The following is a 51,085-nucleotide window of genomic DNA, read 5'->3' on the forward strand; positions in this document are numbered from 1 at the left end:
ATTACCAATAATGTGCGACCCACAAGCGGTATCAAATACCCAAGAAGTAGTTGTAGCTAAATTAACTTCTATGACATTGATACTCTTGAACTGCTTACCTCTCTTGACCATTAGAACATCCTTATGTTCAGGTTCACCAGGTAAGTTCCCCTCGTCCTGAACCATCATACTATGCAACCTCCCTAATCTAGCATTCTTCTGAAACAAAGTTTTCAGTTGCTGGATTATTGTGTAGGCATCCAGACCATCAAAACGCTTTTGATACTCTGGTTCCATACAAGCAAGCATCAAACATGTTACTTGCAGAGAGTTATCCTGGAGAGTTTGTTTAGCTCGACATTGAGCTTCAGTAGCATTTTGTGGCAGGGGTTCAAGATGGAGTGGATTTTCAAGAACACTTTCTTTTCCTTCCGCTCTGAGAACAATTCTCATAGCCTTTTCCCATTGTAGGAAGTTGTGTGCATTCAGTTTGTTTTCAATTAGAGGGCACAAGTTAAAAGTAGAGTTGTTGTTTGCACCAGACATGATAACTACAATAAAAGGTAAAGCAAGATTCAATATAATGTTTATCAAAAGTAGCAATTAAACAAATTCAATTCACTACTACCCTTTATTCAAAATTAGAAGTCCCCATTGAATAAAGAATTAACCAAGATCCCCTCCCACTACAATTAAACGGACTTTGGCCCTGCTACTTTAATTTATAGTATTCGAGGTAAGTAAACATTTTACTAATTATAACTGATTATAACTCTTGGTAGACAGGTTAACAACTCTTTGTATTTTCCTATCTCTTAGCTTCAAAACCCAAAACTTTGTCTTTTGATAGTTTTGTTGAGTTAAACCAAACATTAACATGTAAGTTTCAAAAACCTACCCTACTATCCCCGGAATTATAAGCAACACCCTGCTTTGGCAGAACCTATTACTCATGATCTAAGGCTTTATAGGTGTTGTATGGAAAAGCACATAAACTCAATATTATTTGGGACCTAAGTTTACTATGTTGGTTAATTAAAAGTGAACACATTGCTTTAATAACCACATACATAAACTCAATAGGCATTTTAAGGCAATATAAAATGCATTAAAAAAAAAAATTGTGATCCTAGTATGGCCCCTAAAAAATAAGCTCAAATCTTCTTGGGTTCCTGTTCATCTTTCTTGGATCTCCATCCTTGAATTTTTGATTGAACCTTCTTACTTCATCGAACTCATAATACGAACTTTATAATCTAATTTAAACTTTTAAATTAAATTACAACAATACAAAACGATGCGCAGATCGTATTTCAAAATTTACAAGAATACAAAACGATACGCAGATCGTATTTTCTATCCTATTTTGGGTCATACTAGTCACTTGCCTGTAGCAAAATATCATAATATTCCATACACGCATATAATATTAAAATATATTAGACAAAAATTATTTACTTATTAACTATTAATAAGCAAATAACATTTCCAAAATAATACTAAAAAACTTAAACAATTTAAGTTTAACGTTATTTGGGAAACTTTATTATTTTAATTCAATTACTATTTAAATATGGCTAGAATAATCTTATTAATCAAAAATTTGCATTTGAAAGGAAATTTATGGATTTATGCTCAACATTGAAAATATGTTTTTCAAAAAAAAAATATTTTCAAGTTACTCAAAATATATTTTGGAAATTATTTTTAATTTAGAAGAACTAAACCCAAGTTAATTTCCAACTCTTCTTATCAATTTCAATTAATAAATGAGAATCGAACCAAAACACCAAATTTCCAAAACCTTCAACCCAGACTATTTCCCAAAACCTTTTGGAAAACAATCTTTAATTTGAGAAAATTTCTAACTTTTCCAAAAAATTAGGAGATCTTATTTCCAATTTTTAATTCCCTTTTCCCGCCGGAACGCCGCCCTAATTATCCTCCACCGTGGTTCCACCGTCGCGGGTGGTGGCCACCCAGCCATGGAGGTTGTTATTTTAATTTGGGTAATAATTACCTAAATTAAATTAATCTTTATTCAACTTTTGTTAAAGATTAACAATTTAATTAGGGTTTAATTATCCGAAAATAATGGCAAAAAATTTGAATAAATTAACAATTCTTAAACTGAATTTTAGGGTTGTTAGAAGTTAGATTTCAATTTAAACTCTTTATTAAAATTAAATCTAACAAGAATTCAAAATTTAAGGCATAATTATCTCATTTTATTCAAATAATTCAAGAAAATAACAATTATTGTCCGAAAAATTCGAATTAAATTACCAGGCAGATCTATTGAATTTTCTTAACAAATAAAATCAAAAATTTTAATTGTTATCCTTAAATTTTATGATTAATCGAATTAAACATAAAAATTAACCAAATTCAATAATTAATATACAAAAATTCCGAAAATTAGTTAAAAAATTACCAAAAAATTTCGGCTATTGTATAAAAATTAGGGGATAATCAGTAGATTTATTTAACAAATTAAAAATCAAATCTTTAATTGTTAACAAATTATTTCCATGATTAATCTTATTAACCATTAAATAATTTAAAATCTGACGAATTTAATTTTTAAAAAATCCGAAAATTTTTATGTGATATTAACTGTTAATTTCGACCCTGTGATAAAAATTTCGGAATTTATAAATTTATTTTGAGCAAAAATTAATTAAATCACGATTTAATGATTTCAATCAATTAATATCATATATTAATTGTGCAAATTCAAGCCATAAATAAATCTTCCCTTAATTGAATCAAAATAATAATGTTGCATACAATCATGATCATAAAATATTATGCAAGAGGCTAAAATTGATACCACTGTAGGAACATATAGATGCATAAAGCGGAATTTCAGGAAACAATTTCCTAACATCTATCACAGGATCTCATGCATAACGATAGTATAGATCAGATTAAGTCGAAAGAATAATCACCTTTGAAGCGTGTTCTCCCGTTCGTATGCAAGCTTCGAAGATCTTAGAGCCCCACTTGTTGCTCCTCTACTCAGTCCACAAGCACGAATTGAATCCCACGTATGCTAGTACGGAAGAGAACGATCACAATCTGTCTCTTGCTTTGTTTGGGATGTACGGCGTTTAGAGAATTACAGTTAGGGTTTTGTGTTTGCTTTTTGTGTCAGATATTCAATGAACGTGATTTCTAAATCCCTGACATTATAACTATTATAATGTGAGAGTTTTAGGTTAACACAAAACCAAAGCCCAACATTCTTCCCTTAACAGACCGGTTGCCATCGGGCCTTTTGGGCCCATTCCAATTAATGCTTATATGTGTGACCTTATAGGATTAATATATTTTAGTTGTAGGTCCAATCAATATTGTCCTACTAATCACATTTATTCTCTAGCAAGCAAATATGATTACTAAAATAATTAATTTATTATCTTCATAATTAATTCCTATTTATATTTAGTAATTGCCGGAAATGTCTAATGACATAATTCCTTCACCTTAGCCGTATTACGGAACAGTGTCGCCCATGGAGAGTATTGGACGTTGTCTACGTCAAGAATGAGATGGATTAATTCCTTGACGTTTGTGACATTAAGGGCCGGATGATAGGCGTTGACGAGCGTGGTGTGTGGAGGCTCATCACCATCAGGTCCTGCCATGGAAGAGGAAAAGAGAAAGAGGAGGAGGAGAAAGAGAGAAGCAGCGCAAAAAAGTGATGCCTAGGATTAGGGTTAGGCTGATACCATGTAGAATTATGGAATTCTCCCTTTTCGAGGCTATGCATTGATATTCATAAATATATAGTGTACAAAGTGTATTAGGGTTTACAACATTACTATATTTACAATGATAATTATGGAACAATAATATTGACATATTATTGTGTCTAACAATAATAACCTTTGTAGCGTGTTCTCCCGTTTGTATGCAAGTTTCGAAGATCTGAGACCCCGACCACTTGTTGCTCCTCTAGTTGGATCTCACATATGCTAGTACGGAAGAGAACGATCAAAATGAATCTCTTGCTTTGTTTGGGGGACGGCGTTTCAGAGCATAGGTTAGGTATTTTGTATTTTTCCTTTTGTGACATATACTGAATCAAAGTATATTCTCAATCCCTCATATTATAACTCCTTTATAATATGAGAGTTTTAGGTTAAAAGGAAAACAAAACTCAACCTTATTTCTCTTAGTAGGTCGACTGTCATAGGGCTTTTCGCAATTAATTCTTATGTGTGTGACCTCGTAGGAATTAAGTTAAATTAGATGTAAACCCAATCAAATTGTAACCTAATATCATAATTATTCTCTACAAAATAATTATGAATTACTAATTAACATAATATTTAGGAAAAATTGACAAAGGCAGTCACAACTATAAACATTCATCTTTAAAAGATCCCAAGTACGGATTATTAATTGGAAGTCTCAACTAAAGGGTGTTGAGTTCGCGTGGTCCTTTTCCAAAAATGACCGGTTGTGTAAGTGAAAGATGATGACGTTTCAGGTGATTTAAAAAGGTCACATACCACTCTAAAACAGATCCCCTCATTTAATTAAAGGCCCGTCCATTTAATTAAAGCTCACCAAGTTAAAATACCTTTAAATTAACACTCATAACCACCCTTCTTCTTCATCCTCTCAAAATTTTGACGGTTGTTGCTTTGTTCATCTTCTTCCCTTCTCAAATTTTTTTAGGGTTGTGCGCCTCCTTCCTCTACGGTTCTACCACTTTCATTATTTCACCCTCACCCCCATCCACTAAGACGATATAAACCATGCACCCTCACTACACCTACCTAGTCACCCTTTTCGTGGCCAGAAACCCATCCAAATCATAGCCCCAAACCCAGACCAACAAATATAGAGGTAGCGAAGATGTCAGACGAAGCTCCAATTCCAGAAATTTAATTCGCTTAAAATCCTTAGATTTTAATTATCTCAAATTCCAGAAAATTAATCGATCGCGTTCTAGAAAATTAAGGCCTCAAAGAAATTCACAATTTTAAAATTTCAATATTGGAAGCGTTGAAAACAAATGCTCTGTTGTAACGGAGGTTGAAGAAAGTGAGTTTAGAGGTGGAAGATGAGAAGAAAGGGAAGAACATGAAAAAAATAGAGAAGGTGAGAGTGATGGTCTTGGTCGGCTCCAGAAAATGAGGGATGTCGCCGGCAAATAGAAAAAACGAAATTTGTAAGGTGTCGATGGAAAATTGAAGAAAGGGGAAGCAATTATTCAAAGTAGGAGGGTCTGCAGTTCATCGAACAAGAGAGGATGAAGATAGGGCTGAGAGTGAAAAAAAATTAATTTAATTTTTTTTTAAAAAGAAGATAAATTAAAAAAAATATAAATTGACTTACACAACCGGTCACTAGTAAAAGGACCACGCTAAGTCAACACCCTGTCAGTAATAATCCATACTTAAGACCTTTTAAAAGATGAATGTTCATAGTTGAGACCGCTTTTGTCAATTTTTTACTAATATTTATCTCCATAATATTTCCTAATTATATTTACTTATTGCCTGAAATGTCTTCGGACATAATTCCTTCAAAAATAACCTGTTTATCTAACACAAATTCTTATTTACAAGGGGTGTACAATAAATATTGTACACTGGAGTAAAAGTTGACTCAAAATGCTTAAAAGTTACATTTATATATGTAAAAGTTATCTATTTTTTAATGAATTTTTTTTTCATTTGAATAAAAATTATTTCTTCAAAATCACTAATAATGTATAAATTAATCATTTAACCCGTTAAAAGGTTTATCTATCAACATTTTATTTTTATAATACTAAAAGTTACAAAAAAAGTAGGTTAAAATTACAAAAAAAACTGCATAAAAGTTATTTTGGTGTACAATAAATTTATTGTACACCTTGTGCACGCAAAACCTTTTGTTTATCTAATGGAAAAGTCAATAGCACAGAGGTGCTATATAGGCTGACTTGGGGAGGCAGGCTACATCGCAGTCCACCAGCGACAAAAAGACCCCATACCCAGGGTAAAATGGTATTTTCGCTACATGAGTTGAAAAGTCAAACAAATTACTAAATATCGGCAATATGACAGTAATTGATACAACAATGACAGTATTTTAATACAACAATGACAGTATTTTAATACAACAATGACAGTATTTATGTAAACGATGATAATACTTATATAACACTTGTATACATACTTTTATCCATTCATTTACTATGCAACACTTTTCTCCATTCATTTAAGTGGTCCCTTTACTTTTTCTATTTCATTACACTTGTATACATAATTTCCTGTAAATCATGTCACTTAAGGCGTCATGCAAATCTCACAAAGTAAAGAAAATCTAAGGAAATCTGTATTGATTCCGACTTCAAATGGTCTTTTACTTAATAAACAATCACAGTATCAGGTTCAGCCACTAAATTGGATCTTCTATAGCAACATGCTTCACAAATAAAAATCTAATTAAAATTATCGCCCAAAAATATTGATGCAAAAAACACTACAAATTACTACATGGCAAGATCCATGTTTCATCTGTATTATACGTTTTGGGACTTCACTGGAACTTCCACACTTCGTACAGAGGTCAACAAAAAATACAGAAGAACTCCAAAATCATGTAACCCGAGTCATGACGCTGCTTATTTCAGAGAGGATGTTTAGTTGATTGATACAATTAAACATGAAAAACTCCTAAGCAAAAATAATTCAAATATTAATCCCCAACTCCTTCTTAAGCTTCTCAACCTCCAAATATACGGTAGAATATGGGAGGAACTCATGGAAGTAGTTTTTGCTCAGGTCATTAATGGCAACAGCGAGCTTAGGGATCTCAAGTATTTCTTCATGAGTCAAGTTTCTCACAAATCTGGCAGGATTACCAGCCCAAAGCTCACCAGTAGGAATCCTTCTTCCTGGAGGAACAACAGAACCAGCTTCAAGGATAGAATGAGTCTCCACCAAAGAACCTTCCATCAGAATCGAGTGCTGTCCTATGATGCATTCTGGCTCAATTGTGCAAGATCTCAACAGACAGTATGCACCAACACTAACAAATCTATCAATGGATGTCTCAGCCGGTAGACCTGAAAAGTGCAAATATATTAGGATACAATATATTTTTTTTTCTTAAGCAGCCACATACTCGATCCTTCAACAGTGTCATCAACACAACTCGCAAAAAATGGTCTTATAATGGAAGCATGACTTTAATAGAATAAAAGGCTGATTTGCAACTCATATCACAATAATGATTAATGCCCACAGAAAAATAGAATAAATGTTTTGTGCATTAGCCCAGGTGCTCATTACACACGTCACCAACTAGAGAACTAAGTTTGCAAAATAGAAGCAGCCCGTTTATTCTATATCATAAGCTACAGTGAGGAATAGGGCAATTCATATTCACCGTCCTTACAAACCCAATAAACAGAATCAGACAAATCTTCTCGCTTTCTCCCCACAAGACAGACACAACTTTATCGAGCAGGAGCTGATCTGGATGTTAATACTCATTTTGATCAATAAAATTGGAAAAACCTCCACTCCACTCCTCCAATGCACAATAGCCATCTCCCTCCAAGTTACCAAATCAAATAAACATTTCTTCTTTCGGTATTACAAGAAGTGTGGAAGTGGGATGAAAAGCTTTGGGATATCATGCAGCTTGCTTAAGATCACCACTTGTGCTTGGACCATTAAGCACCCCAGATCAACATCATTAATTAACTGAACCAATAAATGGTTCTCGGTGAAACTCTAAGTCAAATCGGAAGTTTTGGCTACACTAACAACACTAGAGTACTAGACAGATTTTTCTCAATTTATACACATAGAATCTGAACATTCTCTTTCACTATGAGAAACAAAAGAAGGTGAGAGAAAATCTATTTCACAAAGATAAACAAGAATCTCTTTCTTTAGTTATTTTTCAACCTTTCTTTTGACAGACATCTCTGTGTTTTTCTCTCTTGATGATCATAATCAAAGAGCTTTAAGCATAGCCTATCTTACATCTTGCAATGGGTAACAGGAAAGTTAGTTAACTGGAAATTGAAAGGGCTTTAGAGGATATAATATAAGGTAATTATAGCAACATGAGCCAAACCATTCATGGATAGCTACACAAGTACTCCGTATCATTAGTCCTTAGAAAAAATTTACAGCATAAAAGTAACTTTATACTCTCCTGGAAAGAGGAAAACTTCCCATTTCATAAATAAAAACCTACAGCCTACTGGATAAATCAACTTCCTCAGCTACACTAGTTGTGACTTCAGACTTGTGAGAGGGGTCACTAAAAATCCAACAAAATATCAGCATGAACTAAAGCCAAGAGCACATCCTGTTTCTCGATGCCTCTGTTGGATACTTGAACAACATATCAGGTACTTTATGTTGCATTAAGCTAACATCAAACCAACTACATACATAGATTAAGTTTAAGACGGGAAGAATAAAGAGAAACAAGCAACTTCAATCAATCACTCAAGTTATTAGAAGTTTTGAACTCTTCCCTACGACACCCCTCCCCTGAAACAAAAAAAATTGAAAAATGACCCTCCAACATAGACCTTGATATTTTGCCAAAACCTCCATCAAACTACACAACATAATAATAGCATGATGACAGTTGGAAGTTCATATCAAAATAATGAACCAGAAGTTCCAGAACATAACTTATATAGACAGGAAGGCAGGAAGCTGCCTGTCCATGTAGACCAATCAATCAGGTTGTTGGTTGGATTCAGGTTTAATCATATTCGGCTTCAGGTTATCTCAGGCTAGGTCATTTGTGTTGCGGGTCCTAATGGGTTCAGCCCTGACTTTAAACTCAACCCAACAGGTTGAAGGACCTTTTTATCAGTTATCTGCTCGACATTTAAGTGTTAGTTTTTTATGCTCCTAGTGACAAAAGCAACCATATCACAAAACTTTACCAAAGAATTACATTGATCTTTCTAAAACTACTATAGAATTGCATCATACACTAGCACACATCATCCACCAAATGCACTCGAAAGAATGATAAAATACAAATCTTTTAAGTGAAAAATACGATGTTAAAAACGATATCGGTAGTTGATAGTCAACAATATCTTTAAAACCGATGACCAAGACACTAATGGAAAAAATCTAGAGAACTGATTATCCCACTATTAATTAATTTTAAGTATAAATTAAAATCTTAATAACACTATCAGTAGTTGATAGTCAACAATATCTTGAGAACAGATGACTAAGACACTAGTCAACTGAATCTAGAGAAATGATTAAATTCACTATGGAAAAGCAAACAAAGGTTTCACATGTGATTTGAGTTCCGAAGGATGACAACTTGATGTATGTTTCTTTGACTATGGTTACAGAACAAGTTGCATTCATATGTTTGTTCGAGGAATCAAATTTAAACATAAAGCTCCACCCAATTTAGGTCAATTTTATGCGCAAATAATGGAGGCCGAAAAATGTGACCTGCCTTTTATCATCTAAAAGCACTAGCGCCGTAAATTCATTATATACATCATATTTGAGTTAATTGATTATAGTAGATACGTAAGAAAGTGAGCCATCACTAGCATGACACTAGTTTGACAATGCGCCAACTCATCTTCAATGGATAAAGATCATTAAAAAGAAGACGAAGGTGACCCTGAAATTTTTGGGTCAATTGGGTTTGGGTTTCACCGTTTCAGGTTGAAAATAACCTACGACCCAAAACTCAAGTCGGATTTCAGAATGGGTGACTTTTTTATAAGTGTTACCCTAATCGATGTGATCAAGTCAGCGTCACCAGATTCTCTGGTACCTCCTGCGAATTTCGAATCGGTTTGCCTGTACTGAATCGGGATCTGTGGGGACGATTCGCGAACCAATTCGCTGGTGTTGTCGTAACGAATCAGAAACCCAAGGTTTAGCTATTGAAGGTCAGCGAAGGCGAAAGAAGAAGAAATATATTTGGGCTTTTGTTTGAGAACATGCTATTTGAGCATGAGTATTAAAATAATATCTTTATAAATCAGATATTTTAACGATTTTATAAAAGAACCCATGAAAAAAAGTTTCAACCTTCTCTTGCGAACCTAAAACCAGCTAACCCGCGAATCGCGAACCCAAACCTGAACGCGTACCCCGTACCAAAGTGAACCACGAACCAGGTAACCCTGGATCAAGTAAATATCTTTAGCCCCAACATCACTTTTAACATGATAGCATGGCCTAGTATTAGTAGAAACCACCATAAAGCTGAATAGTTGTAGATGGTATCACGCTAACCATTCCAAAGGTGACTTTTCCATCAGTAATATCAAATCATCTTTTTCACACACAAATCACCACTTCTAGGTAACCCAGTCACCAGTCAGAAGCAAAAAAAGAAAAAAGGGATTTTACTAGTTAGTGCAGTAACAAAGTTGACGACATATTCAAAATCCAGTGAGGCTCTCACGGTTTCACCCAGGGCGGGGGTGAAGGGATTAGCTGTTCTGATCTTATCCATACAACACAAAAGACCCCATTAAGGACAGACCCTTTAGTGAGATAACTGGTTGAAACACTTGAAATGCCCCACTAAAGACTCTTTCAAGAGTTTCAACTATAATAAATTGGACTAAGATGATTACATTGACCGATATAAAATAACAATACAAGCTTGATATGGTCCCTTTATCAATTTTCTGGAGCAATCCCCTAGCAAATGGCCACACAGCGTGTGAAAACATTTCAAGCCGAAAATCTAGGGTAATTAAACCCTACAGAATCAGATTATTGGAAACCTATAATATGAAAGTCTAGAAAAATTACTTGATATTTTGTATTCCTCCTCAACTTAACATTTTGCTTCCGTAACTGACATTGCAGCAAGAGTTCCACAGGTGACCCCATTTCATGTTTGGCTTACAAATGGGAGAGTACGTAACACGTTGACCGGTCTAGAGACTACCGGATTAATAGAGATGGATGAATAAACTAAGGAGAAATAGGGCGGAGGCAGCAGCAAGTGTTTGGGGCGAGCGAGGATGGACATTTGGAGGGTAAAGGAAGAAGTGTTGAAAGACTTGAAACAAAGTTCTTCTGCCTACGTATCAACTTAGATTGAAAATTCTGTTGCATCTATGCTTTTGGCATAAATGCATGTACTCCTGAAAACTTCCTCGATAAAGATTGGCAACTGCCATTTACCTTTATATCGAAATCTGGTTACGTTAATGGGAGCCACTTGTCACCTACAGGCAACGGGTCGGATAACTAGTTCAACGGGATAAGTGGAGGAAACCTGATGCTTCCGAGAAGCCATCCTAAGTGACAAATGTTAAAATGCACACCATTTAAGGGACCACACGAGGAAAGTATATACAGAATTGACATACTTCACATGGGAAACCAGCTTACAACTCCAAGCTCTAATTGAAAGGCTCCTAATTTGAAAAATATCTTTTAGTGGTTATTGTATTCCATCCACAGAGAAATCTTGAAAAGGCGAGTGAACTCATTAGGGGGCAGTCTGTAAAGCATATATTCATTTCAAAAAGATATACTGGCAGGCAGGCTGAAAATAGATACTGAACTGAAGTCAAAAGCAAAGCGAAATAATTCAAATGGACCACTGCAGACATATCTTAGTAAGTAAATTATGCTAGAATAAGGGTGAAGAACTGGTAACGATTGGTGCGAAAGCAGGATATAATGCTGCCAAGAGCCTGGTGGTAGTAAAGCAATGCTCATAGGAGCCGTAAAATGGATGGGATAGTGGCGAAGTGGCAGATCAATTCCACTAGTAAACCATCGATAATGGCTGGAGGCTGTTCTCAGTATACAGGAGGGGGAAGGGGGGAGGGAAAAGAAAAGATTAGTTATACTTAGAATAAACTTGGTAAACTTGCTAACTTGCTGTCGTAGACACCTACGCAGCTGCCAGCAGTTACATGATGGGTAAGAAAATGCAATGGCTGTTTATTGTAGTTTGGAGATTTATAAAATATAAAAAGGAACCTTATTGGAAGCAGTTGTTGTGCCTATAGAGAGAGATGCAGATAGAAGGATAAGTATTATGGAGTAAGTTATTACTAAGTTGAAAAATATAGCTTAGAATACTTTGAACATCATATCACCAGATAGTCAAATAACACTTCAGAGGAAACAAATTCGAGAAAGTAAGCAACTTGAGCTAGGAATACGTCAACTGAAGCACACACCATGACGAGTGTCGGGAATGAAAGAGAACTAAACCCCTAACGGCTTATAGGCAAGGAGGGTGGGCCATAAAATTTGGTAATTGCATCTAATCTCATATTCTGATATTCCGACAACACAAAGCATGGACTCCTATATCCAATGTTACATTGTTAATTTTCTATCCCAGCAACCACAACAAAACCTCTCCACTGCACGATAACATGGCCATATATATGAATATATGATATATCTGGATGAAACCTAGGTTGCCTCAAACTCTTCAGAAGTTTCGGACTCATTAAAATTGAAAAGTATCCAACATGAACACAAGAAGCTTTTATATACTTTCCTATTACTTTGTAAGGACCATAATCAATTATCCAAATTTATTTTAGCATGAGTCTGTCACCAGCAATTGAAACACCCTAGAAACAGTGCATAGCATATAGTGGCATCACAAAGTAAGTTCAAAAGTTGGGGTGTATAATTGTTCACAACAGAATATGAAGTGTCTCCAAAGTTCCAATATCTACACAGGAATACGGAACTATCCTTCATATGCATATACAAAATTACATAATTCCACGTGTTTAGCCAAAAATGAAGCGTCCAAGTTTCTGTTCCCATTTGGAGAGCAAGTTTTTTTTTGAGGGAATGGAGAGCAGGTTTATAAGACTAGTAGTTTAATCATCAAAGAGGCAATGATAAGAAGAAATAAAATATAAGCCATTTTTTCCCTCTCAGCTGAAAAGTGATTGTTTTGGCTTTCGACTCTCACCTCTCTACTCTCCATTGAAAATACTATTCCCCAAGCTCTTATCAGTCTATCACCCTCATAACAAAAACTAAGCGAGGGCAGTGAATTAGGAAAATGGATTCAACCCATTGCAATAAAGTTGAAATACTTCATTCAAAAGGGACAATATTCTCCCAATAAACTATAGTAGTAATCAAATTATTGGTTAAACATCTCCATTTCGCAATTTCCGACCCAAACCACCACATTTACAGCATAATTTCACAACAATAGCAAAAGAAATCAGCATAATTAATCAAATTAATTCAAGAGGAGTATGTGAACCTGTAGGAGAAGACCAGGCGGCGTGAAGGACACACTTCTCCTGAACATTAGAGCAAAATCCAACACTAATTTTGTTCTGATCGCCCCGAAGAACAGAGCCATTCCAAACGGAAGAACCGTCCCAAACAAAAACCTGACCAGCAAGAACAACATTGGGAGCAACATACGCATCGACGGCGATCTTAGGGTTCCATTGACCCAAAGGAATGATCATTCTCTGTCCTCTGTAGTCCCATTTCACTCGATCTGGCGATTCGACAATCTCTCTCTTCGTAGGCGGCGGTGATTGCTGGTGTTGCTGCACGGCTGCTGCGGCGGAGGAGAGAGAGCGGAGGTGATGGTGGGAGGAGAGAGAAAGTGTTGGTGTGATTTTTAGGGCTTTTCTTGAGAGTCGAGCTAATGTCGCCATTGTTGGTGGAGGTAGGAGAGAGAAAGAGAGAGTTGATGCTGGAGGTGGAGAAGGGCGATGGGCAGTGAAGATGTGCTGCGGTGTTGGAAGGAGGAGGAGCCCAGAGTGGTAATAGGACTTTTTCGTGAATTTTTTTTATTTATTTCCTCGTTGGTTAATAGAGTAAACTGATCAATAGTTCCTAAGCTTTGGCAAAAATTGTAGTTTAGTCCCTCAATAAAAAAATGGTTTAGTCATTCAAAATCGATGGAATTAGCTACTTTTTTTTTTAAAGACAAATTAATTTATTGATAAAAAGTCATACGACATCTACATAAAGATTTAAATCTAACAAATACATAACAGTCGAATCAAATAAAAACTTCATTTCACCATAGCTAGGATCGTAGTATATCAAACATTCTGTATACTCTCTTTTATATCGTTGTGATTTACAGCCTTCATTGACGAGGGGGTCTATATATCTGTTGTAGCCGTGACAAATATGATTTCCGTCTGATTCGTCTGATTGGGTCTATAGATTGACAAATACGTCTGATGGAATTAGCTACTTTTGTTAACGTTGTTTCATTTTTCGTTAAATTTAATAAAATAATAATAAACTGCTTAAGAAAAGGAAATTAATTTATATGTGTATAAATAATTTAAAACAGCTACTTTTGATTATCATTTAGCTTTTTCAACTTACTTAGCTTTTTTCACATGACTTTTTCACATTTATAGTTTCATCTTCACCTTTTTTTGTCCTTCCCCACTCACCACCACTTCATCCAACCAAGAAACCTCATTCCTCCCCCGCCCCCCCCCCCCCCCCCCCCCCAACCCATCCCACTACCCTTGCGCTCCTTTTTCCTCCCCATCCCCCATTTTCTCTCAAAAACGTAAAACCTCTTCGATCTCACTCTTTTCATTACAACAATATCCGATTCTGTTGCGGCCGACAGTTTGCATTCGGAAAGGTCCAGATCCGCACCATCGTTAATTTCAATGGCGAAAGCTTTGAGTCACCTAAGTACTGTTCTACACTTCGTCAAGCGGAGCACGCCGTCGGTGAAGTTGCGCCTAATTCTCTCTCCTCTCGCGGCCCTTCTCACTCCCTAGCCGCCCGCATACTGGTTAGTTAGTCTCTCACTTTCTTTCTCCTCTCTCTTGGCTCTTTTAGAATGTTCTTGATCCCCGGATTTGTACGAGAATTTTGATATTTAGCCCTAATTTTGGAGAAATTTAATCATTATGGAGAAATAAGTATTATGGAGATTTTGATACTTGTTATGGAGAATCAAGGATTTTATTTTTTAAAAAATAATAATTTATGGGTATATGTTGATTGATCAAGCCTGCATTTATTCTGGTGGCGTTTTTAAGAACATATACATGTCACGTATACCTTTTCTTATTACGCCACATCGCCATTAATTAATCAGCAGCATGACATGTCATTGACAACCATAAAATATGTAGCAAGGATCGAACATCAGACCTCTTAGTTAAAAATTCAACATCCAACCATCTTAACCAACTACAACTTATGTTATATATTTCTATATGTTCTTTTTACAATAAATAACAAATTGAATAAAAGTGAATGCAAAAAAGGGAATGATTACTTAATTAATAAGTGTACAGTTATTACTTTTCTAGATTAAGCCTCAAAAAAAAAAAACTCAGGGTAATAGAATGTAATAATGAGTAAGTGGTTGAATAATTATAGAACATATTACATGCACTCGGGGTAATAGAGCGTGGAGTTTTCAGCTTGGGAAGGTTGTTAATCGGTCGTTAATCTTGTGTGTAACCCCATAATTCTATGACGACACCATCTACATGGACACATATTTACAACAAATAAATCCGAATAAAAGTCAAAACTCGGGGCAACGCCCGGGCCAGACACTAGTTATTAGTTAATAAGTCGAACCAAATGTTATTGCAGAAGACTAATTGAATTTTAGGAATTTATTTTCAGGTTGGTTTTATAATTTGGAGTATTTATTAGAATATAAATTTATCTTTTTTCTGGAGAAAAGTCAGCTACGGTGAAGTAACAAAGATGATGATGGAGAAGATGGATTTTTTTGAAGTGTTGAATTATTTTTATGTAAATGGACTGTTAAATACTCTATTTTTTGAGAGCTCTAACCGCTAGTTTTTAAGTAAAAAGCTAACTTGAATAGATTTGCCTTTATTTTATAATTGTTTACAGGTAAAGTAATTGTTATTTCGTCATTTTCTGCCTTTTATAGTAATTTGTCTTTACTTTTAAATTTTAACAGACATTAGTAACATAAGCCAAAAAGCAGCGGATTTCATCTTTTTGAGCGACTAAACTGCTCCTTCTCAAAGTCGTTGAAGGACTAAACTGCTCCTTTTGCCAAAGTTTATGGACCTTCAGAACAGTTTACTCTTGGTTAATATGTGCACCTCGTTTCTAAATTGGCGAATTTTTTTCAAATATAACCCAATAAAGTTGTCTCTCTACAAATTACAACTTCAAACTTACATCTCAATTTTAAATTACAACCCTGAATCATTTTTTGGTGAAATCAATCGGAATATGATGTCATTAATCTTATTAAACACAATTACATAATTTTCTATAAAAATAAAGAACGAATAATTTATGATTAATTTATTTTTGTTTTTGTTTTCTGATATTTTAACTTTTGTTTAAACTTTTTTTGGAACTTTTTTTGAAATTATTACTCCCTCCGTATTTTAAAAAGAGATACATTTTCCTTAAACCACTACAAAAATCAAGAGCAACTAGGGCGACATTATTTAATCAAAAAGGGCGAGTATTAATTGCCTTTACATAAATAACCAACTAGGGCGAGTTTATGTTGTTGTCGTACATATAAACAATAAGGGCGAATTAGATAAGGTCGCCCTCTTTGATAAAAATAGGACGACGCGCTTTTTAAATCGTCCTCATTGATAAAATAACTTTATGAAAATCCCAAATTGGTTATCCAGGCCATTATGACTCTCCTAGTCTCCTGCCAGAGTTCTTCGAAGAAACTCCAAACATAAACCCCTAAAATCTCAAATTCGTTTTCCCTAGAAAAAAATATCAATCGATGCTCAGATTTTTCGTTGCCCTCTCTCTCCATGATTCTCTTCCGAATTCCTTCATAGATTATCCTAATTTAGTCGAAAATTAATTGAATTTCTCATCTTGTTTATGCTTAGTTCGTAACCTCGGGGATTTGTTCGAAAAAAGCCCGATTTCTGCTGAGATTTGTTTGAGAAAAGATCGTTTTCAGCGGAGATTTGTTCGAGAGAAGGACGATTTCAACTTACTGGTATCATCTACTTCCTTTGATTTTTTTTATTCATCTTTTGTGTGTTTTTTGCTGGCACAGCTTGTTTATGCTTAGGTTGCGTATGTTTGTTTTGGTGTTTTAGATCTCGTTTTACCAATAGCAACAAAGGTGAATGCTTAGGTTGCGTATGCTATTATTTTGGTTTATTCTTATAATCTTATAGGCTAATGTTCTGATTTGGTTTGAGTTGCTGGTTGAGAAAGTAAGTTGGTTCAATTTTGGTATGTTTGTATGTTCTACATTTGAAATATTGAACCTAACAGTATTGAGAATTTTCTGCAATTGTTTTATTGGTTTACACGCATTAATTGTTAATTTTCTGGAATTTTTTTATTGGTTTTAGATCCACATTGTACCAGAATTTACTCATATAGCCAGTAATATTCCTCACTAATTTTTATCAAATTACAATTGCTCACTTAAAAATGCTGGAAAATGTTACAAAATGCCGTCAGCAAAAGAATATGGAGGTATTTTGACTACTACATTAAGGAGAACTGAAGCATATGGTCGTGATTCGCATATGGTCGTGATTCGCATATGGACCTACAACACTCACAAGAAAAATCGAACACTTAGCTTTAAGACAAAGTGTTTAGTTGTTTCATTATAACCATTTTTAAATTTCATTATTCATATGGTTAAGCATATGGCCTCTTCTAGTGCAGGAATTTCCCTAATTAGGTTTAACAATCATATGAACTTTACCTCCTGTCTTTTCTGCTTTTTCATAAAAAAATAATTACCTACTCTCAAGAAAACATCATTGTGTTTCCAGATTATACCTCATGTCTACTGAATACTGAACAAAAAGGCCATATAGGAATTTGAAACTTTGTGAACCATCATATTCAGTTTTTATGCCCTGTCCGAAATGGTGTTAAAAACTTTCTCGATTTGAATTGGTTAATCTTTAATGGACCTTAATATTTCTTATTGTGTGTCCCTTCACTATTTAGATAATGCGCGAATTGTTGTTTGCATATGGTTTTGTTTTAAGATTTGACCTTAATATTTATAGTTGACCATTCCATAAATTCCTAATTTATAGGTCTTGTTCCGTTGTTTTCGGGAGTTGATTTGATGGCTTCTTGCTCAAGAAATTTGCCTGGAGGTGAGTATATATGATTGTGATGTCTCTTGTTTGTTATTAGAATCAACATGTGGTGAATGCAGGGGATTACAGTAAATGGGTTTATTGGGTTTGGGTTGTTGGATTCATCATCTTGTTGGTCTGTCGCATCTGTAAGAGTCTAATCTAGTTGATATCTTGGGTATATTTAGAGAAATCTTGCAGTTTTCTAGGGTCTGATTTTGAGATAAAACTCCCGAAATTGGATAATCCAATCAAATCCAATGTTAGTCTGATTACATGTCCCAGTGTTCAACAAATAGTCTAAAAATGTAGTACTAAAATCCTTGTACTCAGATCATCAACTGAGAGTCTGAGATGAAGGAAGACATAGTCTAAAATGTAGTACTAGAATACCTTCAGTTAGACCTATCATTCGTCCAAATAGTCAGCAAAGTCTCTGAGGCTCGTATAGAGATATCTATGCAATACGAGATAGTAAATGAATTTGAAACTGCAAAATCTTTTAGCTGTAAGAATTGAACAGCTAATAGAGCTGGTAACGTCATGAGACTGCAGCCATTCACTGAAAAAATCGCGCACAATTTTGTCGTTGTGGTTTAGAACTGACTGGTGCAGCAGTGACGCTGCCCATCATAAGTTGTGACCGAAGCTCAGCAATTGTAGTTGATATGAATGTTGAATTTTTAAAGTGTTGCATCTATAATTGAAAGTGATCGAATTAATATCTTATTACATACTTGTTGTAATTTCTATCTGGATTGAGTTATTTTGGTGAATTCCGATATGATTTTGATGTTACATTGCATTCATGTGTGACTACTCGGAAGCATATAGCTTGTATTATTTCAGGTCAGGAACGATTTATGCAGCAAAATCTGAAATGGAGAATGTTCCAACTTAATGTTCTTCCTCAGGTAATTTGTTGTTTATAGGCTCTAAAACCTGCAATTTTATTCTGATGTTTGTGATAATTGTTGTTAATTACCTGTAGGAAACTGTAATGTTTGTCCAGGGAACCTCTTGGAATAGTTTATGATTCTACTAAACTTAAACCCACGATTCAAGGTCAGCTGCATTTCTTTTGCTTTTGATATGGTTAATCTTGTCAATAGCTAACTAGTACTTTGAAGCTATGTTGTTTTAGTCATCTGAACAAGGACAACTAGCTCACATGTTTATCCCATCAGGAGAAATACAGGTTATGGAATTAGAGATTTAAAATTCCAATAAACAGGTACTTTTATGCAACTATATGTGTATTATAAAAGTCTAGGGGACCTCTCTCATTTTGAGTACTTCAGGTTTTGGTCAAATGGCAATTTGTGAGTTCATCCACCATAAATTGATTTTACTTACTTCGACTTTACTCAACTCAACATCCTTCAACAAAGAGGGAATTATTTTGCGACATTTTCACGTTTTGATTTCTTGATTGAACAGGGCTATGTACCTACAGTTTTTGATAACTTTAGTGCTATTGTTGTTGTTGATGGGAACACAGTCAACCTAGGATTATGGGATACTTCCGGTAAGATTCATGCTTCTCTTTGTTTGTCCTTCTATTATTTTCATGTATTCCAAATTACTCCTGTTCAGTTACCTGTCTTTAATGATATTTGAGACCAGTGTTTTGCTATATCACATGTTACAGGTCAAGAAGACTACAATAGATTGAGACCTCTGAGCTATAGTGGATCTGATGAATTTATTCTCGTTGGAACAAAACTAGGTACGACCTTATGCCTCAGTTTTTTTTTGTAAAGATCTCTATAGAACTACTTATGTTATGCGATTGGTTGCATTGACTAAGTTTGTCTCAAAGCAACACTAACCTATTAGCTCAAATGGGAGAGCATTGTGCAAATGCACAAAGATGTGGGTTCGAATCCCACATGGGTAAATTTATTTGATGTATAGGTTAACATTTAAAAAAATAGAAATAAAAAAAAGCAAATAGTACAATTAAAGAGGGCGAAAGTATATGCATTTCATAATTTCAATCAAAGAGGGCGAAAAAAGAAGTTGCCTTTCTTTTATTAATCAAAGAGGGCAAATAATATTGCCCTATTTGATTTCAATCTAGGAGGGCAAAAAAAGTTGCCTTCTTTGATTGCAATCAAAGAGGGCGAAAAAAGAAGTTGCCTTTCTTTTATTAGTCAAAGAGGGCAAATAATATTGCCCTCTTTGATTTCAATCTAGGAGGACGAAAAAAGTTGCCTTCTTTGATTTCAATCAAAGAGGGAGACATTTTTTGTATGCCCTATAAAGCTAATAGGACGAGCCTAACAGGGCGACGGGAGGGCGATTTAAAAATCGCCCTGATAGCCTAAAAGGGCGAGTTTTACATCAAAGAGGGTGACATTTTTCGCCCTCTTTGATCTTATATGTTGTAGTGAATGACTGTATTTTAAAAAGAGATACACTCTCCTTTTTTGACATATTTTGGTCCCCACTTCCAATTATATTAATATTTCTCTATTTTTTGTGGTCCCACACTTACTCAAATCATCTTTACGTACTCTAATAAATAAATCACCCACTACTCCACTTTCATTTTATTTTAATAAATTCAACTCAACTCTCCTAAAACTATGTGCCGATCAAAGTGTATCTCTTTTTAAAATATGGAGGGAATATATTAATGACATCATATTCAGATGGTTATTTCAAGAAATTACTCGATTGTAATTTAAAGTGTGACATAAAGTTTAAGGATGTAATTTACAAATCTGGAAGTTTAAAGTTGTAATTGGCAAATAGACAACTTATTGGGTTGTATCTGGCAAAATTTCCTTAAAGTGAAGTGTCAAGAGTCGTCTCATGTTACTTAAAAGTTAAAACCGCCCTATTATTTTACATTTTTACCCTTATTTAATTCTTATTGTCATCTCACCTTAAACTTATGCATTTTGCTTCTTTGAGGTTCTGCCATAGTATGAACTTAAACGGTTAAATTCCATACCACGTACAAGCTAGCCCAAATTTCATGAGTATTTACTATTTTTCAAAGTTAATTATTTCAAATTCAACAACTCATAAAACCCCTTAATGACATATATAGAATTATGTATATTAATTTTCTAACATGGCATAGACTTGTGCATTTGGAGCCCCTACCATCGTAAAAGCTTAATTAAGATGCAAAAGTTTACACCATGATATAAGCTCAAAATGAATAATTCTCTATTTTCGGTGGTGGCTAAAATTTGGTGGTGGACAGATATGAGTTGGTGGTAGCTAGAAATATGGTGGGAATTTGGAGATGAAAGAATGTAAAGAAGGAAGATAATTAGATAAGTGGTGAAATGATGAAGTAAATAAAAAAGGGGTATATTGGTAAACTATAATAAGGCAATTTTAAGTAATATGTGGCGGTGTAGTAAGCCCCTTTTAAAAGAAAAGACCAAACATACTACTCTTTACGTTTCAGATTAACTGACACGTTAGACTATAATTCACTATTCTTATACTAACTTTTACTATAATTTTTTTTTTTTAATAATACTTCGTATATTAAACATAAAAGTTATCTTTTTCCTTAAAAAAAAGATACCATGTGAAAAATGTTGTTAAATAGGTATTGTTGTATACTGTCAAAATATCAATTTTTAAATAATGTTTACTAATATTATTTCATTACTAATGGTCAAACTAGTGTAACGGCATGTGTGTAAAGGTTGAATTAGAGCTAGCAAAATATGACAAGACACGACAACATGACAAGAACCACATACGAAAAGCGGGTTAATGTCAAGGCTTATGACATGTTCAATTAAACGGGTTAACACGACCTGATACGTACGTTTAATTAATTTGGTCGGTAAGTGTTGAGGTTTCCAATATTAAACCGACACAACAACACCCAAGAGAAAAAAAAAACATTAATTTAATGTATAATTGGTGATAAACCTATATAACAAGGCCAACTTTAATAAGCAAACACGGTAAGCGACATGCATGAACCGAACACGAAAAAAGCGAGTTAGTGTAATTTGGAATTTCAACACTATTAGTTAAACGTGTTAGTGTCAATTAGGGGTCATGTGAGGTTTTCCAACTTGTTTATATTCAACACAAAAATGAAACGACCCGACACGACATTTTGTCATGTCTAGGTTGAATGTGTCAGTTATTCTGAAACGAATGGAGTAAGATGTTGGCAAATTTGCAAAAACAACCTTTTATAACCCATTTTTTGTGAGAAGCAACCTTTTAATTTATTTATTTTGCGAAAAATGACATTAAACTAAAGGAAAATTTGGTAATATTAATCCAACCTTTGGCGGTTTTCTTTTATTAATCCCACCTACGACATATTTTTTAATAATTCCACCTTTACTACCCAACGACTTTTATTGGGCTTAAGTGACCGCGGTGAAAAAATCATCGAGATGGTGATGATGATGATGACTGAATATATCGAGAGAGAGTACTTCCACGTAGGGACATATTACCGCCGACAATAGGTTTATGAAGTGTTGGGCCCAATAAAAGACGTTGGGTGGTAAAGGTGGGATTATTAAAAAATATGTCGTAGGTGGGCTTAATAAAAGAAAATCGGCCAAATGTTGGATTAATATTACCAAATTTTCCTAAACTAAAAAAAAACCTGTGAGAGACAATCTTTTTGTCTTTTCCGTTGTTGACTGCTCATTTCTCGCATTGACTTCGCCGGTTTTGCTAATCTCACCGTAAATACTCTTTGTTCTCTCTATTCAGCGTAAAAACCAAAGGCAAATTTGCAAAAAAAAAAAACCTTTAATAACCCATTTTTTGCGAGAAACAACCTTTTAATTTTTTTTGCGAAAAGGACTTTAACTAAAAAAAAACTTGCGAGAGACAACTTTTTTGTCTTTTTCCGGCGTTGACTACTCATTTTCGGCATTGACTTCGCCGATTTTGCTACTTACATTTTTTTTCCTTAAAACAAAAATCCAGCAAAAAAAACCCAAATGTCATTCTCTCTTTGTTCTTGCTTTCAAGGTAGATTTTATCTCAATTCAATCATTCTCGACACTCTTCATCTACAATTTGGTAAGTTTGGTTAATTAATTTTGTGTAATTGCAATGTAGAAGAGTTAGGGTTTTATCCCAATTGTTTGAATTGAATCGAACTTTTGGACGAAAACAGTATTGGATAAATTCCCTATTGTTTGAAATTGAATCAAACTAGAACCCGCATCATGTTCTATAGCACATTTTACTCCCCATCATCCGCCGCCCATGAACATCGAATTAAGCCTTAACTAGTGAGTGCATGGAATTAAGGTTTTTTACTCTACTAAAAATATCAAGGATATTGTTAATTTGATGGGAAAATAGTGGTGAAATTAGGTGTTTGTTCTTGTATACGGAGATTATATGTAAAATGCTAAGCATTGTATGTTTGTGTCGGAGAGGCAATTAGCTTGAGATTATCTCTACCATATGCATGGAGTTTATAAAGGTAAATAAGAAGATATCTAAGTATACTATTAATCAATTGTAATTTTTTTAAAGGTTTTAATCAACTACTTTTATATGAGAGAATATGGAGGGAATAAATAAGGAAAAACGAAACATATGACTTGCACATGGGAAGTCAAGGTCGGAAATTAGTGGTCAACGCCAGAAAACCCCAAATGGTTGTCTCTCGCAAGTTTTTTTTAGTTTAAGTCTTTTCCGCAAATTTTTTTTAAAAAAATGTTGTTTCTTGCAAAAAAATGGGTTATAAAAGGTTGTTTTTGGCAAATTTGCCTTTTGGTTTTAAGGGGAAAAGGGGGAGGTTAGCAAAACCGGCGAAGTCAATGCCAAAAATGAGTGGTCAAAGCCGGAAAAGACAAAAAGGATGTCTCTCGCAAGTTTTTTTTTAGTTTAAGGTCATTTATCGCAAATTTTTTTAAAAGGTTATTTTTCGCAAAAAATGGGTTATAAAAGTTTGTTTTTGGCAAATTTGCCTAAAATGTTTCATTTATATATGTGACCATTGAAAATTTTCTCCATATTTATCGGGTACACATAGCATGTCTATTGAGTAAGGTGTATAATCAAAATTGCGTTCATTAGTATCCTTATATTATTTTTTTTTCAATTAATTACAAAGGGAATACAAATTATAAATGGAGGAGAAATGAGATTAAACTTGTGACGTATCATATACATGCTCATAATATTTTGTTCTTGTTTGATTATAATTTTAAAAAATGCAGAAATCTAATATACATATATAAAGGAGGCATATTTGCTGAAATATTAGAGCGCCACCTAGGATTACTAATGGTTTCGGCTAATAAAAAATAAGATTTCTAATTTATTTTTGAATTAAAAAAATCGAGTGCCACGTAGATAATTAATTAGGTGCCACGTAGATATTTAAATTAATTAATTAATTACTAATATATACAATTCCATCCAAAATCAAACGCTCTAATAATTAAAAAATAAATCTAAAATAAAATTCATCCAAAATCAAACACTAATCTAAAATAAAATTCAATCCAAAATCAAACATTAATCCAATATTAGAGCGCCGCGTATGAAATCTAATGGTTTCAGCCAATGAAAAATAAGACTTCAAAATTATTTTTGAATTAAAAATTCGAATTCCACGCAGATAATTAATTAGGTGTCACGTAGATATTTAAATTAATTAATTAATTACTAATATATACAATTCCATCCAAAATCAAACGCTCTAATAATTAAAAAATAAATCTAAAATAAAATTCATCCAAAATCAAACACTAATGTAAAATAAAATTCAATCCAAAATCAAACATTAATCTAATATTAGAGCGCCGCTTAAGAAATCTAATGGTTTCAGCCAATGAAAAATAAGACTTCAAAATTATTTTTGAATTAAAAATTCGAATGCCACGCATATAAATAACTAGATTTTAGCCCGTGCGATGCACGGTTTCTATTAAATGGTTAAGTTTAAATAAAACTCTTATGTATATACCAATTTTATATATTATTTTTTTTTTTGGTAAAACCAATTTTATATATTTGGTATTAGATTAGAATAGTTTTTGATTTTGCATTGAATTTTATTTTAGATTTATTTTTTTAATTATGAGAGTGTTTGTTTTTGGATGAAATTGTATATGCATAATATTAATAATTAATTAATTAAAATATCTACGTGGCACTTAATTATTTATCTACGTGGAACTCGACTTTTTTAATTCAAAATTAATTTTGAAATTTTATTTTTCATTGATCGAACCCATTATATTTCCTACGTGGCGCTCTAATATTGGATTAATGTTTGATTTTAAATTGTTTTTTATTTCTGATTAGTGTTTGATTTTTGACGAATTTTATTTTAGATTTACTTTTTAATTATTAGAGTGTTTGATGGAGTTGTATATATTAGTAATTAATTAATTAAAATATTTATGTGGCACCTATTTAATTATCTACGCGACAATCGATTTTTTTTAATTCAAGAATAAAGTAGAACTTATTTTTCATTGGCCAAAACCATTAGTAATCCTATGTGGCGCTCTAATAATTCAGCAAATATGCTTATTGGATTAATGTTTGATTTTTAAATTGAATTTTATTTATTTTATTTTAGATTAGTGTTTAATTTTGGATGAATTTTATTTTAGATTTATTTTTTTAATTATTATAGTATTTGATTTTAGATGAAATTGTATATATTAGTAATTAATTAATTAAAATATCTATGTGGCACCTAATTAATTATCTACGTGGCAATCGATTTTTTTAATTCCAAAATAAATTAGAAATCTTATTTTTCATTGGCCGAAACCATTAGTAATCCTATGTGGCGCTCTAATAATTCAGCAAATATGCCTGTATATATTAGTAATTAATTAATTAAAATATCTATGTGGCACCTAATTAATTATCTACGTGGCAATCGATTTTTTTAATTCCAAAATAAATTAGAAATCTTATTTTTCATTGGCCGAAACCATTAGTAATCCTATGTGGCGCTCTAATAATTCAGCAAATATGCCTCCTTTATATATATATATTAGATTAGGTGCCACGTAAATATTTTTATTAAATAATTATTAATATTTCTTATATACAATTTCATCCAAAATCAAACACTATAAAAATTAAAAAAATAAATCTAAAATGAACTTCAATCCAAAATAAAAAAAAATCAATTTAATCTAATATATAAAATATAGCAGTTGATATATGTAGGAGTTTTATTTTAACGTAACAATTGAATAGAAACCGTGCATCGCACGGGCTAAAGTCTAGTGTATATTAATTGGAATTGGTAGTTTTTGAGGGAATTGGAATTGGTAGTTTGATTGGCGGGAAATTATTCAATTTATTTGATCCACACAAAAATAGGCAAAAACAAAAGTGGTGTTTGTTATGGACCTTAGGGAATTAACCTTTTAGGGAGTGTTTTTTTTTTTTTTTTGAATGAACCTTTTAGGGAGTGTTGGTTAGGGATATTCTAAGGGAAATGGAAACAACATGATTCGTAAACAATATTCGAACAAGACGAACTCTTAATAAATCCAAATTAGAACAGGAATTTGCAAAGCTCGTTGAAGCTCAAATTAGATGGAACATAGGGACATAGGTATATAAAACTTAACTCAAACAAATTAAAAGCTTACTCGACTCGACTCGTCTACCGTTGTAGTAGAATTTCTTGTTTAATTTTGAATTTTTTCCTCTTTTATATCCAAAAATAAATTAAAATAAAAAATTATTCTTAACAAAGAAGGAGAGAAAAAAAGGGCACACCAATAATCTCATCCATTAAAACAAGAGCCAAAAACAAATCACTTCTCTCCCACCATTTTTGCATTGCTTGATTTAGGGGAGGGAGGGGTCCTATCTTGGCGCCTACCATCTTCTTCGTAGAGAGAAAATAATTTCTTGAAACACAAGATTTTTTTTACCATAATTCTATCAAAATCAACCTTTCTTCTTAAAATCTTCGCTACAATTTATTTATCCGAAAATTGATTGAATTTTCGTGTTATTTTTCCTGCCCATTTTCGATGATGCATAAAGGATGAAGAAAATGGGCTTAAAATAAAACAAAGATGAAATGTAAATTGACAACATTTTGATAAAAAGTAATGAAAGCCACCCCTTATTTTCATAGCAAATTTTTGATAACAACAAAAAAACACCAATGTCAGCAATGACCCTAACCCCAAGATGTTACGTATGGTTCATTACAATGTTTCTTTTAACGTCCATCCTTTCAGGTGGCACTTTCTTGGTCCTTTACATGACCCAACCTGAAACCCCAACCACTTCTTGGTACCCTGTCATCGGAATTTCTCTAGTTTGCCTACCTTGGTTCTTCTGGGTTCTAACCGTGTTGTATCGTATCATCTCTCGAACCCTCGGTTTTAGGATGGTTTGTTGGGGGAAAAGCATGTTACCTGTCAATAATAGCATGCGTAACGGTGGTGGTGGTGGTGGTGATTGTGGTGGCACCACCACCGTAGAAGGTGTTGCTGATGATGGTAGTAGTTTGGAAAATGGTACCACAGGTAACGCCACGGCTAACTATTCTTCCTCACAGGATGATACGGATGCCTCAAAGCAGGTTCATTATAGCGATTCGGGTGGTCAAGGCGAGGATCTTAACAACCTCGGGTCTTATGGTGGCTCCATCTCTTCTATAGCTTCTCATGAGAGCGAATTGCCTTTGAAGCTGTCGATGGTATGACCGTAATTGGAAGAGACGTACCGGTACCGGTACCGGTATCGATCTAGATCATGTATGTATAGGCAGCTTAATTGGTCATCGAACTCTCAATCAAGTTAATTTTCGTCGAATTGAAGCCATGTAAATGATGCTGTTGGGTATGGCGCCCTTGCTTTTGAATCATGTATAAATTTATCGTACACCCAGCTCCAGCTCCACAGGTAGAGAATTTATTAATTAATCAACTAGTGTAGACAAACAGATTATTGTCTTGATCACCTTAATTACTTTATGTAGAGAATATACTTAAATCATAATCAGCCTTTCAAGATATCTATTGCATTCATATGTTACAAACTTACTCCCTACGGTCCCTTAATACTCGACCTATTTTGATTTTTTGCACTATTCACATAATTCACTTTGATCCTATTTTATATATAATATATGAAAACAAATGTTACTGTATAATGGGGAATAGAACTTTCAACCTATTTCCTAAGAAAATAACAAGAGAATTAACTTCCTATGAAATGGAAGTTTCCATGGGAAATAACTTCCCAAGTGAACCAAACAAGCACTATGTACTACTTTCGTGATTCCTCTTCCACCAAAATGTATGCTCTCCTACATTATACATTTAGACTTGTCATTCTCTAATGTAAATCTTGCAGAACTTAACAGATGATAAAATTCTGGTACCAGAATGAAGTTCATCCAGTTCGTAATCCAGTATTCTTTTTAATATACTTTCTAGTTATCGACATATGTTAAATGGGCAGAGTAATGGCAAGAAAATGTATTAGCTAAGGAAACTCTTGAGCTTTGGGTGAGATCATCTAGCATTACTTGGATTATATCCCTAATTACTTTAGATAATGGCATAATTGGTGAAGTCATTATCACTTTTGTATGTACATATCATTTTATAATAGCGAGCCATCTTTAAAAGATGCTGTGTCTTGTGACTAATACTCTGATCTCCACATATATCTCACAAACGCGAGTGCTTATATACTTATATATTTTCGTACCAATAAAGTCTTAACGTAATGGTTAAAATTGAGAACATTTGTACAATAGGTTTCAGGTTCGAATCCCCTATTCCGGCCAGTAAAGGGGGAAACTAACAAAAGATTCATGTACATAAAAAAGATGGTCAAAACGACACATACTTGGTACATAAACTGAACCTTAACTTGCTTTTAACTACTGAATAAAGTGTCATCTCTGACTCGGAATCACAGAATATACATTAGTTTAGATGATCCGTGTACTTCTCCAACAAAAAAGAATCACATGGAGACAGCAATTACACTACATTTTGAAATTTGAAGCCACCTTTGATTGAGATTTGAGACTCGTAAACCGTTATTAAATAGCATTCCATATTAGTATTACACTTTCGACGTATCGCAAATTCGCAATTGTCTTTTTCAAAAGTTTTTTAATAAGAAAATTGATATTGATAAACCAATAAATTTTAAAACTCACGAGCATATATTCTGGTATATTCTAGTTACAATAATCGAATGAATATACGGAGTACTTCTTTAGATTCATTGATATTTTTTTTTTACAACACAAAATAGGGATTCGAACCTGAAAGTTATTGTACACAGGTCCTCAGTCTTAACCACTAGGCCAAGACATCATTGGTATAGAGTGCCACCTATCTGACTATACCAGTAATAGCGGAGTAGTATAATATCATACAAAGGTACAACTAATTTTGCCAAACAAGTCCTAAAATCATGAATGTGAACATGTGATGTGACCACCGAGAAAATGAACTTCTGTATTTAGAAACACCGTTTCACCATTTTATAAGGCATACAACTGGATTTCTATTTTGAGTTTTGACCATTTCACCAGCACTATCAAGTTAACCGTTCTCAGAAATTTGAGATCCACAAAATAACAACTAACCAATTGATCAAACCCACTGATTTCTAATTAAAATCATACCAAACTTTAATTACAAAAAACAGTTAAAAGAAGAAACAATAAAAAGGAATTGAAAAGGCAACTTTCCAGATCCAAAAGCATAATAATAACAAATTACTCCGTACATCCTTCAAGAGTTCCGGTATTACAACCGAAATGTTGAATAATACTAATACAAACTAGTAAATCGTCATAGTAGTACTAAAATATAGAGGAATTTAGAAAAAAAAGGATTAGGCTAACCAGCGTAGATATGAACACCAACAGCAATAAGGAGGATGGTGATGAGGCCGAAGTAAATGATAGCGTGCACAACTATGGCGGCACCGCTGGTTTGCATACTACCGAACTCAATCACACGGCCGCGGCCTGGTATTTGGAACAACAATCCTGGTTGTAATAGCACGAATAGCACCACCGCTATCACCACCGGTCCCCAATCTGCCATTTTTTTACAACTGTTTTTGTGTTTGTGTTTCTGTTTTGTTATGAGAAATGAGAAACTTCCGTTTTTTTTGTTTTGATTTTCAAGTAAAGTGGAGGTTGGAGTTGGGGTGTTTCTGATTTTAAGTATTTAAAGGAGGCTTTAAAATAAGATGTACGCACGGGATGGAGTTTAATGAAATTAGAGAAAAAAATAGCAATGTGTAGACTTTAGAGAGTGACAAGGATTTGAGATGTAAGAAAGCCAAGTAAATGCAAGGTGACTCATCATGTTAAAACGTGAGTAGTAAATTCTAAATTTACATATTTTTGTTGTAAAATAAAGAGTAGGGAAGAAAATTTGGGGGGAGAATAATTATGTATCTTATTCCATGAATAATGGGGTATCTACACATATAATAGAGTATGGTTTACTTAGAGAACAATAAATTCTAAGATTGAGTATATTTCAGAAAGATACTAGGATACAATGGACGTTCATATAATATTTTATAACACTCTTCCTTGATGTCCATTGTTGAAGATTATGCCTCGTAAAAACCTTGCTAAAAAATTTAGTGAAGGAAAAAAAGTACACTATTCTTCATATGCTTGAATTGTTTCCCTGTTAAAAACTTTACCAGGAAAACGCAATTGGACAAAACCATGGTTAAGGGAAAAATAATGCAACACGTATTTATCCGCCTGATAAATACTCCCTCCGTCTCTTTTTGTTCTTTAAGTTTTCATTTTTAGGTGTCCAAAATGTTCTTTACATCTTTTATATTATCACATAAATGATTTAATATTCTATCAAAATTTGTGTCCAATTATTATTTTAACCAATTAAATCCATTGGGTCATTTAATCTCTCACATTTTTCCATTTAGACATTAACTTTTTCTTATTTTTCCAATATCAGATTTTTGATAAGAGTGAAAACATTATAAATAAACGTAATTTTCCTTGTTTACCTAAAAAACTTAGAAGAATCTCAATGCACAGTAATTAGTCGTTAAAACGCGTGCAAAATACCAAACGTAAAAAACAAAAAGAGACGGAGAGAGTACATTATTTGAGATATTCTAGTGCAATTGATCTAATATTGTTGGATAGTTTCTCAAATGTAGCAACAGAGAGTTTCTTTATAACTGATTCTCCAAAAATTGCTTGAATCTTCAAATCTTCACTTGTACAGATGAGTCGAGTATTCATATCACCATTCTTTTGAAAACAATGCATGTAAGATGTGCTTCTCTATATCTTATTTGATACATATGTTCTCGAGTTGTCCAATACATATTATAATAACACCCTTATATCTAATCGAAGCTTCATCTGGGATCATTTTCTTGTACATGATATTACAAACTTTAGCCATTCATTTTAGACATATGTACCTTCTTCCGGAGGCCGGATTTAATAGTAGAAATCGATTACCATTGATCAAACTTTCCCAAGTCATTATTTTATGGCCATACATGACAAATAACAATATCATTTTTCAACTTGGAGATACTAGGATATGGGCCGCTTGCGATAGCTTTGCCGAAAGAACGATGAATTTCAATCTCCAAAATCAAACACGATATAAACAAAGAAGAAAAGTATACAAGTATAGCTTAAGTCCAATTACATTTGATATCTTAACTTTCAAAGGCTCAAGTCTCAACAAAAGCTTAAGTCCAACTACTATGTTAATAGACATTGTCCTTGTAGTACTTCCCACCCCCACACGGCCAAACACACACACAAAAGTAGAAAAAAGGGAAGGGCAAGAGAAGATACATTCATAAATTTGGAGAAGAACATTAACATTTAATTGCCAAAAAAAGTATCAATCCCTAATGTATCAACTTGCTTTCTTTTGTTCTCCTTTCTATCAATTACATCATCAGTTAATCAACATAAGTTGGTAGAGTTGGTGGGAAACTCACCTTATGACAGGGTCGAGTCCCATTAACTATGAAATGCGTTGAAAATGGCTTAAGCGAAGACCTGCGTAACTGATCTAACTACAGTTTTTATGTCTTTCACTATATATGAAATACATTTTAGGCTACTAATTTTTTTTGCTATGATTTATCTTCATCCAAGCTCCATTCGCTGCATCTATATCAAACAAAATCTTACTTGAAAAAGACAGGGGAATGATGATAAGAGAGGGCACCATTAATTTTGTTTTGGTGAAAAGAGATGGCGCCATTAATGAATGACAATCAACTTAACTAGGTAGAGTAAATAGGTCTGGAGGTCCCTTAACTTTGCCAAAAAGAGCAGTTAAGTCCCTCAAGTTTCAAAAGGAGCATTTAGGTCCCTCAAAATGGATGGAATAAGCTATTTTTATTAACACCGTTACATTTTCCGTTAAGTTCAATTAAATAATAATAAAACTGATTTTAAATAAAGGGAAATCAATTTACATATGTATAAATGATTTAAAATAGCTTCTTTTGATTTTGACTTAGCTTTTTCAAGTTCCTTAGCCTTTTCATTTGCTTTTTCACCCTACACATTTCATCATAACAGAGCAATTTAACCCTATACATCTACAATAAAAATTAACAAAATATATTAAAAGAGATGCTAAAATATTTGATCTTGATTAATTCCGAGAAAGAAAAAACTGAGATCTAATCCCCCCAAACAAATAGATTGATCATTTGGTGGAAGATGGCAATGTATTCCATTGAACAATGATATAGGGATTACAATATGATCGAGTCCTAATTCATTAATATGACTAGAAGTCTAATATACATCAAATATCCCAAGGCAAAATCCTATGAGATATCTAAGTAGTTAAAAATCAAGTGTCGATGTGATTACAAATAGTTCTTACACTTAACTTATTAAACACAAAATCACAACATATATTAATAAAGGATAATCTAGTTACATGACAATGGTCCTTCCCCACTGTACAAGGCTAGTAAATACCTGTTGCTTTAAATGATTTAAAGGACTCAAGAAATATATATGGAGTATTGAATACAAACCAAGATATAAGAGATGAATATTGTTGTAATGCTTTAAGCCAACCCCCTTGTGTTTATATAGTCAAGGAAGACCAATGGAAGATAAGCTGTTTCTCACATCTCAATGCTCCTCATTAAATACTTAGGAGTAGTTAGTAGATCAAGGAAGACCAAATTAAATATAGTCTTGTTGTAATGCTTTAAGCCAACCCCCTTGTGTTTATATAGTCAAGGAAGACCAATGGAAGATAAGCTGTTTCTCACATCTCAATGCTCCTCATTAAATACTTAGGAGTAGTTAGTAGACCAAGGAAGACCAAATTAAATATAGTGCGTCTGAAATGCAACTTGTATCTAATACAAATGTTTAAATTTCCAGAACAGTGGATACATACTCCGTATATGTGCCTAGTTTGAACACATACTCCGTATTAAGGTTCATTACCTTACTCGGACGAAGCTCTTTTACGTCCTCTTATCTAACGAGTATGACCATTAATTGAATTTCGTTAAATAATACTCTGATGAGCGAGCTTAGCTTTGAGACGAGATAGAACACAAAATGAGGCTCATTAAACAAATCAGTTTGGACATGATCTGAACACAAACATGCTCGTTCATGTTACAAGCTCGTGAACAAGCTCGTTTATGTTCATTTATTTAATTAATTAGACGGGCTTGAACACACATCTAAACTTGATAAATAAATTAGATTCAGGAGCATGAAATATTGGACATATCGGTAAGTGCAACGTCTAATTGTAAATTGTAACAAAATTCATAATTCACGTTCTACAAAATTTTTAAGTGTTTTATTTGCCATGGAATGTTAAATACTCTGTTTTTTGAGAGCCTCAACGGCTATATTTTTGTAAAAAGCTAACTGAAATGAATTTCCCTTTATTTAATTATTGGTAAATGGTAAATGTAACTGTTTTTTTGTCGTTTAGTGCCTTTTATTTAGTTTCCTTTTAATTTAATTGAATTTTAACGGCCGTTAGTAACAGAAGTCAAAAAGCAGCGGTTTCCATCCATTTTGAGGGACCTAAATGCTCCTTTTGAAACTTGAGGGACCTAACTGCTCCTTTTGGCAAAGTTTAGAGACATGCAGATCTATTTACTCTAACTAGGTAGGCATCTTAAATCACCGGCCTTCTTCTGGAAGTCACATGTTCAATCCAATCACCCCCAAATACATGACAAGTATATGTGAAAAGCCATCTTAAGTCACAAACTCTGCACAAGTCATTAACAGGGCATAGAGGAGCATATTTTTATTGACAGTAACTATGAAGGTATGCCTTCAAATGTTGATTTGCTACAGTTAAATTTGGTATTAACATGCTTTAAAGCCTCTTCTTCTTTAGGTTACAAAGATTGACTAGATAAATGTGTTCCAGCTACAAGTAATGCCATCACTTCGGAGCCACAGTAAATAACATGCAGATAAACTCGTAGTAAATGTCAAGATAAGAGAGCATATGCAAAACATTGAACATGCCAACAATCTCCAGCATGTCTGCCACAAACATGAATGAGAATCCCGTCTTCTGAGAACTGGTATAGTATGACTGTATGATATCTGATTAAGTGATGAATAATGCTTAGCAGGACTTAGCAGATAAATTTGGGATGCTAGAGGATTCAGTCCCAACACTTGAGTGGTAACCCAATTGCATCTCGTGTAGCTTCAATATCATATCACAAATGACTCTAAAGCTCCAACAATTCCAAGCCCTGTTCAATGACAAAACCAGACGAGTTTTAGCCAAAGTCCAATGCCACATCACAATCAACACAACTATGAAAGGGTATCAAAATTGTGTAGTGCATAGAAACACAACATTATAGGACACCATAACTCAAAATCAGAGACAGCTTGGTTATAAGTGGATGGTGGATTATACTTTAGGGCCATAAACGTTATCTTTTGTTGGAGTTTTGGTATTTTCATGACAGAATATGTGTAATACGAAGTTTTAAAGTTATCAACAACTAGATCTTGGATTACGATTAGTCCACTTGCGAAAGATGCTTTAAGGAAAAAAAAGATCAGATTCTTTGTGCCCGTCTGAGCAATAATGAGATGCTACTATAATGGTTTTGACAAAGTGGTATCATAAAGTCTTGATAAATACGCCAGCACAGATCAAAACATATGGTCATAGGACAAATGTAGTAAGTATAGGCCACGAGAATAGGTAGAAAGTTCTTTAAAATGCAGCAGAGGTGAACCATCAAGCTAACACTCAGAAACATAAAGCACTTTACACACAAGTCCACGAGAGCGGAAACTACTTAGTTTATATAGAGAGTCAATTTAGTCCAAGCCCAAAGTTGACAACACACAAAGAGTGTATTTTCAACTCCGTAAAACCAAACAGCGTGAAATTCGTCACATCATACAATTGCAAAGCACTGAAATTTACACCATACACCTTATGTACTGCAATAGTAGTTCGGTCTTCAGAACTCATAAATATATAATGATAACATGCCAATACAATTTGAGTTAACAGTATAGATGTGGAACTCACTTGAGGAATCATAAGTTGGCAAGCTGACAAACTTTGGACAGGAGGTTTTTGAATTATCCATTCTAGAGCGAGTTGCACAATCTCGCGGCTGAATATCAACAAAACCTTGTAGTTAGAACTGCACGAAAGGGGTAAATACAGAGAGATGCAGACCAATAATTTTACATGGCAGGAAATGTCTGAGGCAAACTAATTATAGTACAGCTAACAGTGTCAATTTCAGAAAGAGTTCCATAAAGGAATTGTTGGAAGCTTTAAATCAGTCAGTTGAGAAAAATTTTACTGCCAATCTTCTAAGAGCTTCGAAGAATTAAGGTTCAGATCCACCAACACTTAATTTGGATGGAAATCGTAGAGGGAAAGGGAGAGGACGGAAACAAAGGGTAATAAAGTGGAAGGAAAATGAATAATTTATTTCCCTTCACCCATGTCATATCCAAACAAGAGAAAATAAATCCCTCACTTTCCCTTCTCTCCTTTTCCCTCCAAATTCACCTATCTAAACACACTTCAAGGGTCTCACACTCTCACTACAATATGTCAGTAGTTTGCTTTCCTTCTTTGCAGTATGGAAGATATAAATAAATCCTGGAATCTAAATTTAAGGATAAATGTGCAAGAACACAACTTTTCACATGAAGTAGTTTGACATCAGACAACTGGAGGATTAAAATCAGTAACATAAAAATCAGAACAAACCTTGAAATCCTTATAGAAACACAAATTAAGTTCCTTCACAGCATCACCCGAGCAAACTACCGTAGGTGATATGTGGAAAGCATTTTCAATAGCAGAAATTATGCCGCCAAGAGGATATTTTTCAGAGTTTGATGGCACATATCCAGCATCGCTCAGAGCTTCCTGGAATTGAGCATCAAATTCCACCAGTGATTAAATTAATAAACCAGGAAAACTGGAATTAACAGAAGAAAAAAAAAAGACTATTAATAGGATAAAGAATCTTCAAATAGATTTTCAGTGCAGCATAAGGAAATAAAAGGAGCAAATCTCTCAGTCTACAAATATATCTTCCAAAGCACTCACTGTGATATTGTACTTGAAGTAGACGGTAAGTCCAGTCCGGAAATAATTATACTCGTCTTTTACCACTGGAGAAGAACAGGTCCCATGCTTTTCTGAGAGACGTACCACATAACATTAAGGGGTTAAGGCAAGCAACAAATTAAAGTTTTAAGATAACAAGCTAAAAGCTTTACTTGCACATGCATTGGATATATTTTCTGTTTCAAAAATATATCAGTTAGTTAATGAAGCAACAATTTGTCACAGACTCACAGATTTATCTACCATACTTGACCTGTTGACCATAACCAAGCACCTCACTAGTGAGGCTTGCATATAGAGTAAAGGGAGTTATATCAAGATAAAGCTTATGCCTACCATTGCAAAGAGGTAGTTTCCTTTAGAACCTTGACTGGAAAGGCATTGACTTGCCTACTTTCTAATGATAAAAAGAAGTAAAAGACCGATTGATTTAATATGTAGTTAATTTGTTGAAGTCCAAAGATTGATTTGGCAAGATTCTTATATTTAATCCAGTACTAAACAACAATTACAGCTCAGAACCAAGACTAAGCCCATAACAGAATTTAGTCGACTATCTCTATCAGGAGTCAGGACCCTTGCTTGATGAGGCAATTGCACCAAAGTCAGAAATTTAAGGGGCAAGCACCAAATAGTCGTCATGTTCAACAGTTTTGATGATTGCATTACTTTTAATGCACAAGAAAAATGGATCACTAACGTGTACACTTTGGAATACTCTTCACAAGTCAAAGTAAATTAACTCTCTGTTCAACATGACTCCAAGTCTCCAACATGGTAATTAGCAAGATGAAATAGTCATCCTGAAATTCTGGAGTCTTGAATGTGAAATGTGGCTACAGAAGAATAAATGAGAGCTAAAATTAGAGAAAAACTAAAGATACTTACCCCACTGATACGTAGATCATGGGAGCCAGGCACAAGGAAACAAAAGAGGAGCACTGTCAGAAACATATTAGGGAAACAAATATAATCAAGTTCATACTGGGTAAGTGGTAACCACTGTACCTCATGTCCCCAAAATGATCCTTTATGTCCATGACAAGATGATGGTGAGCCACAGCTTAGAGATGGCCAATACTCATCTAGGTCTTTGCGCAATGTTGAGATCTATAAACCAGTAAAGAGAGGAAAGAGTCACGAGAAAAATATATATGTTTGTACTTTACACATGCCATACTCAACCCAGCAGAAGATATTGATAATAACACACTATATGAATATCGCATACCAGGCTGATGCACTCAAAAAAAGGGAGCAATCCAAACTGTACATGCATGCTGATGCATCATCTAAAAAATTTGAAGTTAACTACAGCAATACCATGGTTGCATGAACTATGCATACTTCTCCACACATGGCTAAAATATGGAACTTATAACAGCTACAGTTTTCTGAAGAATGTTTTCCTAGCATATGGTAATAGATGCATATTCCTAAATACTTCGTATATAAGAATGATTATAGATTGTGATACTTCTGGAGTCTGGACACACTATAGTTGAAAAGGAAGAGAGTCACAGCACCCCATGAAACCTGGGACTAGTTACATTTCATAACTACATTATCATGAAACGATCAGAAAGGTCTACCAAACACAAGGAACAAGCAAGTTATCAAGACATCGTTGATTGTGATGATCATATTTGAAGATGACATACCTCCTTCTCGTCAAAATTGGACTTGGTGCAACAAGAAGGCCAAGTTCCATCATTGTAGTCAGGCCAAAGACCATCTGCATGAAGGACACATAGTGATTTTAGCATATTTCAGTTTTAGCCACGAAAATACATACAGATTATAAAAGCTTTTGTGGTACACTAGTATGCTTACGGATTGTGAAGTGTTGAGGAGCACCAGAACTGGTAGAAAAGAAAGACAGATACAAACTGTCAGCTTCTGCTAATCAAGTTAACAAATGGGAAAACAATTAAATACTCTTAAAACCAAATTCCTCAATTTAACTTAATACTCTCACAAGTTCTCAAAATCTATCACTCAAGGTCATAACCATTGTATGAAACGAGAAATGATTTCAGTTCCATGGGAGCTACTCCGTACTAAGTACTGTACTTGTTATCTACTCCGGTACTCCTAGATCTTTCGGGTTTGGTTGTCACGTTTCTAGCTCAAACCAAACAAGTACAATGATAACTATGTTGGATTTTTAAGATTGATGGGAGAGGAGAAAGAAAACAACAAAAAAATATGGTGAATCTATTGCTTCATTCCAATTGAATAACATAAACATAAGATGCCTATAGACACAACAACAACAACAACAACAACAACAACAACAACAACAAGGGAAGCACAATCCCATTACTAACTTATGGCCAAAATGCACAAATCAACTAACCCACTAACAAGTTAACAATATAAATAAACTAATCATGTCCTTATATTAAGAACCACTAATATCGTAATATTTTTACTATCAATGCAAATTTTTTACTATGAAAATATGTAAATAAGGTAATTCATATAAAGAAAGAAACAAATTAGAATATTAAGATTTTCCTACCTTTATTCTAAACATGTATAATAGGATATATAAGTTAAATATTTTAGATTCCAATTTAAATCATGACACATAAGCATGCCATGTTATCATTGTGACACGGCTTAAAGGTCGCATGTTGCGACCTTTATCATTTTCGAACAACAAATTATTCCCAAAAGGTTGGAGACAGTAAATCAAAAGATTAATTTATAGTGTCTAAAGGATTCCCCTCCCCCCTTACAAAGCTCTCAATCACTTCCCCGCACATCAATTATGATCCAAAATCACTAATTAGAGGTCTTAATACAAGCTAGCTCAAACAAGGATACAACATGATTAGGTATAAAACAGTTTAATCATCATAAATAAATTAATTACGGCCGTTTTTTTCGGCAAAATCATTATAATGAATATGATTAGAAAAATATTAGGGAAGAATTGAATTACTTTCGGCAACAGCCGTTTTTCTGGCAGCACTTGTGAGTAGTCCGGCAGTAGGTGCCCGGCCATTGAAGAGCTAACTGGAAGTAATCGAACTCTCTCTGATTGCTGCTAAGGAGGAGGCTGCTATCGACGTCGGCCGTAGAAGCAACAGCAACGGTAAAGGTGATGAGGAGAAGAGCGAAAATGGAGATTGATAGAGCCATTGTCATTGATGGTTGACGATGATTGAACGCAATGAAGAAGGCCGGCTATTTATAGATTTCAAGCAAGGTATCTTTAGTTGGTTGAACCGTTGAAGGGAGATTTCAGATTTGAGATAAAACCGGGATATGGATATCCCATGGTTTAAAATTAGATACTCCTTTCATTAATGCGTTTATCAAGTTTCAATTATTGAACTATACCTTCGACTCGAGAGACGGGAGTGCCGTCTAAATGTCTAATTGGTACTTATATAACATAAAAAATAAAGTAACATAAGAAATAAAAAAGAGCGTTTTTTGTCGATAATGCTTGAAGAATCGATATTCCCAAAATATGTCCCATATGAAATTAATTCTCATATTAGGATACAAAAAAATTAGAGTTGCTAACTGAAATTAATTAAACCGCTAACTCAAACAGAGGTTTAACTTCCCCTCAAAAAAAAAACCAGAGGTTTAACTAGGTTTCTTGTTGAAGGATACAAAAAAATTAGAGTTGATTGCTAACGTGGACAGTGATATGGGAATTAATATAACATGGGGCGTATTTTGAGAATTATCTCATCTTCTAACATTATTGACGAAAATTGCTCAATGAAAAAATTAACATAACATATATGTCAAAATTATAACTATAAGTATACTGAAAAGGAAGAAAAAAAAACGCTTTATTTCCATTTCGAAGCTTTCTCTCTCCTCTCCACTTTCTCTCTCTGCTTTCTCACTCCACAAGACCACAACTATCACAAACCACCATTTTTTAAAGTTTGTGAATTTTTTACCTCCTATTTACATTTCTTCAATCTCTCCTCTCCATTTTACATTTCTTCTCGCCATTTTTGTAGATCTACTGAAGTAAAAATGGAAGAAAAACAGCCTGAAAAACATCCAAAAAACAAGAAATTGAAAAATACAATGTGATTAACACTAATATCTGAAAAATTATGTAGCTTCTTCCTAATTTTTGTTCACAATTTTGATTTTTTTGACTTATAAACCCTAATTTTTTGAATTTTTTTAATTGTACATTTGTAGTTCTGAAAAACTTGAAGACGATGAGACAATTGCATCCTGAATTAAGTTCATAATTTCCGTCAATTTATAAGTTGATATGTTTTCATAATTTTGCATGTTATTTTGACATCATATATGTTACTTTATCTTGTACTTATGTTATTTATTGTATATTCGATGATACCTAGGGTTTTTGCAATCATTATTTAAAATCTTGATATTTTGTAATATAGAGAAACTATCGAAGAGGAAAAGAATCTGAATAAGGAGAGTAATGATAATAAAGGGGATGAAAGCTCAAGCATGAAAAACAATGAAGATGGAAAAAGGTAATTGTTCTCCTAAGCCTAAACTAGAGTAATAATAAATTAAAATCCTGTGTTATTTATGTTATTTTGTATGTTACGTCAGTATCATTTTGTGTTATATATTTCTTAACCATGTTAAATTGTTAATACTTAATATGTGATATTCTATATATTACAGTTTATGTTATTTATGTATAAATGTATTTTTAAATGTTTGTGTTATTTCTGTTACAGTTTATGTTATTTTTGTAGAAATTTATGTTATTTAGATTATAATACATGTTAACATATTATTTTACGATTTATGCTTAATTCTAGTAAAATGCTTGTGTTATGTTATTTATGTAGAAGTTTATGTTATTTATATTATAATACACACCAACATGTCATTTTATGATTCATGCTTAATATGTGTAATTCTAATAAAATGTTTGTGTTATTTCTGTTACAGTGGATGTTATTTATGTTGAGATGTATGTTATTTAGTTTTTACTGCATGTTATTTACTAGCTTGTGTTATTTCATATTTTTTGTTACAAGACACATGATATGATCTCTATTCTATAAGGGAAGATCTGAGCGCATTTTAGTAATCACACTTTTGGTGTCCCCTATCTAAAAGACTAAAATACCCCTATTAACTCATGTTAATACTTATTACAAAATATAATAAGAAAAAAATAAGTAAAATCAGTAAATGATGAGCAAATTAATTTACGCGATGCCGTGATTCAAGGGTAATTACGTTTTTTTGTGAGCAAAATGTAATTAGAGTGGGTTTCTACTCCCTGGTTGTTCTTACTTGTAATGGGACTCAAGGGGGTTTATGCCGTGATTCACGGCCAAGGTCAATAAAATTTTGCTCACTATTTACCAAGTTTGCTCACGGCAAAAATATAATTGTTACCATAAGAATAGCTAACTAATTACGTTAAATGTTCTAATTAATTGTGCTAACTTTGACTAATATACAAACAATTATAGTCAAGAGAATATATCTCTATTCTATAAAGGAACAGCTGAGGGACATTTTGGTAATGTCACTTTTCGTGTCCCCCAATTAAAAGTCAAAAATACCCCCCCAGAGTTCTACAGTTTGTTTGCCCTACAGACCTCTATTGACTGAAAGAATTTAACGCCCAAAATGAAGAATATGGGCCCATTACCACAGAATAAAATCCCCTTTAACTCAGTTACCAAAGTTAGTGTTGATTGATGGATTAAATCAGGAAAGGAATGAAAAAAGGGAAAATAAAATATTACAATTATTACAGTTTCTAAATGAAACGAAAACCAAAAACAAGACAATTATTACAGTTTCTAAATGAAACGAAAATTATTACAAGACAAAACAAGAACAATACAGCTAAACAATTTAAATTTTTTTAACTTAATTGCAGAAACCAAAAACATCCAAAAAAACTCCATTGTAAACCAGAAGAGGCGAAAAAATTCCAGAAATCTACTGCCGCATCACTGTTCTGCCTTCTTGAAGTCGCCCACACGTAAGTACACTTTTTCGTATGAATCCTTGCAAAACAAATACAATCAGAAACAGAAATTAAAAACTTTCAAAAAATAAAATCACAAATCTGTGTATGCATACAAATACAGTGTAATATTGTACGCATAACATTATAATTTTTATGTATACAAGGCTATATAAAAAATAAAATCGTAATTAAATTTGTGATTTTATGCATAAAACCAATGTTCTTTTCTAATATTGTTGCATTAATTTATTTTGCAGATTTCAACGTATAAGGTAGGTAATATTCTTGCTTTTTAATGATTTTATATTTCAATTTATGCATTTGGTTAAATAATATCATAATTTTTTAAATTTTAAATTGCAATCACATTAGAATTTAATTGGGGTTTGAAGTTCATAACGAGGTACAACAACCAAAGACATACGGTTAATTCTTAATGTTTAAAATCTGGAAGGAAAACTAAACTCCTCATCTTTCAGATCTTTGCTTTCCCAAGTCAAATCTCAGATTTTTTGCATTTCTTTTGTTAAATTTATAGTACTCTTGCCAGATGGGTTTGCATTTTTTAATTCAATTATGTAAATCAAAAAATCTGAAATAAATTATTGTTTTGCATGTTATAATTTCGGTTTTAAGTTAAATTCCAAGTTGGGTGTTAAGTTCATCAAGGCATACTATAAACAACGGCATAAGGTAGGCCCACCAAACTCTTAACAAAATATTAATATGCATTCTTGCTTTTTAATGATTTTATATTTCAATTTATGCATTTGGTTAAATAATATCATAATTTTTTAAATTTTAAATTGCAATCACATTAGAATTTAATTGGGGTTTGAAGTTCATAACGAGGTACAACAACCAAAGACATACGGTTAATTCTTAATGTTTAAAATCTGGAAGGAAAACTAAACTCCTCATCTTTCAGATCTTTGCTTTCCCAAGTCAAATCTCAGATTTTTTGCATTTCTTTTGTTAAATTTATAGTACTCTTGCCAGATGGGTTTGCATTTTTTAATTCAATTATGTAAATCAAAAAATCTGAAATAAATTATTGTTTTGCAGGTTATAATTTCGGTTTTAAGTTAAATTCCAAGTTGGGTGTTAAGTTCATCAAGGCATACTATAAACAACGGCATAAGGTAGGCCCACCAAACTCTTAACAAAATATTAATATGCATACTTTTTATTGATTTTAAATAATTATTACACATTACTTTTCATGCTTTTTTTTGAATAAGTTGTTAGTTGATTTTAAAATACCCTTCTTAATTATCATGTAAATCGGTTAAACATGTGTTCTATAAAATTAGAAATTGATTATTACATCTAGCTATAACTTATAAATAGTCTTAGGGGAAAAAATTACTTAAGGTATGCATATCCTATGCACTCAAGTATTCGATCACTGTTCCACAATTCACAAATCACAATTCACAAATCCCAATTCACAAATCCCAATTCCACAACTCAGAATATAATCCCAACACTTAACCTCACCAAATTAAAACATCAAAAAACAGATCACTATTCCACAATCAATGTTCAGAAAATTCACAATTCATCAAATATCGCTAAAATGAAATTCAGTTCAAATCTACCAATTTTATCATAATTGTCAAACAAATTCAATTTAGTAATTGCAGTTTTAGTGTCCCATACGGAATAGACAACACCCAATAGTCTCAGAAAAAGCAAAATCAAATGAACAAATAAAACATCAACAAATAATTCACAATTCATCAAATATTTCTAAAACGACATTCAGTTCAAATCTACCAATTTGTAAGTTTATTGTCAATTACAAATATACTGAGTACTCAATTACAATTGCAAATATACTGAGTACTCAATTACAATTGCAAATCAAGCCGGAAATCTCAAATATTCCTCCACTACAAATCACGAGAAGATCGTGATAAAGTAAAATTCTCAAATTTAACAGATACAAACAACTAGACATCGATAATAGTAACAACAAATTAGACAAAACCCCAATAATGGTCAAATTCTCAAAATATCAACTTTAACAGACGAAATCCCAATAATGGTTAAATTCTCAAAACCTAACAAATTCTCAAATTAACAGATAAAAAAATTTGATGAACCCCAATAATGGTTAAATTAACGTTAAATTCAAGAAACATACAAATAATTGACAAACCAAGAATAGTAACAAAAAATCTCACCAAATTAAAACAAACTTAAATTAGGCACGCAATTTAACAGAGCATGTAAAACATAAGCTAGGTAGGGTCATTACCCAACATCGCCCATCGCCTCGCAATCGCCCAACGCCTCGCCATCGCCTCTCCCAGCGCCTCGCCCAGCGCCTCGCCCAGCGCCTCGCCATCGCCTCGCCCAGCCAGCGACCTTACCCTCCACATTGATACGACATGCAAACCAAAAAAAAAAATCAGTTAGTTACTCAACAATTAATCGCTAAATTAAATCCTAAATACCCATTCCAATCAGAAAAAACTTGCGCCTATTTTACAAAATACCCTTAATCTGAGTTGAATTAGTTAAATTAGCGATTTTTGGCCCAACATCTTACATAAAAGCCTTAATCTGAGTTGGGAGAGGAATAGGCGGTGATTTCATTTGCTTCAACTTCTGGATTGATTGATAGTTTCCTTCCAAACACTCTTCATACATAACCATCAATTGCACTGCCACCTATACACAACAAATCAGAAACAAAAGTCTAAATTGGAATAAACCCATTATTTCGGATACAAAATCTTAAGAATTTAAATTCAATTCAACATGGAAATTCAGCATGTAACTTGGAGAAGGTGAGAAACTAAATGAAGCACTAACCTCCTCGACGCTGCCGTCATCCGCAGTTGTATTGAAAGAATCCAAGCCTACGTTCAGCTCTTCTTCTAAATCATCTATGTATATGGGTTTGATAAACGATGAAGGAGAGAAAAGATGAAGGAGAGAAAAGATGGAGATCTGATAAACGATGAGAGAGAAGGGAGGCAACAAATGAAAATAAGTTTGACTTGGGAGAGGAACGGCGGATAACAACAACAACATCAGATAGGGTTTCTGTTGTTAAGTATGGAAAGGATTGGGCTTTGAGAACAAAATGGGCCTCTGTTTTAAACTGTACTAAAACGAAAATTTGTACCTCTATTATGGTGGTTTATAAAATAAACGGAACCAAATACGGAGTATCATCTAAAGTTCGAATACTAATACGAAAATTTAAAAAAAAAACACAAGTTATGTTTGACTTTCCTTTTAGTAAAAAAGCATATAAAAAAAAACATTCAAATACAATATTGAATTTAATTTAAATATAAACTTTCGTTTAAGTAAAACAGAAAAGCGAAAGGAAACAACATAAAATATTTAATTTATTTTAAAATTATACGTTCGTTTTAGCAAAAAAGGAAAAAAATGCATCAAAATGAATATTTTCATTTATCCGTTTATATATTGCAACAAAATTACAATGCAAACAACTTATAGTAACCAAATTAATGTGTAGTTTTAGAGTTTCATAATGGACGAGAATGGAGATCAATGTATGCAAGATCAAAGGTCGATATGGAGGGATAAAAAAAGACAACAGAGAAAATCACTCACTCCAGAACAAAGAGATCGTCAAAATGCAAAAAGACGACTCAGCTATGCATGTGAAAACCAATCAGATGTTATAGTTACTCCTGAAAGCCAACCTCAAACTCCATGTTCGTAAGGGCCTGTGATTGTTACCAATACTCCCAACACTTTGGGAGTTAGAAGGGCTATGGCAGACATCACAAATCGTGCCCACAATGTCACGACTGGATGTGAAAGGCGTGAACGTAAGAAATCTGAACATAATCAATTCATTTTAAGTATGTAAACATGACAACTTACCTAACCAATCAAAAACATGATTTGATAATGCAGTGCAACCTATTGATGAACTTCGTTTACTCGATACTCGGGCAAATCTAGAAAATCGGTTTTTTAGTGTCGGTGAAAGTAGTGCACCCACCGTGACCATCCCAGACCCAACATCAAACTCAAGCGGCATGCCCAATAGATTCTTTTGTGTTGGCGAGAGCAGTACAACCAATGCACGTATAACATACCCTACTTCAGACGATGTGGAATTGCCGCGTTTTGTTGAGGCGGAAAATGAAATACGCATGCCTGGCATATTATTCAATGTCGGTGAAAGTCGTGCAATCGACACCAACAACATATCAAACCCCATTTCTGATGATATAAGGGTCTGGAAAGTAGGGAGAACTGGTTATAGAAATTGTGCAAGAAATTACCAAGAGAGTCAAGGGGTTCCTATATTCAGTTTGCCACCCATGAAAACATGTCCGCATTGCCAAGCACGACTTTTCCATTGTGAATCTCCTGAACTATGTTGCTTAAGTGGGAAGGTCAACTTACCTGATTTTCCATTATCCTCTGATATGCTTGATTTATATTCTGATCAATCGGAATATGGGGCTCATTTTAGGCAAAACATTCGTAAGTACAACCATGTCTTTTCATTCACTTCAATGGGAGTTCATTTAGATGACGAACTAGCAAATGCACGTCATGGCGTTTACACATTCCGTGCACAAGGTTCAATTTACCATCGTATTGGAGGTTTTTTACCTTTGAACGAAGGAGATCGTCCTTGATTTCTTCAACTCTACATTTATGATACTGAGCATGAAAATGAAAATCGTGCAGCAGAGAATTCATCATTACGCCTCGATGTCATCGACAGAATCAAGAATATTTTGAATGCTCACAATCCTTTTGTCCACAATCTCCGTCATCTTGCTCAGCGTAGTGACTTAAGTGATTGCAAATTTGTCATCAAAGAGCAACCTACAAATAAACATCAATACTCGATGCCGACAGCTTCGCAAGTAGCAGCAGTTGTCGTTGGAGGTGATGACATTTCCAACTTGAAGGATAGGGACATCATGGTAGAGTCAGTAACTGGGCAACTAAGTTATATCAAAGACACTGCCGGTTATTATGACCCACTGCAGTATCCTCTATTGTTCCCTTATGGTTCTTACGGCTGGGATTTAAACAGTCGAAGTTCCACTGGTAAGAAGTTGACATGCCGGGAATTCTATGCATACATGTTTCAGGTGCATATTTCTAATAACTCTTTTTTAAGCCTTATCCTAAAAATCATATACTTAGACCTTTATGACCAAAACAAGTATTTTGTGTTATAGATGCGACAACATCTTGATTCTCTAATCTTAAGAGGCGGTCGTCTACTGCAACAATTTGTTGTCGATAACTGTGTCAAAATGCAAGCCAATAACTTGAGGTGGATTGCACTCAACCAAGATAAGATACGTGCTGATTTGTACAAGGGTTTAGAGGATTCTTTACATGCTGGAGAGCATAACACAGGTCCATATTGATTTAAGTTAATCAATTATATTACACTCAATAATTCATACATTGTTTCACATAATTCATATAATGTCTATTTGCAGAAAATGTTGGACGACGGACCATACTACCATCTTCATTTGTTGGAAGTCCAAGAGATATGCACCAGAGGTATCAAGATGCCATGGCATTGGTTCATAAGTTCGGCAAGCCCGATATATTTCTTACAATGACATGAAATCCATCTTGGCCAGAGATACAATCAGAATTGTTGGCCGGACAAGTTCCAAACGATCGTCCAGATCTGCTGACACGAGTTTTTCATGCTAAACTTGAAGAGTTGAAAAAGGATGTTCTCGAAAGGGGCGTCCTCGGAACGGTTGTTGCTTATGTATATGTGATTGAATTCCAAAAGAGGGGTCTTCCACATGTTCATATGTTATTAATTCTTGATCAAAATGACAAGCTAACCACTCCGGATGACTTTGATAAGATTGTGAGAGCAGTGATTCCTGATGAACAACAAGAACCAAAATTGTATAAGGCAGTTCTTAAACACATGATTCATGGCCCATGTGGTGTTCTCAACCACAAATCCCCGTGTATGAAACAAGGAAGTTGTAAGAAAGGATTCCCTAAGGAATTCTCCAATGATACAAAGCAAGGCAATGACTCATATCCTCTTTACCGTCGTCCACAAGATCGTCCAGCAGTACCGTTGCGTGAGAATTCACGAGTTCGTGTAGATAATCGGTGGGTAGTCCCATATAATCCTTTTTTGCTCTTAAAGTACGATTGTCACATCAATATTGAGATATGCAGCAGCATCAAGTGTGTCAAATATCTGTATAAGTACATCCATAAGGGTTCAGATAGAGTTTCAATGGAAGTTCATAACGGAGATGAGATTGCACAATATGTTGATGCACGGTGGATTTGTATTGTGCAATCTCATCTCCGTTATGAACTTCCATTGAAACTCTATCTGAACCCTTATGGATGTACTTATACAGATATTTGACACACTTGATGCTGCTGCATATCTCAATATTGATGTGACAATCGTACTTTAAGAGCAAAAAAGGATTATATGGGACTACCCACCGATTATCTACACGAACTCGTGAATTCTCACGCAACGGTACTGCTGGACGATCTTGTGGACGACGGTAAAGAGGATATGAGTCATTGCCTTGCTTTGTATCATTGGAGAATTCCTTAGGGAATCCTTTCTTACAACTTCCTTGTTTCATACACGGGGATTTGTGGTTGAGAACACCACATGGGCCATGAATCATGTGTTTAAGAACTGCCTTATACAATTTTGGTTCTTGTTGTTCATCAGGAATCACTGCTCTCACAATCTTATCAAAGTCATCCGGAGTGGTTAGCTTGTCATTTTGATCAAGAATTAATAACATATGAACATGTGGAAGACCCCTCTTTTGGAATTCAATCACATATACATAAGCAACAACCGTTCCGAGGACGCCCCTTTCGAGAACATCCTTTTTCAACTCTTCAAGTTTAGCATGAAAAACTCGTGTCAGCAGATCTGGACGATCGTTTGGAACTTGTCCGGCCAACAATTCTGATTGTATCTCTGGCCAAGATGGATTGCATGTCATTGTAAGAAATATATCGGGCTTGCCGAACTTATGAACCAATGCCATGGCATCTTGATACCTCTGGTGCATATCTCTTGGACTTCCAACGAATGAAGATGGTAGTATGGTCCGTCGTCCAACATTTTCTGCAAATAGACATTATATGAATTATGTGAAACAATGTATGAATTATTGAGTGTAATATAATTGATTAACTTAAATCAATATGGACCTGTGTTATGCTCTCCAGCATGTAAAGAATCCTCTAAACCCTTGTACAAATCAGCACGTATCTTATCTTGGTTGAGTGCAATCCACCTCAAGTTATTGGCTTGCATTTTGACACAGTTATCGACAACAAATTGTTGCAGTAGACGACCGCCTCTTAAGATTAGAGAATCAAGATGTTGTCGCATCTATAACACAAAATACTTGTTTTGGTCATAAAGGTCTAAGTATATGATTTTTAGGATAAGGCTTAAAAAAGAGTTATTAGAAATATGCACCTGAAACATGTATGCATAGAATTCCCGGCATGTCAACTTCTTACCAGTGGAACTTCGACTGTTTAAATCCCAGCCGTAAGAACCATAAGGGAACAATAGAGGATACTGCAGTGGGTCATAATAACCGGCAGTGTCTTTGATATAACTTAGTTGCCCAGTTACTGACTCTACCATGATGTCCCTATCCTTCAAGTTGGAAATGTCATCACCTCCAACGACAACTGCTGCTACTTGCGAAGCTGTCGGCATCGAGTATTGATGTTTATTTGTAGGTTGCTCTTTGATGACAAATTTGCAATCACTTAAGTCACTACGCTGAGCAAGATGACGGAGATTGTGGACAAAAGGATTGTGAGCATTCAAAATATTCTTGATTATGTCGATGACATCGAGGCGTAATGATGAATTCTCTGCTGCACGATTTTCATTTTCATGCTCAGTATCATAAATGTAGAGTTGAAGAAATCGAGGACGATCTCCTTCGTTCAAAGGTAAAAAACCTCCAATACGATGGTAAATTGAACCTTATGCACGGAATGTGTAAACGCCTTGACGTGCATTTGCTAGTTCGTCATCTAAATGAACTCCCATTGAAGTGAATGAAAAGACATGGTTGTACTTACGAATGTTTTGCCTAAAATGAGCCCCATATTCCGATTGATCAGAATATAAATCAAGCATATCAGAGGATAATGGAAAATCAGGTAAGTTGACCTTCCCACTTAAGCAACATAGTTCAGGAGATTCACAATGGAAAAGTCGTGCTTGGCAATGCGGACATGTTTTCATGGGTGGCAAACTGAATATAGGAACCCCTTGACTCTCTTGGTAATTTCTTGCACAATTTCTATCATCAGAAATGGGGTTTGATATGTTGTTTGTGTCGATTGCACGACTTTCACCGACATTGAATAATATGCCAGGCATGCGTATTTCATTTTCCGCCTCAACAAAACGCGGCAATTCCACATCGTCTGAAGTAGGGTATGTTA

General features: G+C 34.0%; 5 protein-coding genes across 5 annotated transcripts; 2 read left to right on the forward strand and 3 right to left on the reverse strand.

Annotated features, from left to right (window-relative positions):
- Positions 1-6,373: 6,373 nt before the first annotated feature.
- On the reverse strand, positions 6,374-13,801 carry LOC110804632 (gamma carbonic anhydrase-like 2, mitochondrial). Its single transcript, XM_022010232.2, has 2 exons — positions 13,222-13,801; positions 6,374-7,051 (listed from the first exon to the last, which is right to left on the reverse strand). Exons 1-2 carry the CDS (start codon positions 13,628-13,630, stop codon positions 6,675-6,677), a joined length of 786 nt encoding a protein of 261 aa, XP_021865924.1. The 5' UTR covers positions 13,631-13,801; the 3' UTR covers positions 6,374-6,674.
- Positions 13,802-27,173: 13,372 nt separating this feature from the next.
- Positions 27,174-28,031, forward strand: LOC110804642 (uncharacterized). Its single transcript, XM_022010248.2, has one exon. The coding sequence runs from the start codon at positions 27,174-27,176 to the stop codon at positions 27,717-27,719; it is 546 nt and encodes a 181-aa protein (XP_021865940.1). The 3' UTR covers positions 27,720-28,031.
- Positions 28,032-29,715: 1,684 nt separating this feature from the next.
- Positions 29,716-30,093, reverse strand: LOC110804636 (uncharacterized). Its single transcript, XM_022010237.2, has one exon. The coding sequence runs from the start codon at positions 30,091-30,093 to the stop codon at positions 29,884-29,886; it is 210 nt and encodes a 69-aa protein (XP_021865929.1). The 3' UTR covers positions 29,716-29,883.
- A 4,201-nt stretch (positions 30,094-34,294) lies between these two features.
- On the reverse strand, positions 34,295-39,974 carry LOC110804631 (ribonuclease 2). The gene is made up of 9 exons (XM_022010231.2): positions 39,599-39,974; positions 38,482-38,510; positions 38,310-38,383; positions 37,657-37,758; positions 37,537-37,540; positions 36,628-36,719; positions 36,283-36,444; positions 35,584-35,671; positions 34,295-34,783 (listed from the first exon to the last, which is right to left on the reverse strand). The coding sequence occupies exons 1-9, from the start codon at positions 39,802-39,804 to the stop codon at positions 34,743-34,745; spliced, it is 798 nt and encodes a 265-aa protein (XP_021865923.1). The 5' UTR covers positions 39,805-39,974; the 3' UTR covers positions 34,295-34,742.
- Positions 39,975-46,376: 6,402 nt separating this feature from the next.
- On the forward strand, positions 46,377-49,001 carry LOC130461335 (uncharacterized). Its single transcript, XM_056829396.1, has 6 exons — positions 46,377-46,434; positions 46,523-47,224; positions 47,312-47,724; positions 47,815-47,998; positions 48,085-48,186; positions 48,235-49,001. The coding sequence occupies exons 1-6, from the start codon at positions 46,377-46,379 to the stop codon at positions 48,999-49,001; spliced, it is 2,226 nt and encodes a 741-aa protein (XP_056685374.1).
- The last annotated feature ends 2,084 nt before the right edge of the window (positions 49,002-51,085 follow it).

This window comes from Spinacia oleracea, chromosome 5, assembly GCF_020520425.1.
Source record: "Spinacia oleracea cultivar Varoflay chromosome 5, BTI_SOV_V1, whole genome shotgun sequence".
NCBI lineage: Eukaryota > Viridiplantae > Streptophyta > Magnoliopsida > Caryophyllales > Amaranthaceae > Spinacia > Spinacia oleracea.

Coding starts and splice junctions, on each gene's coding strand:
- LOC110804632 (XM_022010232.2), bottom strand. CDS start 13,630: ATGGCGACATTAGCTCGACTCTCAAGAAAAGCCCTAAAAATCACACCA. Junction 7,052..13,221: donor CGCCTGGTCTTCTCCTACAG/GTTCACATACTC, acceptor TGCACTTTTCAG/GTCTACCGGCTGAGACATCC.
- LOC110804642 (XM_022010248.2), top strand. CDS start 27,174: ATGTCAGCAATGACCCTAACCCCAAGATGTTACGTATGGTTCATTACA.
- LOC110804636 (XM_022010237.2), bottom strand. CDS start 30,093: ATGGCAGATTGGGGACCGGTGGTGATAGCGGTGGTGCTATTCGTGCTA.
- LOC110804631 (XM_022010231.2), bottom strand. CDS start 39,804: ATGACAATGGCTCTATCAATCTCCATTTTCGCTCTTCTCCTCATCACC. Junction 37,759..38,309: donor CCAATTTTGACGAGAAGGAG/GTATGTCATCTT, acceptor ACTGGTTTATAG/ATCTCAACATTGCGCAAAGA. Junction 36,445..36,627: donor ACTTCAAGTACAATATCACA/GTGAGTGCTTTG, acceptor GCTCAATTCCAG/GAAGCTCTGAGCGATGCTGG.
- LOC130461335 (XM_056829396.1), top strand. CDS start 46,377: ATGGCAGACATCACAAATCGTGCCCACAATGTCACGACTGGATGTGAA. Junction 47,725..47,814: donor TCTATGCATACATGTTTCAG/GTGCATATTTCT, acceptor TTTGTGTTATAG/ATGCGACAACATCTTGATTC. Junction 47,999..48,084: donor TGCTGGAGAGCATAACACAG/GTCCATATTGAT, acceptor GTCTATTTGCAG/AAAATGTTGGACGACGGACC.